The following is a 72,089-nucleotide window of genomic DNA, read 5'->3' on the forward strand; positions in this document are numbered from 1 at the left end:
GTGACCCAGACTTCAGACTTCAAGCACCTCTGCTGGCTGACGGACACCCTGAGACCCGACCCCATATCCAACACCTGATGGGCTGCGATATCAGACGCCCACATTTTTCCTGGGACTGATCAGTGAAGTCCAGCTACATCTACCAGAACTGTGAAGGCAGGATCGGGTCCGGCTCAAACCGTTGGTTCTCTTTTACCCGCTCTTCTCTCCATCAGTCATTAAACATTCAGGTGGACTCGTCCGATGAGCATCAATGAATTCAGATAAAGACAAAAACACATGAGGATTTTTTCAAATGTTGTTATTTTTTCTAAAGCAAGGCTTTAAAATGTGCATAAAAACATGTGGATGGAAACAGAGCGAGAGCCGTGTGATGAAGAACCAGCTGTTTCCTGAGAGATCTGGACCAGAGCTCATCATTCCTCTCAGGTGCAACAAGAACGAGAAGACGAGAAGGCAGACAGAGAAGAAGAGTGAGGAAGAACACACCGACCAGCACTTATCAAACATCTCCTTCATTGTTTTAATAGTTGACATTGTGCCACAAAAATGTCGCGTCCGCAGCCACAAATCACGTGCCGAGGTTTCTAATCATTCGCTTCTCCTGCTTCTACACACTCTGCAGATCACTTCTTACATTTATGTATAAATATATACAGTTTATAGATTCTGAGTCGGGGTGGTGCGTTCACTGTCGTCGTGGGCGCGCCCACGCCTCCCGAACGCAGCGCGCCCGGGTCGCCCGGTGAACACCAGCAGCGCGCGGACAGGAATGTTAGCGAGCGGACTGCCGGGGCGCGAACGTGCTGGAGATCTGCGGCCGCGAAGGCACAAGGGGGCGGAGCACTGAGGGAGCAGGTGCCGGGTGGTGCGGCGCACGCTGCGGGTGCGAGCGGCGGGAGGCGCGGCCGGGCGAGTCGTGCTGCTCCGCGCGGCTCGGAGGCGGCGGTGGAGCGCAGCACGGGGACAGGTGGATTTTCGTTGGTTAGCTTCGCTGTTAAAAATCGTCGACATGGTTTTCCAGTACGAGTGTGGATGAAAGAGGCCCGCCGTGTTCTGGGGGACGGTGGGGGGGCGGGGGGGGGGGGGCTTACCGTCCTATTGCTGACTGATAAAGGGTCGGGCTCTGGTTCTGGTGTGTGTGGGAGCGGGCCGCTCAGAGCCTCCCTCTTCTTTCCTGTGGAGCGTCATGGGAACGTTGGGACTGGTCGTGGGCTCGGGGGGAGGAGATGGGTGGGTGGGGGCGGGGCGATCAGGTGGTGGCTCTTCTGGGCTCTCAGCAGCAGCCTCCGGAGGAAGTGTTAACCGGCTTGCTCTGGATCTTGACGTTGGACTTCTCGGCGGCGCCGGCCGTGGCCCCGGGGCCCATCCGCTTCTTGATCTCGGCCGCCATGGTCATGAAGGCCTGCTCCACGTTGGTGGCGCTCTTAGCGCTGGTCTCCAGGAACGGGATGCCCAGGTTGTCAGCAAACTCCTGCAGGAGGAGGAGGACGCCACGGTTACAGTCAACAGACTAAAGGACGGTCGCACTTTTCATTCACGAAGGCAAATCAAAGGGTTTTCACAAAGACACAGAGATCAACTCAATAACAACGTAGTATAAAATACCAGAGAAGAAGAAGCCCACTAACACACTCCAGTCCAGAACGCAAACCCCTCCCGTGGGGCCGTGGCCTGCACTCACCTTAGCCGTAGTGTAGTCCACCACCTTCTTCGTTGTGAGGTCACACTTGTTGCCTACGAGCAGCTTGTTGACGTTCTCGCTGGCGTAGCGGTCGATCTCCTGCAGCCACTGTTTCACGTTGTTGAAGGACTCCTGAGGAGGCAGAGCGACAAACGGGAGGTGATGTGATGATGGAAGAAAGATCTCAGTCTGGATGGATCTAGAATCGTTATTAAGTTGACGGTCCACAGTCATGCAACGACGTCCCAGCAGCCTCTGAGCGACGAGGGTTGGGTTTGCCGTAACCTCATGAAGGTTCAGGTTCTGCTGGGTTTCTAAACCCGTCTGTTCTTGAAGAACTGGGATTAGATTATTTAACCTGGACTGAGCTTTGGCCACTACATGATCTGATAGCTGGGATTACAGAAGCAAAGAGAATTATGTGATTTATAATAAATCTATTTGTAAATAAATAAATATGGGTCTATGAGGTGGACAGAAGATAGAAGGACTTACATCTTGTACCCAGGGCTTAAAGTAATAAAAAATCCTGAGCCTTTTTCCGGGAGCGGGGGCACATGCGCTGGCAATTTGGCAAGCAACAAAAACAACATCATTTGAATATTATTTTCCTTCTCACTATGGATGCTTTTGATATCAAGTTTCGCTAGTTGTCATAGTGTTTGACGGGGTATAAGACGACGTACAAATAAAATATAAAAAAGAAAAAAAGAAAAGAAAATAAATAAAAAATTAATATTTTAAATTAAAAGGTCATAATGTTATAAGGGCAGGTGAAACTCAGGCAATCTAATTAATTGGTGGAATTATTGATTAGCAACCATTTAATTCAGTAAAGGAGATATATATATATGTATATATATATATATATATATATATATATATATATATATATATATATATATATCATTTCCACTATTTATTTTTTTTTAAATTTGCAAATCACTAGCAGCTCTATGAGCGGCATCTCCTTCGTGGCGAGGTAAGACTTTTTTCCCGCTACTGGCGTACAGTAGTTTTTAGAGCAGAGCTGCAAAAGCACCTGGCTCTCTTCTGGCACCAGCTACCGAAACACCTGCCGTCTCCGCCCACTTCTTCCATCCATGCCCAGCGCCAGTTAATGTTCAGTCCTTTATTGGCCAAATCTTCCTCTCCAGACTTGATGAATTTTTTCTCCACCTTGAAGTCGGTGATATACAAGTGTTCGAGTTCCTGTGTGGTTTTTTTTTTTTTTTTTTTTTTTTTTTTTTTTTTTTAAAAGCAGTCAAACTGCACGCAGAGAAAAAAAAAAAACTCCATATGCCGGAGATCCGGCACGGTGCCAGAATACTTTAAGCCCTGTGTACCTTGTTGAGGTTTTACAATATTTTCAAATGAGAATGAATAACTTCCTCCGTAAGAAGACGTCTGCGTCTGGACTCACCTGGTCCGTGACATCATAAACCACGATGATGCCGTGTGCTCCTCTGTAGTAGCTGGACGTGATGGTCCGGAACCTCTCCTGCCCGGCTGTGTCCCACTGAGGAGGCAAAGCAGAGCCGGTCAGCCCCGACAGCCCCCCCACTCCCACACCCTCTTTTCAGCCCCCGCTCCTTACAATCTGCAGTTTTATGGTCTTTCCGTCCAGCTCGATGGTCCTGATCTTGAAGTCCACGCCGATGGTGCTGATGTAGCTCTCTGTGTACGTGTCATCCTGAGGTGAAACACACAAACAGCTGGGTGTGGCGCCTGCAGGATATCAGCCGCGGTGACAGGTGAGACGTTACGCAACAAAGACTTACTGCGAACCGGAGGAGGAGACAGGACTTTCCGACTCCAGAGTCACCGATCAGGAGCAGTTTGAATAAGTAGTCACTGCACAGACACCAAACACAAGGTTGTAAACTGTCTTTAAATGAACCTTTGTCTAGATTTGTCTTTTATGATGATAAAAAGAAGAAACTGCTCTGATGTCTGTGTTCAGTTCCCTCAGACTCAGATTTCTACTAGTCCTGGTTCCAGTTCTACTAGTCCTGGTTCCAGATAATTCAGTTGTGACACTTGAATTGAGGATGATTGAACAGAATTAATGTAAAGTAACATTACTTACTATTGTAGATTAACACAAACCAAGTCAGCTAACTAAAACCCCTGATTGGCAGAAGGTGGGTGTGTCCAAGCTGGCCATAAAGAAAAAGAGCCTTCAAATAAACTCCTTTGTCGCTACATAAATCCTGTTATTCAGCCTGGATCTTCCTCCCGCATCATCTAGCACTGCGACCAGACAGACAGCGGGCCGTCATGTTACATAGTACCACTAGCTAACGCCTCCTGAGTCGTGTTCCCTCCCCTCAACCAGCGAGACAATAACATGGCTCACGTTTACACTAAGGAGATCTTCATCCAGGGAAGCTAGTGGGGGCTGATCTAGAAACACCCCATGGCCAACATGCATGACACTGAACAGGTAACTCGTATGGGGGTTTAAAACAAAGAAGGCTTCCTCTCCAGAGATGAATACTTGATACAAAAGTTTATACATCCCCTGCTGGTCCTTACTGACTTTAAAGTCCATCACAGCAGTTGTTGGCTGTTCAAGAAAGTAACCCAAAGAAAGAACAAATACACAGATCCGGGTACCCAAACTGCCTCCAGATGTCCATGTAATGAACAGATAACCAGGGGTTTGGGTCCAGGTCTCATGTGCTCCCAAATCCAACTTGGATTGACCTCTCAGGGCCACACATAAATAAATATACACATAATTTTGGTCCAGTAACAATGCACGTGTTGGGAATTGGACACAACTAAACCAATGAGGGAAAGAAGGAACAGAACGAGACCTGAGGTCTACTATTAGAGGGCAACGCGTGTAAACAACTGCTAGAGACCAAAACAGAACAAAGAACAGGATGACAGCGAGAACAGAATCTGTGTAATAATCATTTATTCTAACCCAGTTCTGTCGTCTCTGTGTCAACAGTAACGGTAATTTTTCACATATCCTGTTCTGAATCAAAACTCCTGCAGCTCACATGGTGTGGGCGGTGCCTGGGACCTGGGACAGTCCAGAATGTTCCATTAAAGCTAGAAATACACTTATTAATTCCAATACTGAAACTCTAGTTTATATGATAATGCTTCATAATTTCTAGTTCATATAAAAACACACAAATGAAACTGTATTTTTCGGCCACACGTCCAGTCCTCAACAGTCCCTCGGGGTCAGACTCAGAATCAAGGATTGTTCTGCTTTTTCCTGCAGGTTCCTCTTTAAAACCATCGTTCATGCAGAGGAACGTTCCTCTGGTCCCTCTTTGCTGCTTTCATTTGCTGTTTGTGCACGAGCCGACTTTCCTGGACCATCTTCTTTACGCCTGAGAAGCACATGAACGACTTCTTTGTTTTTCTTCATTTTCATTGATTCTGAAGCGTTGAGGCCTAACCCTAAGAGAACATAGCCTGGTCTGTCTGATCACACACCAAATTGTTGTTAAGAGTGACTGAGACTCTCCACTTTTAATAATATTTTTCTTTTGTCTCCGTCTGCAAACATCTTTCTCCTCCAGCTAGTAATTGCACATTATTTTTAATAAAGAGACAGAAAATGAAGAATCTTAACAGTGTTTTCTTTACGTTTATTACCCATTAGAAGTGGTGTGTTACTATGTTTCCCTAGTAACCCATTGCCTCTCATGTAAAATGTCTGGGTCAAACTAACAGACTTGATGGAATTTAAAGTGTTGAATGTCAGAAGTTACTCAGTGTTTTCTTAATCTTATACCAGCGTGACGAGCCACAACCAGTCACTTCATGACAGTTCTCTCTCTCACGAAACAGTGGTTCTCCCTCCATTCATGCAGTTCCCACTGGTACAGAACATACCGAACCAATCGCAACAGGGCCGGGAAGGGTTTTATGTGATGACTCACACAGCAGAGTCACTATTCAAAGCAGCCGGGATGCTGCAGAATCACTAATAACACCTTGGATCAACAGGTTTATACTGTAAAACCAACAACAGTCATTCACCAGACTGGTTGTAGCTCCGCCTATGTCATGTTTCCTTTCTCTGACTGGCTGGATGTCTGTCCGGTAACATCTAGAGGACCGCCTCCTGGAAACCAAAGCTGTATCCAGAGAAACCAGACTGGTTTTTGCTGTTTAAGACTTGAAGGATGGCTTACCAGACCACCATGAACTCAACTGATGGTTCAGTAAAAGTACCTCCATCTACAAAATAAAACTAACTCATGTCATGGCCGCTATATTCCAACCCTGATATACATGTATCAGAGTTTTTTTTTCTTCTTTATGTGTTATTGCATTAAAACAGTTTACAAAACCAGATGATACTAAAACACACCAGCTGCAGGACCAAAATCCTTTTTTACCTGCCTCTTACAAATCTAACATTTGCTTCAACAAAGACACCCAAGATACTACGAATCAATTCTCAATTCCAAGTAATGTTTTGGACGTGAGATTGTTGTCACTCCCACTAAAACTCTACAAGTGCAACACAACGTTGTATTTTATTAAAAAGAAAGATTGTTTTAAAAAGGCCCGTCTCCCTTCCTTTGGTTTATTTACAAACCATCTTTAATAAACAGAAGTCTGCTTTTAAAAGTTGTCTATTAGCTGATAAAAGAATCAACCACTATTACTCGTCAGTTGTGTGAATACCGCGCAAAGTTATGGATAAGCCCTGAATACAGGCATTGTGACGTAGAATTGTCAAATTGGTTTGATTCACCGCACGAATCGGCACAGATTACTGTCTAATACTGTATTTGACCCAGTCTTTGTGCGTTTTGACCGTATAGAAATGTAATTCTTGCCATTTTAAGAATGTGATGTGTACCTGCGGTACTCTACTGCCATTACTTTTTAACAACTATTTTTAACAACAATTATTTTACCTCTTTTCTTATCATTTTATTTGTTATTTATGTTTTAATTGTGTCTTGCCGCTTTTAATGTTGATGTAAAGCACTTTGAATTACCTTGTGTTGAATTGTGCTATATAAATAAACTTGTCTTGCCTTACTAAAACAACCCATTTCCATAAACTTTCACACAGACATGGAAACGTATAGGACTGACCGACTTATGGAAATGACCATATTTCACACAATACTTGCTCTGAGCAGCAAGAAGTCTGCGTGACATCATTGTACTCATTTTCCCATTTCTTGGGGGTGGGAGTGATAATGCTGACCAGCAGCAGGGAGCGGATCCCGACTGCGTGACTGAGGGACTTCAGTCCCAGTCACGGCTGTTACCAAACAACTTCCTGTTTGTGAAGATCCTCACGGCTCGGCCCGGTTCGTGTAACCAGATAGAGCTGCAGTCTGTCCGCAGAACCGAGTCCGTGGGACAGGACTCCGAGGAACGGAACCGTCAGAGTAACTACTAGGGTTGCCACCTTTCAGAAATAGAAATAAGGGACGCCCCCGATTTCAGCAGCGCAGACGCCAAATAAAGAGACATCCCCAAAACTTCTAAACTGCATAGAAATGTTTTTATTTTATATGAAAAAACAAAATGCTTTGATTTAAAGTTTAAAGTGCCTTAATAGCATTGAACTTGCACGACTGTACAGACAGCCAACCATACTAGGAACTGAAATGCCATGTATGTCTACATCAGCCCAGATGTTCTGTATGCAAGTAAATATAAATATAACTACAGGTGAAGGTCGGAAAATTTGAATATGGTTTAAAAGTACATTTATTTCAATAATTCAACTTAAAAGGTGAAACTAATATATTACCTAGTCTCATTACATGCAAAGCAAGATATATATTAAGCCTTTATTTGTTATCATTTTGATGATTGAATTTATTGATTTCATCAAATATTTTTAATTTCTTTGAGATTTTTTTATTTGGGGTTTTCATAAACTGTGAGCCATAATCACCAAAATTATAACAAATAAAGGCTTGAAATATCTCACTTTGCATGTAGTGGGAAATAATATATTTGTTTCACCTTTAGTTGAATTTACTGAAACGAATGAAGTTTTGCAATATATTCTAATTTTCCGACCTTCACCTGTATATTATGACATCAATAAATAACAGAGCGAACCAACACATATTGCTGTCTTTAATATATCCTGCCCTTTATTTAGTTCATTATTGTTAGTTCGTTGTTCATGTGTGTGACGGACGTGTATGGGACAATTGTGAAATACAGAATAAACTGCGGAACGCAACTTTTAATTCCCAATTACGTAACAATTCCGTATTTCAAGGGACGGGTGGCAAACCCTGCGTCAGAGTAACGACGCCGTCAGAGTAACGACCATCCGTCAGAGTAACGACGCCGTCAGTAACGGAGATAGTAAAGGCTTCATAATAGCCCCACCGTCATATTTCCTAAATAAACCTGTAACTAACAGCGTCTGCGAGCCGCGGATGTAACGCCGCAGAGAGAGTAACGCCAGCTGCAGAGTAACGCAGCTCCTCCCGGCTAGCCTGCTGCTGCTAGAGGCTGATTTATGGTTCCGCGTTAAATCGACGCAGAACCTACGGCGTAGGGTACGCGGAACGGTGCGCGTCGCCGCGTACCCTACGCCGTAGGTTACGCCGTATGGCTCTGCGTCGATTTAACGCGGAACCATAATTCAGGCTTTACACTTGGTGACAGGAGGCGCATCGTCCTCACACGTCTCTGTAACTACGGACCAGAGGTGGCTGGAGGCCCGGGGGAGGACCAGGAGGCCCGGGGGGACCGGCTGAGGCGGGTGTCGGTGCCCCGGTCCGCCGCTAGCCCCTAGCTAGCCCCGCTAGCTCCAGCTGGAGTGACAGCTCACCCGGACCCCAAACCCCGCACTTACTATTCAGGATTCATCGTTGACCACCGTATGTAACCTGTCGGCGCTGGGAGTGCGGCTGGAGTTCGGGGGAGATGGGTCTTCGGCTGGCCTCGTAGTCACGAAAACACGGTTTTTTCTCTCGTCAACAACTGGCTAAACTGTCGCAGCTACGCTGTAATCGAATCAAATATGGCTGTCTGACGACGACCTACCCGGAAATGCCAGGCCGCGAGAATCATGGGTAATGTAGTTTTACAGCGATGGGCGTTTACCCAGGACCAGATCACGTCTGAGCCTGAGCACACAGGCTTTGTTTGACGACGTTGATAGCGGTGTGTAGAGGTAGAGCAGGTCTTACGACTAAAAGAATACAATATTTTCTCAAGATAATTCTGCCATTATTCTTAAGGCAAGGCAAGTTTATTTATATAGCACAATTCAACACAAGGTCATTCAAAGTGCTTTACATCAACATTAAAAGCGGCAAGACACACTTAAAACATAAATAACAAATAAAATGAAATAAAATGATAAGAAAAGAGGTAAAATAATAGAAAGCATAAGTTGTTAAAAAGTAAGGGCAGTAGAGTACAGCAGGTACACATTTAATTCTTAAAATGGCAAGAATTACATTTCTATACGGTCAAATCGTACAAAGACCGGGTCAAATACAGTATTACAAAAGTAATCTGTAAAAAATTCAAACGATGAATTTAAAATTTAAAATTTAGTTTACCTTTATTGTCCAACATGTAAAAATATGTATTCATTCTAAACTATGGTGTAAAGGCGTGTCATTGTTCCAATGCCAAGAGGGAAATACATCAATTGTATAAATTTTGCTGATGAAATCAAGTATCTGATCTGGAACTCCAGAGTTTCTTTTATTTAAATCACATTACAACATACATTTTAAAACAGCAGAAACTAAGTCAAAATATTTCCCATTTAAAACCATCCATCCATCCATCCATCCATCCATCCATCCATCCATCCATCCATCCACTAACTTTCATTTATCTAAGGTTGGGTCGGGGTGCAGCAATCTGAACAAAGAGGCCCATACCTCCCTCTCCCCACCCACATTTTGAGGTTTAAGTGTTCAAACTTGGGACATTCAAAAATCCCCTGGAATAGATCATAAGTCTGATATCACATTAAGGATTCATTTGAAACACTGTAGATGGTTAACTTAAAAACATTATTCAATTCATGTCAGGATTTCAGTTTCTGCAAAGAGTAATTGAAGAGGTTGATGGGTGTAAGTAGGAAGGATCTCCTGTAGAAGTCTGAAGGACCTCTAGTGATACAGGCGTCTCCAACCCTGGTCCTGGAGAGAACTATCCAGCATGTTTTAGGTGTCTCCCTGCATGAACACACCTGATTCCAATCAATGGTCGTTATTAACTTGTCATCAAGGTCTGGACAGTTCTGTTGCTGACACAGCTCCTTGTATCGTGCTGAAGCAGGGAGAGATCTAAAACATGCTGGATAGGTGCTCTCCAGGACCAGGGTTGGAGACCCTTGGATTAGAAGAACCTCCTGTAGTGGTTTGAAGGATCTCCTGTAGCAGCACCACCACAACCACCACCCGGTACCTGGAAAAAGACTAGTTCAGAAGCAAATAAAAAGCAGATAGAAACAGCTAAAACCAGAGTAAATATCAGCAGTGCTGTCCCCTGTTGGAGACAGCTCCTGGACAGCAAAAACATGATGTTGGATGTGAAACCTGTAGCATTTCTTCTGCATTGGTAAGTAAACCGCCGCTGATTTTGCCAAAGAAGTGATGGCAAGAAAAGAGAAGTGTAACTGAGAAAAATAATTGTTCTCAGAGTTGACATTTCTTGGTTAGGCTAGGTTAGGGCTAGGATTCAGTGTCTTGATTCTCTTTTGGGTTTTGATTTTGATCCATTTGGTGATGAGGAGGAGGAGGAGGGGGAGGAGGAGGAGGAGGAGGAGGGGGAGGAGCAGATGTGCATTTTCTAGTTTGTCATGTGAGGCTAGACCAGCTCACTTTGCCACAATTGGATTAGAGTGTGAAGGATGAATTTAATTTCTGGCTTCAGATTACACACTGCTCTTTAACAGACTTGACAAACTGATGACGACAATCCATTAATTTAAATCAGGAGTGCATTATATATTAAAATGTATATATATACTTTAGGTTTTTACCAAACTTGGTATTAATCAAACTTGGTACCATTAATGCAATTTGCCTACCTCATAAACATCCTACCTGCTTTTTTTGCATTCTTTTTCTTTCTTTCCTGTACTGCACTACTTTCTATTTTTCATTCCAATGTATTGTTTATGAAGGAGACCTCTCTGTCTTTGCTATCTGCCTTGAGGAAGGCCTACATGGCAGAAACATGTTGGCATTTTAACTTTTTCTAGGCATTTTAACTTTTTCTAAGCCATGATTTAATAAAGGCCTTTTAATTTTTCTAACTTCTTGAGTGCCTCGGTTTTTCCAAATTGTTTTTGAATCTTTTGGATCCCCATGCCGAAGAGCACCTGAAGTATACTTTTCTTACACCCAGCAGCACTCCATGCGTTTGTAGTTGCCTTAATGTATTGTTTATATTTTGTAATTATACATTTTTTACTTTTTTTACCCTTTCCCTGCATGTGTGAGTTGAGTGTACTGCTGCTGCACAAAGTGAATTTCCCCATTAAAGGAGAAATAAAGGACAATCTTATCTTATTAATTAACCATTAATATATATGCAGACAAAAAAAAAATCAGGAGTGTTGAGGCAAGGAAACATCTAAACATGCAGGACAGCGGCCCTCCAAGACTGGAGGGCAGCACTTGCGATACAGAGGCCGTCCTCTAGTTAGTCCTGGTTAACAACCGTCAACCACGGCACGACAGCTGCTTTTCTAAGCTTCTCCTCCAAACCCTTTCAGATCATCCCAAAACCCTCCAGACCAACCCAAAATTCAGTAAACTAACCCAGAATCCTTCCAGACCAGCTCAGAATAACCCAGAACTGGTCTCAGTGGTCTCTTACAGTTCACAGCACAAGAGGACATATTATCTCTAAATATCTCTTTGATAAGCGTCAGCTTCTCCCGTACCCTTTTCGTCATGTGCTGAGTATACAATGTATAATGTTCTGGAGATGAAATGTGTCTATATAAACATGCCGAAATAAACGAAAAATAAATAAATAAAAATGACAATGATCTGTTAAGTCTTTATTCACAGCTCAGGAGACAAGATGGTGCTAACCAGCTAAAGTCCTGACAGCTAACCAGGAACTACATCCAGCTGTCAGTCAAGAGACCCCTCCCATGATTATGTATCACCTTGGTTTTATATCTTTTTACCTGAGGTGATACTTGCAGTCCAGTTTTACAGCAGTTTATTTGGAGCAGGACAAAAAGAAAATAAAGAACATCTGGAAAATCTGCAGCTTTGTTCATGAAGGACATTTTTATCACTGACCAGTTTTTCTGCAAGGTCCGTGTAAAAGTTCCAGGTTTTGCACGCTGCACCACTAGGGTCCGGCCCTGCAGATCCTCTACTGGTCTGGACCCAGACCTGCAGTTCCTCCTCTGACCACTAGGGTCTGGATCCAGACCTGCAGTTCCTCCTCTGACCACTAGGGTCTGGATCCAGACCTGCAGTTCCTCCTCTGACCACTAGGGTCTGGATCCAGCGTGCAGTTACTTTAGCACAGTTTTTAAGGTTTTCATGCTGACAGGTTTCACCTGCTGTGCTCAAGTTGTGTGGACGTAGCAGCGCCGTGCTGGTAGAGACTTTTCCTCCCACAGACTCTGTTTTGCTTTTAGGCGTGTGACTTTGTTCACAGCCACTTCCACATTACCAGCAGGGTTTGGAATGCGTCCTTGATAAGTTTTACTTTTGTTTCCTTTAGCTGCTTCTTTAAACCTTCCTACAGTTGGTGGGGACTGCAGAGACTCGGCCCATCCACAAAAGCAGTGCCAGTGGTGGTGGGTTGGACTGGTCCTGTGTTTGTGGACTGGTCCCTGGACTGGTTTCTCCCTCAGGGTTTGCAGAGGCTGGCTGGGAGAGGCCAGTTCTGGAGTTTTGCAGATCCTCTACTGACCACTAGGGTCCGGACCTGCAGATCCTCTACTGACCACTAGGGTCCGGACCTGCAGATCCTCTACTGACCACTAGGATCCAGACCTGCAGGTCCTCCTCGGACCACTGGGGTCTGAATCCACTAACCTCCAGGTTAGAATGTCCAACTTTACAGCAGAAATAAACATCTTTGGCTGTGAATAAAGATCTAACCGATCACTTGCAACTAGGGGTGTAACGATACACTAATCTCACGATACGGTACGATACACGATACTGAGGTCACGATAACGATACGATATTATAGCAGTATTTTTTTTAACAACCATGAATGAAGAACATATGACTGGAAAAAATTGTCTTTTATTTGAAAGACACAAAATACAAAACAATTCTGTACGTTTGCCCTATTGTTACAGTTTGTAATGCTTTATAACTGTTTAAGTTTTAAAGAGAAAGCCAGGCCAACCATTTTCCACAAACTGAACTAAAAGTAAATGTCAGGTTTGCATTATGCATCTTCAGTTTCATACAATAAAAATATTTTGCCACAAACTGAATAGTTTCTCTCATGTATGACTTGACTTTTTTCTTTTCCAGAAATTTAACAACTAAAATTAAATAAATAAATAAAAGTAAATAAATACATACAATTTTACATTATAAAAAAGATTGATTCATGCTCACCTTATAAGTGTGAGAGGAGATTTATTTTTGTTAAGAAGGTTATTTTGGTAATTCAGGGTTCATTATTTTATAAATATATTCTTTATATTCTGATGTAAATCAGGGACTATAATTACACTAGTCAGTTTATCTGTAGTGATTAGTCTGTTTTAGATTGGGCGGAGTGATACAGCACTAGTGTTGATGTTCTAAAATCCTACACTGTTGAGGGACATTAAAGTACTCTCGATCTCAGCAGAAGTTGTCCCCGTGTTTATCCTACTCACGACCCCAAAAAAGGTTTCATTTAATAAGGTAAGGCTTAACTCTACACCAGACTTACATAAGTAAAAGTTCAGAGCTCAAAACGGGACCACAAAACGGGACTTGTTTCTTCTGAGCGGAGTAAGATTTTGGTCCGCGCGGTCGCGGTCGGATGCGCGTTACTATCAACACAATAGATTAATATTAATAACCCAATATCGCGATACACTTTGTCACCTCCACGACACTTATTGTGACGTTTTTGTATCGCGAAATTTCATGGCACGATATATTGTTACACCCATACTTGCAACAGATGTCCTGATGCAAACTGTTGTTTGATAGAAAAACAACAATGAATATTGAACCAACCCAGAGCCAGTCATGGCGGTCTGCTAGTACCGGTGCTGGACTGGGGTAGATGGGTCAAAGGTAAGTACTGAGCTCATCCAGCACCAGCCACTACGGGGAGCATCTTTGTTTGAAGCTGTTTTTAAACATCAGCTGGGACATGGTCAAGGACAGACGCTACGGCGTTAGCAAGGTCCTTTAGAGTGACCAAAAACTCCACGTAGAGAAAAGAGAACGTGCCTTTCTTCATATAAAGCTTGAGTATGGTTTTTCTGGTTGACCCGTAGATGATAATGTTTGATGGTTTTCTTTCCAGAGATCGAGTGTTTCTCGCTGACTTGATGTTCTCAAACTTCACTGACACACTTCCGTCACTTCCTGGGAGGAAGACTCACTTCCTCCTAAAGTGGAAGACCCTGATTCATGTTTGTTTGTGTTTGTTTAACCCCCCCCCCCCACACACATTACATATCTTCTATCCACTTTTACACCGATCATTTTATAAACAATAAAAAAATAGAGCCGAACACGTACATCCTGCACTGGGTACATATACATATTTATTTATTCTGTTTTTACATCAGTAAAAATATGACTCATGTATAAAAAAGACAAACTAATGCATTACACATTTGCTTTTTTGTCACAGTTATTATTCTGTGAGCTAAACAACAGATCACGATGAGAGGAGGCTTCAGGCACTTTCCTTTAACGGCTGAAGACAATCAGCACTGAATGAAGACACTGGGACAGACGGATGGACAGCTTTCAGATCACCTCCTTCATACAGACACATTTCACGTGGGATCCTTTGTCGCTTACAGTGGGACAGACAGAGAGCGTGGCTTGTCTTCTGCTGTCTCTTACTTCTGCTGCGTGTTGGTCTGCATGTTGTGGTTCTCACATTGACGGATTGTTTCACATCACTAACGTCTGGCAGTTTACAATATGAGCCTTAAGTTTCTATAACAAAGAAACACGTGTGGACCCTGCAGCAGCATGGACTGAACATGAAAATAAAATACTGGCTGTAGTTCTGAGAAGAAGCACTTTTGAATGAATCAATCAAGATGATCGTCTTAGGGTGGTGTCTGCAGTTGGTCGAGCATCGCTTCAAGAGAAGGTCTGTGTACAGAATCACCTCCTGCTGAGCTCCTATGCGTTACTGCCTAGTCATGACAAACCTGAACAGTGCTGCTCACAAAGAACCTGCAGTTCCTCCTCTGACCACTAGGGTCCGGATCCAGACCTGCAGTTCCTCTTCTGACCACTAGGGTCCGGATCCAGACCTGCAGTTCCTCTACAGACCACTAGGGTCCAGATCCAGACCTGCAGTTCCTCTACTGACCACTAGGGTCCAGATCCAGACCTGCAGTTCCTCTACAGACCACTAGGGTCCAGATCCAAACCTGCAGTTCCTCTACTGACCACTAGGGTCCAGATCCAGACCTGCAGTTCCTCTACTGACCACTAGGGTCCAGATCCAGACCTGCAGTTCCTCTACTGACCACTAGGGTCTGGATCCAGACCTGCAGTTCCTCTACTGACCACTAGGGTCCAGATCCAGACCTGCAGTTCCTCTACTGACCACTAGGGTCTGGATCCAGACCTGCAGTTCCTCTACTGACCACTAGGGTCCAGATCCAGACCTGCAGTTCCTCTACTGACCACTAGGGTCCAGATCCAGACCTGCAGTTCCTCTACTGACCACTAGGGTCCAGATCCAGACCTGCAGTTCCTCTACTGACCACTAGGGTCTGGATCCGGACCTCACTAAAGGCTAATGCCTGCTCGCCGTTTGAACCAGAAACAGAGATGTACATTTGTCCTGGATTGATTTAATTGGTTTTGCTCGTTGTTTCGGTATTCAATGATACAGATGAAACGCAGTAACACCACCGGGACTCATGAGGGCAGTATTGAGTCAACAGTTGAACTAAAAAAGAGGAAAACGAAGAACATCCCCAATGTGTTGCGCATGAGGTAAAGTAAAGTCAAGTCTGTTTTTACATCAGGTTTTGTTCAGTGGTCTGTTTTCGTTTACTCGGAATGAACATAAATAATCTCCTCTGCAGTCAACATTTATGTTGATATAAGTATCCTGGAGGATGTGTTGCTTAGCAACCATACAAACACAAATGATCCACAGGTAAGTGGAGTAGTGAGGGAAACTTTAGCCCCTTTTCCATCCCATCCAGGGTTCAAGTACCTTGGGGTCTATTTAACGAGTGAGGGAAGAATGGAGCAGGAGATTGACAGGCAGATCGGTGCGGTGTCTGCAGTGATGTGGACTCTGCATCGGTCTGCCGGGGTGAAGAAGGAGCTGAGCTGAAAGGTGAGGCTCTTGGTTTACCAGTCAGTCCACGTTCCCACCCTCACCTACGGTCACGAGCTGTGGGTAGTGACCGACAGAATGAGATCACGAATACAAGCGGTGGAAACTAACACAAGTGGATGGGTTTCATCTGAGACAGGAGGAGGAGTTCAGTCATCCGGGAGGCGCTCAGAGTAGAGCAGCTGCCCCTCTTCGTCGAGAGGAGCAGAGGAGGTGCCCCAGGCATCAAGTGAGGATGCACTTGGATGCCTCCCTGGTGAGGTTTTCCGGGTACGTCTCACAGGGAGGAGACCCTGTGGAAGACCCGGGACACGCTGGAGGGACTATGTCTCTTAGATCAGGGGTTCCCAACCTTTTTTGTGCCGAGGACCAGCAGAAGTATAAACAAAAAGCTCAGGGACCGGTTGACAATTTATGTCAATTTTAATAAACATTTTAGAAAAAAACTATGCATTTTAAAATGCAGGCTATCATTGTTTTACTAACTTTACAATGGTTTCAGGTGCATATATTTATCCACCAACAGGTGGCGACTCATTTTACGAAAATAACAGCCTATTTCAATTGCCAGACCGCTGTGACACTTTGCCAGCTGCTTTTTCCCCCAAAAGTTCGAGGCAGATGTCTTTTGCAGCGGGCAGTATTAGCTCCTCTCCAATTGTAAAGGGCTTTTTAGCTTTTGCAATCCGGTGAGCAACGAGATATGAAGCCCTCGTTGCAGCGACGTTAGCTGATGTTGTGGCCTTTAAAACTTGCTTCTGCAAATCTAACTCACGTTTTTTCCTTTCGAAAAAATCCACTGGTTTGTCTTTGAGAGAAGGATGTTTTGTATTTAAGTGTCTTTGAAGCTTGGATGGGTTCATTGCTTCGTTGCCGAGCGTTTCTCCACATAAAATACATAGTGGGTTTGGCGCCTCCAAATCGCCAATTGCAACAAATCCATATTTTATATACATAATGTCGTACTTGCGATTAAAGCTTTTGCTTTTCTTTTTGGTAGGATTTTCCACTTGTTCATCACCATTTCTTTTACTCGAACAACCAGTAAAGAAACGGCTCATGGAGGTTTGCTGAGGTCCGCTCATCTCTGCAGCTGACTGTACCTAACCTGCATACAGCACCTGTGCATGGCGCTGTTCAGTCCAGTCGGGTACCAGAACTTATTGTCCGCCAAGCCATGACAGGGCTGCCATTCAAAGAAACACATTTAGATTTAAACAAGTTTTGGCTGAAATTATATGACAAAAAAATGCTTCAGGTGAAGAATATGGTGTAAAAGTTAACTTATTTCAATAATTCAACTAGAATATGGTGTAAAAGTTAACTTATTTCAATAATTCAACTAGAATATGGTGTAAAAGTTAACTTATTTCAATAATTCAACTAGAATATGGTGTAAAAGTTAACTTATTTCAATAATTCAACTAGAATATGGTGTAAAAGTTAATCTATTTCAATAATTCAACTAGAATTTGGTGTAAAAGTTAATTTATATCAATAATTCAACTTAAAAGGTGAAACTAATATATTACCTAGTCTTATTACATGCAAAGCATGATATTTTGAACCTATGTTATAATTTTGATGATGGAATTGTTTATTGATTTCATAAAATATTCTCTAATTATTTTTTTATTTGGGGCTTTCATAAACTGTGAGCCATAATCAGATAGCAGCGTCTTGCTGCTGCAGGTAACTGCTGCACGGAGATGAGTGACGGACACTGGCTGATTTATGGTTCCGCGTTGCACCGACGCAGAGTAGGGTGCGCGTCGCACGCGTACCCATCGCCGTAGCCATGCCGTCGATTTAACGCGGAACCATAAATCAGGCTTAACTATTTTTTTCTTTTCGTCTTTTCAACTGAGCACGCAAACACAAACTGAGGGTGCAATGCTTGCTTATGCACCCTCGTAGAACCGGGCCTGGCATAATATATGTCCGTATTGGTTCAATACGGAACTTTTAATTCCAATTCCCAACCCCTACCTGGAAGTGAAGCCCGATTCCTCCCCGCAGCGCTGTCTGGCACATATAGAAAGATCTGGGCACAGACGCAGCAGGTCCGCCACAAAGATTTTGCTGGCCTTAATGTTTCCTGTGTTTTATTTGTGTTATTATTGATCAATTTAGTGTTGATGTGTGTGTGTGACAGACGTGTGTATGGGGCGTTAATGAAAATACGGGACAAATCGCAACATTTTCTTCTCAAATAAAGGACAATTCCGTATTTTACGGTACGGGTGGCAACCCTACTTGCAAGTGTTCTTTTATTCGCCGTATCCAGGCTAAAATGCTCCCGAACATTTGAAGTTTTGTTACCCGCAGCTGCGCTGGGAGGGCGCAAAAAAAAAAAAAAAAAAAAGGCTCCGCTGAGACGTCCTGCAGCGCGGCTCTGGGCAGAGATTGTATGAGGTGAAGTGAAAATTACGTGCGGCGTGCACAGGAACTGTCATCGAGAAGAGGCAATAAGAGAGATATTCTGCTTTTCCTGCCTTTCAAAGCTTCAAAACTGTCTTAAGGTATCATATATCCAGTTTTCAGGTCATTTTCCTCAAAAAGTCTTTCTGCTCCCACAAGCATTAACTCCATGCACTGATTGGTCGTCTAAACTTCAAACACAGACCAGCCCTGCACATGCCCGGTAGGCCGGTAGAGCCAGACCTAAAGGCTGGCCAGCTAGACGTTGTCCTCCGGTTAGCCTAGGTTAGTATTTCGGGGGGGGGGGGTATACAAAGAGAAACAATCTGCAAGAAGTCGCAAAAACATGAAAAGTGTTGTTGGTGCAGCCGGATCAGGATCAGTGCTCCATTCCCTGAATGTCCTAAGACAACATACAATAGTGACCGTGAATGATTAAAAAAGAACCAAGATCAACCAATCCAAGAGCAAAGCTGAACTACAGTAAAGTTACAAGGAGTTAAAATAATCAAAAACCAGCGTTCATCTCCAACAATAACCAAGGAAACTTCTAAAATGTCAAGATTTTCAGGAAGTCTGAAGCCCTGCTGAGAGCTGAGAATCATGATCCAAATCAGGGACTGTCCAGCAGAGCTCTGGTTGAAGAAGGCCAAGTCAAGAAGAAACGGTAGGTTCAGACAAAGAACAAGGAAAGAAGCAGGTAAGAGACTTTAACCCGGGTTATTTAGGCAGAACCGCAGGATAAACTGGAGAGACACTGACTTGTTAAACCCTCCTTCCACCTCGGCTCCGCCTCCAACCCATTCAGCCCTGCTTTGGCCGCTCAGGAAACTGAGGCAAGACATGGACCGGTTCTGTCAAGATCTAGAAGTGATGATGGGAGCACAACCAGCCCAGCTGGGCCTCACCAGGCTCTGGCTCCGCGGTGGAGAAGTGGTTATCGTGGGTAACGAGCAGAGACACAAACCAGGTCAGCCTGAAGCGCTGAGCGCTCTCTGGAACCAGGAACAGTTTGTTGTTTACTGAACAGAACAGGTGGTCGTGGTCACGGTTGTGGTCACGGCCATTTTCACGGTCACGGTCGTGGTCACGGTTTTGGTCACGGTCGTGGTTTTGGTCACGGCCGTGGTCATGGTCGTGGTCATGGTCGTGGTCACGGTTTTGGTCACGGTCACGGTCGTGGTTTTGGTCACGGTCGTGGTCATGGTCATGGTCGTGGTCATGGTTGTGGTCACGGTTTTGGTCACGGTCATGGTCATGGTCATGGTTGTGGTCGTGGTCGTGGTTTTGGTCACGGTCGTGGTTTTGGTCATGGTCATGGTTGTGGTCACGGTTTTGGTCACGGTCGTGGTCATGGTCGTGGTCATGGTTGTGATCACGGTTTTGGTCACGGTCGTGGTTTTGGTCGTGGTTGGGGTCACGGTTATCCTCGTGGTCACGGTCGTGGTCACGGTCGTGGTCGTGGTCGCCCCAGATACAAAGGACTGAGCCAGTAATGGCCCACACCTTTTCTCTCTATGTGGTCGTGGATGACAGCGTTGAGTTTTGCCTTCTAAACTCGGCCATATATCTATCAGACACGGTCCAAATCTTTGAGTCTTTGAGTCATGACTGAAGGTTAGAAGGTCAGGCGTCAGTACAGAACCGTTAACAATTGTGATGCACAATAATGACGTGTTTGTCTGTTCACATCAGGTTTTGTGCAGATTTGCAAATAAAATTTGAGTAAAAAGATCAAATACGTCTTACATCCCATTTTGAGGAGAATGTGGTGAGTTAGTTGGTTCAGGAGCTGACGCTCAACCCGTCAAAGCTGTGAGGAGTTCCTGCGACAAAGCTTGAAGAAGCCGAGTCATTTCAGATCTGGGGTAGCAGCTGGACAGACGTTTCAGGTAAAATCATGTATTTTCTTTACGATTTACAAGTCCTGAACGGAGGTTTGTTTCATTCATGTCATTGGACCAGACGATGTTCTCGGTTGGACTGGTCAGATGTTCCTGTTGGGACGTAAACCTCTGGGAAATTCACCGCATTAAAACATAAATACCTCACTATCACCCGGTCACAGTATGCTGTCGAAGTCCTACACGGAGTTGATATTGGTCAGGAAAAAATAATTAACATGCAAATGAATCGTTTAATTAAAAGATATGCTTTGGAGTTCAAAGAGGTTAATCCTGACAACAGCTGCTGTAACCCACATCCAAGCTTGTCGAAACTGGACCTCATATGAGCCATGTGACTCATGTCACGACCCAAATCAGAGCCAGCTCGTGACCTCAAGGCCACTTCCTGTGACCTCACACTACCGGGGTCACACTACAGTGGTGAGACTGGACCACAAGAGCACTGAGCTGTTACCGCTTCACGTATACAAGCTAATTAACCCCAGCCGCCAGGTTCTGTGATACAGAACTGCTCACGGGAGCGGTCCAGGAGGAGTCCGGGTCGGTTCAGCTTCTATGTGACATCACAGGTGGGAGGCCTGACCAACCATGCTGTGGGCGAGCGCCACCGTCTGAAGGAACACAGTGTGGATCAAGAACCTAATCCTAATTTTTTGCATTTTTTTAACCGATCCGGGCTGTGTGTTAACGTGTTAGCGTTGCGCTGGTGCAGACCTTCACTCATCCAGGTCACGATGGTCCTCAAAGGCTCGAATCAACGCGACAGCACTTCCTTTCAGCGGTTTTTGACGACGTTCTGGCTTCTGTCCAGAAGAGTTCCTCAGTTCAGTTTGAACATCAGTTGTTCTGGATGGACGTCGAGGCGTCTTGTAGAACCGACAACAGGAAGTCCTGTTGCTTTGATTCCAGTCTTTGAGTGTCACCTGAAAATATACATATTTACACATGATGTGATGTTTTATGTTGGAAACAGTTTTCTTGGCGAGGCCTTTTGGTCCTCAGCGATTGGGCAAAGAAAACACTTATTTTTTTTCTTTTTTGCCACTTCCTTCTGGAAAATGAGACAAACAACCACGACGACAACAACAACCACAACAACAACGACAGAAATCACTGCGGCCTTTACTTCTCCGGCTCCACCGTCCAGTCTCTGTGGGGTGGGCGGGGCCCGCGACCCCCTCAGCCCACGGCTTTGTGCTTCCCGCCGCAGCAGTGGCAGGCCACGCCGCAGCGGTGGCACGCCCTCAGGGGGGCGTAGCAGCACATGCAGGGCGCCAGCAGTGACAGACCCACCAGCACCGTCCAGCGCAGGCAGAAGCGCTCGTCGCTGGTGTCGCAGGAGCACGGGTCCGAGTAGTCGCCCTCCGGGTCCGACATGCAGTGGTACAGCAGGCTGTCGGCGCACCATATGAAGCTGACACGCCGGATGCAGGTCTGAATGGGGTCGGGGGCCTCCTGGCAGCGGCCCCGCCCGTTGTCCTCGCGGTGGAACATGTCCTGGCAGTAAACGCAGCGGAGATGATCCTTGTTCTCCGACTGCTGCTTACCTTTGGGCTGAAGGGCTCGCGGCTGCAGCGTCACCATGGGCCTGTGGCCGCCGCCCACATCCAGGCAGCCGGGTTTACCGTGGCAGGCTCGCCGCAGGTCGCAGCTCAGCGGATACGGGTAGGAGTAGTTGTGTTTGGGATGCTCACGTTTGGTGAACTGCACGCACACTTCTGGGTTGTGGGGCTGGGGGAGTTTGTCCCGCGTGGGGTTGGCGTGCCGGTAGTCCTCGTAGCCGGTGAGCCAGGTTCGGTGGTGGGAGTTGGCGCGTCCAGAGTCCTCCTCCTCCACCGGGAAGCTTACGTGACGGGAAAATATGTGCACTGCCTGCAGAGACATGCAGGACGGCGTTAGTTTCAGAGGATGAAAACGCCATTGCGACATCTGTTTGTTTCTAATCATTTCAAAGAACTCATCAGTTGTAGCTGAGGCATCAGCGGTAAGCGCACACAAATCTGTACATCTGTACATGAACCTAAGAGGAGGCGTTGAGGAAGACAAGAGGACCACCAGCAGGAAACAGGACAACAGTGAAGCCAGACCATGGACGTCATGCAGCAGCTCACCACCTACATCCCCTCCCTGCCTGACCCTCTCTTTGCCTGCTTTGAGGTAACTGATACAACCCCCTGAGCTCACTCTGAGCACAGAGGACATCAGCAGGTACTCCAAGGTGTTAACCCCAGGGAAGCTGCCGACGGCATCCCGGGGAGGAAACTCAGCGACTGTGCCGATCAGCTGGCAGAGCGATTCATGAAAATGTTCAACCTGTCATCGTCCCCATTTGCTTTAAATCTGCCATCATCGTTCCCGTCCCCAAGAACCTCTAGCAGCAGCTTCAATGTCTTCAGACCTGTAGATCTCACCATCGAGAGGCTGGTTCTGGTGCACAACAAGGCTGCCTACAGGGTGGCCCAAGGTTGTTCAGAGGACAACACAGCCCGCACCCAGGCCCACATGCTGGACCTGGGTGGGAACCAGCACACATACAGGTGGTTAATGGACTTTCTAACCAAGCGGTCACAGGTCAGGCTGGAGCCCCACCATTGTTCCTCCCTGACACTAGGGATGGGCGGTATGGACTAAAAAATGTATCACGATCATTTCGGGCATTTATCCCGATAACGATAAAAATGACGATAAAAAAATACCAATTCAACTCCACCTTTTTAACTATAAATCTATCTCGCTCTCAGATCCACCATGTTTGTTACACAAAAACATCATCAATTTATTCTTTCTTTCTTTCTTTCTTTCTTTCTTTCTTTCTTTCTTTCTTTCTTTCTTTCTTTCTTTCTTTCTTTCTTTCTTTCTTTCTTTCTTTCTTTCTTTCTTTCTTTCTTTCTTTCTTTCTTTCTTTCTTTCTTTCTTTCTTTCTTTCTTGCTCATCTCTTTCTTTCTTGCTCATTTCTTTCTTTCTTGCTCATTTCTTTCTTTCTTTCTCTTTCTTTCTGGCTCATTTCTTTCTTTCTTTCTGGCTCATTTTTTTCTTTCTTTCTGGCTCATTTTTTTCTTTCTTTTTTTCTTTCTTTCTTTCTTTCTTTCTTTCTTTCTTTCTTTCTTTCTTTCTTTCTGGCTCATTTATATTTCTTTCTTTCTTTTTTTCTTTCTTTCTTTCTTTCTATTTATTTATTTCTTTTTTTCTTTTTTTCTGGCTCATGTCTGTCTTTCTTTCTTTCTTTCTTTCTTTCTTTCTGGCTCATTTCTTCCTTCCTTCCGTCGTCAACGGGAATTTATCGTTTTTACCTCGAGATGACAAATTCTTACCGTGGACAATTTTTTTGACAGTTTATCGTGAACGGTAAAATATCGCCCATCCCTACCTGACACTCAATCTCTTGGGCTCCGCAGGGTTGTGACCTGAGTTATCTTTGTCCTCATCCCACAAGACTGTACACCAGCACGCACACATCACTGAGTTCATGGACGTTACCACTGAGCTGAGACTGATGAAGAACCGGTACCAGTCATAAAGCCTCTAGACCGACTCCACAGATAACCGTTCCCTTTCCCTGAATTTCTAGAACAAAGGATGTGGTTTTATGGTTCTGATAGTTTCCTGTTTTATTTTGAAGCCTGTGTCTTTGGCGTTTCAGTTCTGGTTTGATCTTCCTGTTTCCCATCTGCCCTGATCGTCTGCACCTGTGTCTCGTTAACCCCTCTGTGTACTGTATATCTGGTCTTGTCTTTCCCTTGCTCCCTGCTGTTTCCTCCCTCCGTGTTTTTACTTTCAGGTTTTATCCTGCTCAGCAGTGCTTTTGTTTGTTTAAAGGAGCTTAAAGCAGGATTGAGGCAGGATTTATGAAAAAAATTCGTGTACGTTTTAAGTTTTCTAGTAATAATGTCAGATGAAGTGTTCCAAATCAAAAAGAATGATCCCTCTAGTGTATCTCTCCGTTGCCTTGAACAGGCTGTGTGCTGCAAAATGTGCTGCAATTCGGTCCCGAATTTCCCGCGCTGGGCTGCGGATGTGACGTCACATGACGCTGCATGTGCGCTCTCCCCGTTCTCCCGTACCGGCTTCACTGTTGGCTGCAGTACCCCCAACGGCCGTTGTGGCGAAGGGTGGCGCTAGAGAGTCTCATTTCTTAAAAGGAGCCTCATGCTCCTTTAACATAATAAATCACAATTTTTTGAAACTCCTGCCTCCTGGTCTCTTGCATCTGGGTCCTACTCCAATCTCATTCCTAACAGAACGGACCAGCCATCATGGACCCAGCAGGAGAGACTTTCGATTTGTACAAGTTCTTCTACCCTGACAGAGTGGAGTTCTTTCACCAGATGGTGAAGAGGACAGGGACCTGTTGGCAGGAGCAGGAATCCCCCTTCTGGGGAACACGCCTGGCTCGAGGTGGGCACAGGTGTTTTCAGCCTGTCCCTGTTCCAGTGGTGGTCCCGGACGCACCCGAAGCCGCCCCCCCCGGACTCTGTCTGCCCAGTCCCGAGAGTGTCCCTCTGTCCCATCTGCTCGGCCCTGAGGACGGCCCCCCAAACTGTCTCGCCGGTCTACCCAGCCTAGTGCCCAGACTTTGTTTTGGCCCACATTCCTAACATGTGGTTGTGTGTTTCAGGAAACAGAAGGAGGATGCTGCTCCCTTATTCATTGAAGGACAAATTGTGGAGACATGTCCGTCTCAGAACTGCCACGATTATTGTTTTGACAGAGATCGGTGACGGGACAATGTCTGGCTGGACGGATGTTATTTTAGTGAAAATGAATGCACTGGTTCAGGTCCACCCTCATTTGCATCCAAGTTGGATTGAAAGATTTCTTTGCATCATTATTTGTACCGTTGCTTTGACTGTAATCTGGACAGCAGGATTTGTTACTCCAAAACGGGTTTCCAGAGGCCAAGTCTTCCAGTGCCACAGTCCTGCAAATGAGCGGGTTATTTATGGACTTCTCTCATTATAGCGCAGGGAAACATCCGAGACAAATGTCTCAAACCTGATGCTTCAAGGGCATCACAGATACTGCATGCTGTTTTCAAACTACCAGAGATGTACGTTGCAGGGGTTGGAAGAGCGTCTTCTGTAGACCAAGTGAAGAAGGTCCTGTGGGATCAAGCACATCCATCCAGGTGAGGACCGTCTCCCTCGTTCACATCTCCAGCCTCCTTCCTTGATGCCGTTGGCTCACCTCTTTAACCATTAATGGCTCATCCTGACAATGTCTGGGATCACCAGCTTGTTCCTTCCTTTCCTCGTTGCTCTTGACCAGTTTTTTTGGGGCCCACCAGGTCACCTGGTGCTGTAGATGACTGGCAGCCTTCTCTGCTCAGACTGGTACCATGGCTGGCTGCCCCGCTAACATGATTGAGTGCCTCAGCTGGAACCCCAGCCTCATATTTCCCCGTTTACAGCTCTGTTAAGCTTGATCTTCCCAAACAGACCCTTGACTCCCTCATTGAAATGCCACAAATTATTTGTAAAAGATTCTCAGTGGAAGTGCCTGAGTAGACTCACTGGATCCAGGAAGTAGCGATCCGATGGACGGTTCTGTTCGTGGTGCAGGATGCAGTGGTGGCGTCGTTGCTCACAGAAGTGGGCCGGAGCAAGCGTGTGCGTCACCGGTTCTCTCCTCTGAGACGAGTTGGATGAGCTGTCGGTGGCGGTCTGCAGGACAGAGAGAAGACATGAGCAGGAGGAATTCTGTGTCATGATATCTACAATTGCTGACTCATTTCCACATGTTTTTACTCATCAGTATCTCATGTAAATTCTTCAAGCTTGAGTTCAACAGGAAGTGGGGGTTGTGTAGAAGCTTTGCTTTGCCCTCAAGTCTCAGTGGGAGCACTTCCCAGCACTGTCTTCTCAGCTGGATTCGTAAGATTACGAGTTTACCTGAAGGAGAATGCTCGGGTAGTCTGCACCTTGGAAGGTGAAGATCTCACCATGTCTCTAGAATTATACATGCTTACCAGCCACCACATCTCCTCGTACGTGAGTCATCTCCTCCGAACTGATAACCTACAGCCTCCACAGGTTAACGTCCACATGCGAGTCAAAGCTGCCGGTGGTGTTTTATTTTGAAAATTCACAGGATTCCCCGTTCAAGTAAGTTGGAATTTTTTCAACGTTTTCAGTGACTACTAGGTGTTTTTCTGTCTTTAATGCAACAGTATCGACAGATTATGTAAACCTCCCCGGTTTATGAAACAGGTTTTCATGTCTTTAAGACAAACGTCTCACCGTGAAGACGTCGTCGTCCCCGAGCTCTGCTTCATTCTGCAGCGTGGATGAGGACGTGGTGGACCCTGCAGGTCAGAGAGAAGATATGTCAAGATGACCCGGTTACTCTGGATAACATCTAAGTGGTTATTCAATAATCAAAGCTGGCATATGTGCAGATCATCAAATACAGTCAACAAGTAATCAAAGAGAAACCTCCAATTAGCAGTTACATGTCTGGTTCTTCTACTACTTCACAAAAGAAGGTCCAGTGACAGCGGCCCATTTCTCGAGGGCTAGATTGTTTAAGAACGTGACTTAGGATGCTTTCACACCTGTGGCCCGTTTGTTTTGTTCCGATTTAGGGGCTAAATCGATACAGTTGTTTCGTTTCTCGTTTGTGGGGTTTGTGTTCACAAGGCAAGCGTCTGTAGCGGTTCAAAGCTGTTAACAAATGCCATGCTGAACCAGCTATTCTCTCATTGGTCAGAGATAAATGCGGGAGGGGTTTCCTCTTCCGCACCCTGGGAAAAACAACAAGCCCCTTTCACAGAGAGGGCGCAAAGCGCAGACCGCCGCCGCCGGCGATCACATTCATGTATGTGCTACCGCGGTGCAAGAGCGGAGCGCTCTGCGGGCGAGAAGGCGCCCGCCGCAGGGTTTGCGCAGCGCAAACCCTGCGCTGAATTGAAAATTTTTTAATTTCACCGTGCCACGCTGGGACGACATCTCGGCACGTCCAATAGGAGAGAAGGTGGTGGATGCTGTGCCGACTCTTCTCCCTCCGTCGCGGTAGCACATACACAATGAATGGAGTTGTGTCAGTTGCTGTGTCGATTATGTTCTCACTCCAAATAAAAAAACGCACCGCTCCAGGTCTCGAATGGAATCGGGCCGAGACCACCTCTCCTAGGTGATCTCGGCTCGCTTGTTTTGTGCCGCATCCGAGCGCAATTGCTGTGTTCATATATACCAAATGAATCGATCTTTAGGGGGAAACGCTCCCTGTTCCGGAACAACTGCTCCAAACAGGTGTGAAAGCACCCTAAGTAATAATAGGAACAATGTTGAAACTGTGAACTTCAATGAATCTCTTAATGTCCTCATTTCATCTGACAGCTTCTTCTAATGCTTCTACGCTGATGATACCCAACTGTTCCCATCATTCCCACCTGAGGACCCACCCAGTCTCAGCTTCTACCTCATCTGTCTCTCAGAGATATCCACATGGAGGAAGGACCGCTACCATCAATAAACATCCCTAATATTGATCTATTGATCATAACTGCTAATCACACAAACAGCTCTTGCTTTAGACCAGCACCATCTACTATCTCGACTACTGCAATGCTCTTCTACTAGGTCTCCCAGCATGCACTTCTTCCATAAACTAGTAAGGTGGCGTGACCTCTTCCATGTCAGTGACCTCCACTGGTCTAATCAATCAATCAAACTATTTGTATTGCGGCTTTTATATAACTTGTGCAACATAAAGTGCTTTACATCACTAAAACTGAACAGCAAACAATTAAAAAAAACAAAACAACTATCTCTCCCAGCTTCAACCACTACAACAGATTATCATGATTGCTCACATAAAAACAACACACATACCAGTAATATCAATAATATTATTATAACACCAATAACATTAATACTAAAGCAGCAATGACGAAACACTAGCTTTAATCTTTTGAGAAAAAAGCTAAAGAAAAAAAACTAATACAAAAAAAAACCTGAGTGAAAAAATAAGTATAGCAGGAACATATAAATGAATGAATAAATTCATTTAAAATAAATTACTAAAAGCAGAAAATGTGGGCAGAGTTAAAACTATATACATGTTTAAATAAATAAATCAAATCACAATAAAACGCTAGGGATGTTCAGGTACCGTTTGTGAGGAACATTCAGGTACAGAGTGTAGGAACGTTCGGGTACAGTGTGTAGGAAAGTTCAGGAACAGTGTGTAGGAACAGAGATGGTCTACAGTGGAGGTTCCAGTGCCAGTATGACAAACTCTGGTATGTTACAGAAATTAATCTATTACTTAGCAATAACTGAATCTTTAGCGTAATTTAGTGTCAACACTCTGAGTGCAGCTTCTTACTGAACCTGTGACCTGCCGCTTCCTGTTCGCACCTTCTGTCAGGTCCTCCAGTGCTTTCCTCACCCCGCGGTCGAATGCTCGAGCATCGGTCGGGCTCTGGAAAGTCAGACCACACTTTTTGTTGTCCACCCTCCAGTGGTGGAATGTGGGCGTGGCCTTCGTGTAGACCAGGTCCTTCTTCAAGATGCACTCCAGAATCACCTGATAAAAGGAAACCAAATATAGAAGAACAGCTTCAGCCGTTGTCCGCCACTGCAGACGACTGCTGTTGTGGAGGAGAAGGCATAGTTTGGTCAGGATGAATTCAGAATAATTACTACATGAAGAGTAAATAATCATTATGTTTTCATGACGTGAAGGAGATTGAAGAGGCCATTTCAAATGGGCCAGTATGCTGGAGCCAAAAACTTCATCAGAAAAACTAGTTATTCCCTCTGTGATGTCACCCTTCAGTTTTTTGAGGACCAGCTGTGAAGCCGGTTTTTCATGACTCTGAATGACATCCATACAGACAGGTGGAAGCAAGCAGTGGGATGATCAGAGGGGGGGACTGCAGGTCAGCATGCAGCTCCTGAAGCTCTGGCCTGCAAACATGCACAAAACAGAAAAAGAGGGGGCAGACTAGCACAACAAACTACAAGAACGATGGACAACAATGATGGTTATGAGATACTTCTTATTAATAAATTAAAATGGAAGAGAAGAAGAGAAGAGAAGGAGGGGTGATGTGCGACAGTTTACAGGCGACATGGAGTTTAACACCGTAGGTGAGGACGAGATCGAGGGCATGATTAAAACAGTGCGTTGGTTTGTTTACTTTTTGTGAGATGCCCATTGATTATAGAAGAGAATTAAAAGCTAATTTAAGATTATGGCTTTCAACATCCATATGAATGTTAAAGTCACCCACTATGATGACTTTATCTGTACTGATCAATAAACCAGATAGGAAATCTGAAAATTCAGACAGAAACTCTAGAGCAGCACCAGCATGGGGCCAGTACACTACCACTAACAAAACTGGCTTCTCTGATTTCCAGCTCGGGAGTTTCAGACTAAGCATGAGGCTTTTGAATGTATTATAATCGCATTTAGGTTTAGATTTTGTTTGAAGACTGGAGTTATACATTTCTGCAACTCCTCTGCCTCGGCCCGTGCTTCGAGGAATATGATGATTAAAGTAGCCGGGCGGAGTCGATTCATTCAAACTAACTTCCTCCTGTAGCCATGTTTCTGTTAAACAGGAAATATCACTCCTGGTCTCTGTAATTAGATCATTTACTAATAGAGGAACTCAACAATCGTATATTTAGTAGTCCGCATCTAATGTTTCAGTCTCTAATTGTTACTAAATGCGCATTTGTTTTAATTTCTGCAAGGTTATTTGGATTAATGCCTGTATCACACCACACCTGGTAAACTTTTGGAGGGCGGGGAACTGCAACCAATTCTATTTTGCTAGGCACCTTGTTAGAATCCCCACTTACATAATGCATTCCTACAGTTTTATTGGTAGGCGTTGGTCCTCGAGAAGCAGCAGAGAAGCGTGTAAGACTGCAGTTCTGCATCCTGGCCTGGACCCTGGATTGTCAGGAGGAGTGTCTACTAATATTGGCCAGATTTCTGGAAATAAGAGCTGCATCATCCCGGGTGGGATGAATGCTGTCCCTTCTAATCAGATTGGGCTTTCAACAAACGGTCTTTCAATTGTCAATAAAGGCCAGCCTATTAGTCCAGCTTTCAGCTCTATTAGTCCTGGTTTCAGCTGTACTAGTCCACAGATGTTTCAATGGTGACACCACTGCGACAGAAACAGTGTGGGCATGTTCCAGCATCTCTAAAACATGATGTCATGCACTACCATGAAAAAAATGTTTCAAAATCATCTTCAGAACCCTTGTTGGTGACATCAGATGAGGTTGGACCACTTCTTCTTCTACAGCCTCTACACAGAGAAGTTTGTGAAGGTTGTCTTCACTCACCTGCCGGTCCTTCAGACGTTCTCCGTGGATGATGAAGGTGCTGCGTCCCAGCAGCTCTTTCGGCAGCATCCTGCACACGCCTACTCTGCTCAGACAACCGTCCTGCGCCAACCAGCCGCCGCTCGACTCGTCTCTGGTCATCACCACCGCTTTAACGCGCACAATGTAGCTGTCACTGCAGAAGAGAGAAGCGCAATCACAGATGAGATTATGGTCTTGATATATGTGCACTGGACTCAGGGAGGAGGTCGGGGTGGCGAGAAGACGTTCATAGTCGGGACCTTTACACAACGGAGCAGAATCGATCCAGATCTAGAGTATAGTCCAGACGGCATCTGGGGTTCAAACAAAACCTCTGGACACATCAGTGCTACACAATACTTGTTAAGATTATCAGAAATACTCACTGATACTGCTGAAAAAGAAGGCATAAGCGACCTAAGCGGCTGCTTAGGCCCCGTGACCACTAGGGGGCCCCCAAGAGTTAAAAAAATAAAATAAAAAATAAAAGAATTTTTTTTACGTGTGAGTGATGATTCATACATTATCAAAGGTATGTTATTGTACAAAAACACAATAATTAATATGATTACATAAACAATATTATGTTAACAGACTAGAGTAGACTACTGGTGGCATATTGACTACTGCCTCTCCAGAGCTCCTGGTAATGTGTTCATTCAACCGTGTATTGCGCACGGCACTTCGCATCTGAGGAGTGGGTTGATGGCCCACAATGTCGCAAAAACAGACTTTATTTGTTTATTCTATTTAATTATGTCTGTTTTTGTAATTTTGAATTTATTCTTATATGGAGAACATATTGATGAGGTACTGTTTATCTAAGTTGAGTGATTTTAATTAGAGTTCTAGTTTTTGTAGTACTTTGTTGTTGCACTTAATTGTTGTTGTTCCACTTCAAATTGCTGTTGCAGTTTATTTAAAATCAAAAATAACGTAGATAACGTGTTTACAGTAAATGGTTTATAAATGATCTATTTGATTATTTTGTTTCTTTTAGTAGGCCTACACTGTAGATGACACTGAATTTGCTACCATTTCATATTAAAAACCGTAGATTGGTAAAAACATGCCAGGCTGACAATAGGATGATGGAAACAACACTGCTGCAACTGTGCAGCTCTTTGACCTTTTATATGTTGCTTCTCTGTGTGGCCAGTAGGGGCAGTTGCTGACTTTGCAAAATATGAATTGAAAGATTTTTCTGCAAATGTGTTAATCTGTTGTAGCTTCCATGGTCTTAATCCCTGTGGATTACAATCTAACTACAACAAAAAGTTCTTACATCTAGTTTTACAAGTGTATTTGTATACAGGGAAGAACATGAAATAAGTTTATAGTGGGTGTGTGAAGGATCAATAATCAGTATTATTGGCAGTAATAGAGGGCCCCAAAATCACATTTTGCTTAGGGCCCCATGAAGGCTTGGGCTGGCCCTGAACAGAAGTATCAGCGAGTTTTTACTTCTGTGTACACTCTGATAACAAGTAGTGTTGTTTCATTAGTTGGACTGTTACCGCCTTCTGGAATCACATGAACTTTGTATAATTGTATAAAACTACAACAAATTAAATTAAACTGGAAGACAACTGAATGAAGTGGGTTGTTTTTGATAGCACTGCGCTGAAACTGCACATGAATAGGTTCTAAACCAGCTCTATACGAGAACTGAACTGAACTGAAGTCTCAAAATTCTCAAAGAAGTTCTCAAACACGCAGCAGGTTACAGCGGAGGGTGAAGCGGCAGGGATGAGAACCAGCACCTCCACACCTGAGACCATGCTTCTCAATCAGAAAAGGATGGGTTCTTCTCTCCAGGTCAGGAGAGAGGTTCTGCAGTTTCAGCATCTGAGGGTCTTGTTCATGAGTGAGAGAAGAATGCAGCAGGATATCTACAGGTGGATCTGCGTCTGTCGTGGCGAACAGAGAGGTGAGACGCTGTTCACCGGTGGAGCTACGTTCCTCCCCTCACCTATGGAACTGTGGGTAGTGACTGGAAGAACAAGATGGAGGATACAAGCAGCTGAGATGAGGTTCCTCTGCAGGGTTCTTGGTAGGGTTGCCAACTTTCAGAAATAGAAATAAGGGACGCCCTGATTTCAGCAGCGCAGGAGCCAAAAGAAAAAAGCCCCCAAACTTCTAAACTGAATAAAAATGTGTTTATTTTTATATAAAATTTGTATATAAAAAAACAAAATGCTTTGATTTAAAGTTTAAAGTGCTTTAATAGCATTGAACTTGCATGACTGTACAGACAGCCAACCATACTAGCAACTGAAATATCCTCCTATGCTACTGTATGTCCACATCAGCCCAAATGTATAATATAGCTACAGGTGAAGAATATGGTGTAAAAGTTAACTTATTTCAATAATTCAACTAGACTATGGTGTAAAAGTTAATTTATTTCAATAATTCAACTAGACTATGGTGTAAAAGTTAATTTATTTCAATAATTCAACTAGAATATGGTGTAAAGGTTAATTTATTTCAATAATTAGTTTAGTATTAGTATTAGTATTAGTATTAGTTCAATACGGGACGCAACATTTTTTTCTCAAATAAAGGACAATTCCGTATTTTACGGGACGGGTGGCAACCCTAGTTCTTGGACTCATCCAGGAGAGACTCGGAGTGGTCACTGACTGGTCCTCCACATCCAGAGAAGCTCCTCCCTGGTAACATGACTGGGACCCTGGTCATGTGACTGGGACCCTGGTCATGTGACTGTGACTGTGAAGGAGCACCTGTGCACTCCAGATGCACAGCTGCTGTCTGCTGAGAGTTCACCTGTGTTACCTGCTGCCTATGACGTCATCACTACAGTTGTTGCCAGGCAACAGACACTCCTGATGATCACCAGAGTTCACAACAGCCATATTTGACTTCCTCATATTTTCACAAGCTTTTGGTAATTACACTGCAACAATGTTATTGCTCCTTTTTCATAAACTACTAGTTATTTCTATTCCATCATTTTAAATTATTTTACGTGACAACGGTGTTGAAACAGTTTTAAAGTATCAAGTCTCCAAAGAATCTGAAACCATCTACAAGTTCAGCATGAAAACATCCTTCTGTGGATCTTTATCCCACTGATCTACCATGTGCATGATAATCATTCAGACACTTTTAATCACACAAACCATCAAACATGAAGGGGGGGGGGGGGGGGGGGGGGTTGCAGGTGACTGTAAATAGTGGTCACGTGGCCCTGAGGTGTGAGGACAGCTGTCAGAACCAGAACCAGAACCTTCTGCACTCCTGCAGCAGAACCACCAGCTGATGGTGATATGATGACTCACAGCAGCCTCAGAGGTGTCAACTCAACCCTGGTCACGTGGTCCCGCAGACACCCCCATCCTCACAGACCCTCACCTAACCACGTGATCACAGCACACACCTGAGCAGCAGCGCGCACACGCGCGTCCCCGCCACAGCCTCGGCATGATGGGGGTGTTATTGTGGAGCGGGAGGGGGGGGGTACTCACTCGTCTGGGTGCGTGTCCTCGCTCATTGTTTCCTGTTCCAGCTCCGGTAGTGTCGAGCTCCCGCCGCCGCAGCGCGCTGCGGCTCCTGCATGGCTCCTCTGCCCGCAGCGGCAGGCGCGGCAGACGCGGCAGGCGCGGCAGCGGCAGACGCGGCAGCGGCAGGCGCGGCAGACGCGGCAGACGCGGCAGCAGCTCCCTCCCACGCACTGCGCGTCCTGATCTGTGTTCTTGCAACCTCAGATGTGTCCTGTTATCCCTCCAGCACCTATCAGTCATCAGCCCGTGGAGCGCATCCTGTCCGTTCCGCCGGGCCGGTCTGGATGGCGGTGACCGGCTGGTGTCGGTGAGGAGGATGCTGGACGAGCCCCATCTCTGCCTCACTCCATGTTGGTCGCTCAGAGGGGGTGGGGGGAGGGGTGACGTCACACCCGACACACCGCTGAGTCACGTGTCGTAATAATAATAATAAGAATAAAAATAATGATAAGAATAAAAACAATGACAGCAACAGTAAATGACTGTGTTATGTGACATAATGTTAACTTAGTTTGAAACTCTTGAGGTTCACATGATTTAATGAAAATAAATAGAGATAGGGGACAAAACAGGTACATAGCTAATAAAGTTCATAAATCCACACCAATAATCGTAGATTTAGGGATTATTCTGATGCTTCGAGAATTAAGAAGGTTTTTCTGTCAGATCCAGGCTGCACCTCCGAGTTCAACCCTGGAAGCGTTCCCTAACTGAACCAGTGAACCCCATTCACTGATATACATATGAACTTGGCTGTACAGGAATGGGTTCAGTGGTCCTGCTTTCAATTGTACTAGTCCTGGATTCAGTTCTACTAGACCTGGTTTCAGCTCCACTAGTCCTGGTTTCAGTTGTACTAGTCCATGTTTTAGGTTGAATAACCCTGGTACCATCTTTACTAACCCATGTTTCAGTTCTGCTAGTCCTGGTTTCAGCTCTATTAGCCCTGAATCCAGCTCTACTAGTGCTGGTTCCAGTTTTACTAGTCTTGGTTTCAGCTCCACTAGTCCTGGTTATAAATGTACTAGTCCTGGGGTCATTTCTGGTAGTCCCGATTTCAGCCCTATTAACCCTGAATCCAAATCTACTAGTGCTGGTTCTAGCTCTGCTAGTCCTGGTTTCAGCTTTACTAGTTATGGTGTCAGTTCTGTTAGTTCTGGTTTTGGTTGTAATTAGGGCCCGAGCACTTACAGTGCGAAGGCCCTATTGTATCTGTAGAAATTCTTTCTTTCTTTATTCTTTTTTTTCCTTCTGACGAAAGGAGGGCCTTTTTGCGCCCCTAAACGTGCCCCAAAAGTCACCAAATTTTACACGCAAGCCAGGACTGGCGAAAAATTTGATATTTAATGGTGTGCATTAGGGCTGTTCGATTAATCGATTTTAAATCGTAATCGCGATTATGTAATTAGAACGATGTTAAAATGTGAAAATCGTAAAATCGATTTTTCAAAAAATTATTATTATTTTTTTTTTTTTTTTTAAACCTTGTCTGCACACATATTAATGATTGATACCATATTAATGATTGATGGAAATATCTCTCAATACCTGCGACAAGTGCCCCATCGGAGAGGCTCTTTAGTGTAGGAGGGGGCGTTGTAACATGCCACCGGGCATCCCTCAAGCCAGATGCGGTAGACCGGCTCGTGTTCCTTGCAAAAAACTTGCAAATGTGAATAGCAAATGTAATGACTGACATTACACACCACTACCTCCTTCATGGGTTGCATTATTATTTAGCATGCAAAGACCCAGTTTAGTTTAATTAGAAAATGTCTTGTTTTATTTAATTGGAAATATAACTTACTGTATGTTTGCAAGTGCTGATTTGCTGATTTTTTTTTTCAGAGATAAAACTTTATATTTTATTATATTTTTTAAAACTTTTTTTCAACTTATTTTACAGAGTTTTGCACTTTATTCATTCATTTTTGGTTTAATAAGAGCAAAGTTTGCACTTAAAGCCCAATGGGGCAAATGTTCAATAAAAAAACAGCATATTTGAAATCATTTCTTTGCCTTTTGTCAATTCACAAAATAATCGTAATCGTAATCGAAAATCGGATTTTGAGAGAAAAAAATCGAGATTTTATTTTTGGGCAAAATCGAACAGCCCTAGTGTGCATTAATGGGCGTGGCAAAATGGCTCAACAGCGCCCCCTAGAAAACTTTGTGACTCAAGCCCCACAATACGGTTTGACGTACATGCAAGCAAGACATTTCTGGACATCCAGTCCTTGATGTCCCTAAGACATGCCTGAAGTTTAACTAACGGTTCTGTTTCATCCGGCTTCATAGACAAATACAGCTGCGTATCATCAGCATAGCAATGAAAGTGTATGCCGTGATTCTGGATTATACTTCCCAATGGCTGCATGTATAAACTGAACAAGATTGGCCCTAGCACTGAACCCTGCGGAACACCATAACAGACCCTTGACTGTTCTGAAGAAACCTCATGTACATGAACAAACTGGAACCTGTCAGATAGATATGATTTAAACCAACGTAGAGCTGTCCCTTTAATCCCAACAACATGCTCTAACCTGTGCAGTAAAATGCCACGATCTACAGTGTCAAAAGCAGCACTGAGGTCCAGTAGAACCAGTATGGACACTAATCCCTTATCTGAGGCCATAAGGAGGTCATTCGTGACTCGAACCAGTGCTGTCTCTGTGCTATGATGCATTCTGAACCCTGACTGAAAGACTTCAAACAGATCATTTCTATACAAATAGTCACATAACTGGCTTGAAACTGCCTTTTCCAGAATTTTAGATACAAATGGAAGGTTGGAAATTGGCCTATAATTAGCTAAGGTGTCTGGGTCAAGAGAAGGTTTTTTAAGTAAAGGTTTAATTACTGCCACTTTGAAAACCTGTGGTACATATCCTAAGCTTAGGGATAGGTTGATTTGGTCCAGTATTGTCGCACCAATAAGAGAAAAAACATTTTTGAATAGTCGAGTCGGGATGGGGTCTAACATACATGTGATAGACTTAGCTCTATTAACGAGTGAAGTCAGCTCAGGGAGGTCTATAGGATCAAAACACTCTAGAGTCAAGTCAGAGCCTAGGGAAGTCGCTAAAGCTGAAGAAACGCCCACAACCGGCTGGTTGATTTTTTCTCTAATTCTTGTGATTTTACTGTTAAAGAAGCTCATAAAGTCTTCACTACTGAGAGCTGCAGGAATGCACTCAACAGAGTTGTGACTCTTTGTCAGCCTGGCTACAGTGCTGAACAGAAAACGTGGGTTACTTTTGTTATCCTCGATCAACGTTGAATAATAAGCTGTTCTGGCTTTGCGAATGGCTTTTTTATATACTATTAGAATATCTTTCCATTCACGATAGGAGTCTACAGACTTACAAGAGTGCCACTTCCTTTCCATTTTACGCACGTTTTGTTTCAACATGCGAATATCTGAATTATACCAGGGAGTTAAGCTCCTGTCCTCTGGCTAGAAACGCTCCTTTTCAAAGGAGCAACTTCATCTAAAGCTGAGTCCAACAGATCAGCAGTGTTTCTAACAAGAAAATCAACATCAACATCAGAGGTAGAACCCAGGTCATTGGCCTCTATTGCTTCAGTAGAGGCTTCACTATTTTCCACTGTCGCAAGATGAGCAATGGTCTCCTTAGATTTAGCAATAGCTTCATCAGACAAACATCTGCTAAAATAATACCTACTGCCCTGCACTTCAACATCGACAACATTAAATTCAAACATTATTAAATAATGGTCGGATAAAAGGGAGTTTACAGGTGACACCAACAGATCATCAGTTTCAACACCGTAGGTGAGAACGAGATCGAGAGTATGATCAAAACAATGCGTCGGCCCGTCCACTTTTTGTGAGATACCCATTGATTCTAGAAGAGAATTGAAAGCTAATTTAAGATTATCGCTTTCAACATTCATATGAATATTAAAATCACCCACTATGATGAATTTATCTGTACTGATCAATAATCCAGAAAAGAAATCTGAAAATTCAGACAAAAACTCTAGATAAGCGCCAGCAGGGGGCCGATACACTACCACTAACACAACTGGCTTCTCTGATTTCCAGCTCGGAAATTTCAGACTAAGCGTGAGGCTTTCAAATGTATTATAATTTGACTTAGGTTCAATTTTTGTTTGGAGACTGGAGTTATAAATTGCTGCCACTCCTCCGCCTCGGCCCGTATTTCCAGGAATGTGATGATTAAAATAGCCGGGCGGAGTCGATTCATTCAAACTAACATACTCTTCCTCCTGTAACCATGTTTTTGTTAAGCAGAAAACATCACTCCTACTCTCTGTAATTATATAATTTACTAACAGAGACTTGGAGCTTAACGATCGTATATTTAGTAGTCCGCATCTAATTTTTCGGTCTCTTATTGGTACCAAATGTGCATTGGTTTTAATTTTTACAAGATTATTTTGGTTAACGCCTCTATAACGCCGCACCTGGTGAACTTTTGGAGGGCGGGGAACTGCAACCACTTCTATTTTGCTAGGCACCTGGTTAGAGTTACCAATTACATCATGTAATCCTATAGTTTTAGAGTCGCCAATTACATAATGCAATCCTACAGTTTTGTTGGCAGGCGTTGGTCCTCGAGAAGCAGCAGAGAAGTGTGTTAAACTACAGCTCTGCATCCTGGCCTGGACCCTGCGATGTCAGGGAGAGGGTCTAATAAAACAGGCCAAATTACTAGAGACAAGAGCAGCACCAACCCGGGTGGGATGAATTCTAATCAGACCGGGCTTTCCCCAGAACGTTTCCCAATTGTCAATAAAGGCCACGTCGTTTTCTGAACACCACCGATACAACCAGCGACGGAGCAAGAGCATGCGACTAAACATGTCATCGCTGGTCAGATTCGGGAGGGGACCAGAGAAACCTACGGAGTCCGACATACTTTTGGCGTAGTTACACACCGAGACAATATTCATTTTAGTTACTTCCGACTGGCGAAGACGGGAGTCATTAGCTCCGACATGGATGATAACTTTACCATATTTACGATTACCCTTTGCCAGTAGCTTCAAATTTGCTTCTATGTCGCCCGCTCTGGACCCCGGGATACACCTAACTATGGTCGCTGGAGTCGGCTTCACATGCCTGACTATGGAGTCGCCAATCACCAGTGTCGGTTTCTCAACGGGTGTGTCGCTGAGTGGGGAAAATTGGTTAGACACATGAAGCGGGTGGTGGTGTTCCGTGAGCCCTTTAGGACTACGCTTCCTCCAAACCGTCACCAACCGGCCCTGACTGGCCGGCTGCTCGGGAGCTGCAGGGGAGCGGCTACCCTCAGCTGCTACAGGCCGGTCTGCCGCTAGCTTAGCCTGGTTAGCTGAGGAGGCTATCGGACTATGGTCAAATTGGCAGAACCGGACCTCTAACTGACTGAGCCTCGACTCCAGCCCTGCAAATAAACTACATTTTAAGCACTTACCGTCTTCACTAAAGGAGGCAGAGGAATGGTTAAACATTTCACACACACTGATCAGCAAAGAGGTGAAACGGTGGAAGACGGAGAGGCCATGCTAAGATGCTAACAGAGGCTAACGGACAGAAAATGTATCGGTGATTGGTGACAGTGAAAGTTACGGAAGAGAAATGAGCGAGTGTTGAAATAAAGACAGTAATGTACCAGATATAGTGCTACTTTACCAGAAAACAATCTAAGTTTTAGACAAAAAAAAAAAAAAAAAAAAAGTCGGGAGAGATCTGAGCCTGCACCCCGTGCAGCAGCAACAGACCGCACAATACGGTTTGACGTACATGCACGAAAATCGCTACACACCTGTTCATGTCGCAACTTAAAGAAAAGTCTCTTGGCGCCATTTCCGAAACCGAACAGGAAGTCGGCCATTTTGAACATTTTGAATTAATCGCGTAATTTTGGCGCAATTTATGCCATTCCTTCGACAGTTAATACAGCCCGAACCGTAACGTGCACCCAGGTGTGTTATACATAAAAAATGTGCGTCTCTATCCTGCGACGATGCGCATTACTTTTCTCAGTCAAAAGCGTTACCGTGGCGACGCTAGACGCCAAAAAGCGCGCCCCCTCTTCATCTGATTGGTCCATATTTGATAGTTCCCCAAAAGTCACCAAATTTTGCACGCAAGCCAGGCCTGGCGAAAAATTTGATATTTCAAGGTTTGCATTAATGGGCGTGGCCTAACGGCTCAACAGCACCCCCTAGAATACTTTTCTCTGCCATAACTTTTGAATGGTTTGACATAAAGACTCGTGGGTGGTGTCATCGGACTCGGTATTGAGTACTTGACCTTCATTGCCCTGAATTAGCCCCGCCCCTTCTTCTGATTGGTCAATATTTGATAGTTCCTATTTTCTGGTATAACTTTTGAATGGTTTGACATAGAAAGTCGTGGGTGGTGTCATTTCTGATATGCTTATGGGGGACGGTGGCCATGAGTGCGAGGGCCCGTTCATCGCTGCTTGCAGCTTTAATTGTCCTTGTTTCTGCTCCATTAGACTGGGTTTCAACTCTACTACTTCTGGTACCAGATCTAATAGTTCTGGTTCCAGTTCTGCCACTCCTGGTTTCAGTTCTACTACTCTTGGTTCCAGTTATAGTTGTACCAATGTTCCATGAGTTTGGTCCCAGGCAGTGACCAGCTCATTCATCTGTGGGTAAACTTCAGGAGAGGGATGTTCACATGGAGGAGGAGGTGAGGGGAGAGAGGGGTGGTGACGTTCCACCTTTAGGAGTATTCAGGTGGGGCCACAGGTCTGAATACCCTCAGACGTGGAGGTCTCAGTGGGCGGAACCTCCCAGTGTCTGCTGGACTAGTGGTAGAGGTCTGCTGAGAAACACCTCAGAGTCCAAGGGGCTCTTCAACTATTTACTTTAAAAAAAATGCCCAATAGAACATATTCCTGTTTCTATATAGAAGGAATCATTCATCCACAAAACAGAAGAAAGATGAATATGAAGTATCGGCAGCAAAACAAAGAATAACCAGGTAATTAAAGCAACACCCAGCAAGGAGAGCTTGTCAGAGATCATACACTATGTCAGGTTTGCAGTCCACACTTGACTGGTACCACGAAATGTCACCATGACAACCACAGACCGGCTTCACCAGCGCAGTGTAAACGGTCTGAACTCTCAACGTTGAAGAAAAGCAACACTAAAAGGCAGACAAGTTATAAGGGTTAACCCTAACCCAGTGCTACATTGTAAACTGATGTGAGTTAGTAGAGTTTTCAGGAGGATGAAGACCGAAACTACGGATAAAATCAGGTAAAACAGGCATCATGAAAGTCATGTGACAGTAATCAGGTGGAAAGAGCAGAACTGGAAATACAGGAAAACTTCAACCTCATATGGTTGAGTGAATCAGAAGGTTTGTCAGAGCGACAGAGGAGCTGCAGCAGAGACTAAACCTGTCTGATTCTGGGTTTCTGAGTAAATTCAGACTTCAAAGTTTGTTCTCAACAACACAGCAGAGTCTGGAGACACTGGTGAGTACAGAAGAAAACATTTACTGTGTTTCTGTCAGCGGGACGACAAAACTTACACTCAGTTTACTAAATATTATTCTGGAAAACTCAAACTGACTCTGGTCAAATAACAGGAACGTTTAGAGGAAAATGATTCACATGAAATAGTTCATTATTCTGGAGTCGTGACATTAATAATCTAAACTTGTGTTGATGAAACGTTCCTCCTTTTACTGTCAGACGGGTGTTGTCTCTGAAGATTCATGACATTCTTTGTACCATCTCCTTCCTTCTCTTGTTGTTTTTCTGTTCTTCATTTCATTATTGCAGCTTTGATGTTTCACACTTTCACTTTTGTTTCCAGCGAACCAACATGTCTGCTGGCAGCAACCTGAGATCTGCAGATCAGTTCCTGTGCTCCATCTGTCTGGATGTGTTCAATGATCCAGTCACCACACCATGTGGACACAACTTCTGTAAAACCTGCATCACTCATTACTGGGATGATAATGTTCTCTACAAGTGTCCCATTTGTCAGGAGACCTTCTACACCAGACCTAAGCTGAAAGTCAACACCTTCATCAGAGAGATGGTTTCTGAGTTCAGACGTGAAGCTCAACAGAAATCCAGCAGCAGCAGCTCAGAGCAACAAGCTGCAGAACCAGGAGAAGTTCCCTGTGACGTCTGCACTGGAACCAGACTGAAGGCCCTGAAGTCCTGCTTGGTGTGTCTGGCCTCCTACTGTGAGACTCACCTGGAGCCTCATCTGACAATGTCAGGTCTGAAAAGACATCAGCTGGTGGAGCCTGTGGAGAACCTGGAGGACAGGATTTGTACGAAGCACGATAAACCTCTGGAGCTGTTCTGTAAGACCGACCAGACATGTGTCTGCACGCTCTGCTCTGTTTTAGACCACAAGTTTCATAAGTTTGTTCCTCTGAGAGAAGAATATGAAGGAAAGAAGGCAGATCTGGAGAAGACAGAGGCTGAGATTCAGCAGATGATCCAGAAGAGACGACTGAAGATTCAGGAGATCAAAGAGTCTCTGAAGATCAGTAACGATGCTGCAGACAGAGAGAAAGCAGAAGGTGTTCAGGTCTTCACTGATCTGAAGGAGTCTGTTGAGAGACGACTGAAGGAGTTCATGAAGGAGATGGAAGACAAACAGAAAACTGCAGAGAAACAGGCTGAAGACTTCATCAAAGATCTGGAACAGGAAATCTGTGAGCTGAAGAAGAGGAGCTCTGAGGTGGAGCAGCTCTCACGCTCTGAAGATCCCCTCCACCTCCTCCAAAGATTCTCATCCCTGAAAGATGCTCCACCCACCAAGAACTGGACAGAGGTCAGAGTCCATCCACCTTCATATGAGGGGACTGTGGTGAGAGCTGTGGACCAGCTGGAGAAGAACCTCAGAGAAAAGATGAAGAAGCTGTTTGAAGCTGAGCTGAGGAGGATCCAGCAGTTTGAAGCTGATGTGACTCTTGATCCTGATACAGCACATCCTAGACTCATCCTGTCTGATGATGGAAAAGAAGCCTATCATGGTAATGTGAAGAAGAATCGTCCAGAATATCCAGAGAGATTCTCTCACTGTGTTTGTGTTTTAGGAGAACAGAGTTTCTCTTCGGGCAGATTTTACTTTGAGGTTCAGGTGAAAGGAAAGACTGAATGGACTTTAGGAGTGGCCAGAGAGTCGGTCGACAGGAAACAACTAACGGCACTGACACCTGAGAATGGTTACTGGACTGTTCGTCTGAGAAATGGAAACATGTACACAGCTCTTTATTATTTTACAGTTCAACTCCATCTCAGTTCTCCTCCCAAGAAGGTGGGGGTGTTTGTGGATTATGAGGAGGGTCTGGTCTCCTTTCATGATGTAGATACTGCAGCACATATCTACTCCTTTACTGGCTGCTCCTTCAAAGATAAACTCCACCCGTTCTTCAGTCCTAATAACAAAGGAATATACTATGCTCCTCTGATCATCTGTCCTGTCAATCAAACTGTCTGACGTTTGATACAATGAATCTTCATCAAAACTGAATGTTCATGTGAAATGATTAAAGATTCACTCTGATTGATGGAAATGAATGTTCAAGTTCCCTATTAACTTGTTTGATTGATGTGATCATTTTTGTCTGATTTTTGGCATTGTTATATTCTACATGTTGAAATGTTAACTTTTATTTACTCATTTTATTCATCATCTTTGAGGTGGAAATACTACTTTTAGCCTGGTACAGCTGGTGCAGACTCATATTTGGTCTCTGAGACGTTTCTGCTCTGCTGTCACACACAGCTGCAGTAACCTGTTATGAGATGATTTGGTGTTTAGTTTCATCATTGTTTTGGTGTTCAAAGTACTTTGCATCCTGGAACTCCATCACTTCTGCATCGAGGCTCCTGATGTATGTTTTGACCCTTTTTGGATGCAAATGATGTATTAAATCTACTGAACTTGGACCATCTGTCACGTCTTTATTCTTCTTAACTTAATGCACTGAACTCAGCTAAGATACTCACCCAGATGGTTAACACATATTACACAGAGGTGGGGATAGTTTTTCACAGACACATTTATTTTCATTCATTCAATTGATCATTTCAATTCAATTTTATTTATATAGCATCTATTACAACACAAGTTGTCTCTAGGTGCTTTCCAGAGACCAGAACATGACCCCCGAGCAATTATTACATAAACATAACATAAACAATGGCAGGTAAAAACTCCCCTTTAGGGGGGAAGAAACCTGGATCAGGACCTGGATCATAAGGGGGGGGGGAAATGAGAAATGTTCCAGGCCCTGAGTAGGCGGGAAGCCGGACGGTATCCAAACCCTTGTCAGCTGAAGAACTCACCTGATGCCTACCTCACCAGCCGCGGGCCTGAAGATGACTAGCCAAACTGACTTGCTACAACAACCTGGAGAGGAGTCCGAGAGATGGAAGAAACCTTTTCACTACTGAGTCATGCTGACATAATGACTGAAATTATGAATCCGTTCATCACTGTCTTTGTACTGTTCTGTGTTTTCACTACCTGTATCATTCTGTGTCTAAGTACAAAGGTCCATTGCAGATTTCCTTAGTCCAGTATTCTGAGGTCTATTTACCGACAACTCCAACGAACTCTAATTGATGAGAAGGAATTTTTATGATGACACTGGAGTGTTTTATTTTGTTTGCTGTGAAGTTTCAAAATGACAAACAGGAGGGAAATGTGAGATTAATAATTAATTTGTCTTTATGAAACTATCAGAATTAGGCTTATTAAGGTCAGTTTAGAAAGCTGACTGCTGGTTGTCACATGCTTATCACATGTTAACAGATGAGGGCAGCCCTTCCTGTGTTCCGTCAGGGGTTTGGACTGTCCTGGGACAACTGTCCCATTGTATTTTTAAGGTTAGCCTGCACGCATCTGTTCAAGACCTCACAGAGTTCTCGTTTGTCCAGAAGGGGCCCCATTTGACCCCTTTGACCTTTTGTGTTTTTTAAAGACTTTAAGCTAAAGATGTCTGTTGCTCAGCATACCACAGATTAGTTGCTCTTTAACTGAAAAGTCAAGGGTGTGACCTTTTTAACCATCCTCTGATACCATGTCTGTTTCTCCATCTGTTTCCTGTTTTCGTCCATTGTCCATTCACTGTTCCTTATATGGTTGTTCCTGTCACAGTGTCTCAATAAAAAGCGTCTTGCAGAAGCAGCATTTTGGGGAGAGCTCAGCAGTTCTCAAATGAGGGCCATGTTGCTCTGCAGCTCCTCTGCTCTCCCCCACTTCTGCAGAAGCGCACTTAAAGATCATTTCTGACAGTCTCTTGTGTTTTCCTCATTATGAATTTATTATGTTGATTAGGGACCAAACAGTAGAGCAGGAAAAGAGAGAACAGACAGAGAGAAAGAAGAACAGAGAAAGGAGAGACACAGACACAATGGTTAGTTGGTGCACTACAGGGATGACTATAAAAGCAGATGTAGACAGACACTGAGGTGTTCGGGGGGGGGGGCGGCATTTACCAGACCCTACACAGACAGGTGGAAGCAGCAGTGGGATGATCAGAGGGGGGGACTGCAGGGCAGCATGCATGTCATGAAATACTTGAAATAAATAAATGAGAAAGGAAAAAGAAGGAGGGATGATGGGCACCGCTCAGTGGATCATGTTGGTGTCCCCCTGCAGCGTAGCTCTATAGCAGCATATCTACAACGAAGCTATGTATGAGATGAGCTGCTCTAGTCTAGACTACTGGCCCTAACAAACTAGAGTTTACAGTAACTATAGGCTTTACTAAACAGAAATGTTTTAAGTTTGGTTTAAAGGTGGAGGTGGTGTCAGCCTCCTTAACCCAAATATCAAACATCATGTAATCTAATCAGTGTAACATCTCTCTGCAAGTATCAATTAGCGTCTACAAAACATCCTGCAAAACATGATCATCTCTGACTCTACTAGATCTGATTCCTGTAAACAAACCAGACCTCAGAATAAAAGTATTCATCTGGCCTGTCTGATCACAACTGTATTAGTACTTTAGTCGTATACATGTGTCCTATTAAAATCACTATATAAAAAGCTTATTGAGAGGGGAAAAATACCTCATTCATACCAAGGAAAACACTGATACCCACTGAACAGACATGTGATAATTTAACATCAACAGTTAAATAGATTGTTTCCAAATATACAATAAGTTTGCTCCACAACAAGCATCAAGTAAAACAGATCCTAGTCTGGTTGGTACCCTGTGGGACCTCACGAAGCTTCAGCTCTGAACCATCGCTGAAATCTTCTCGAATTATAAATCGGTGGATATTTAAGGCCTCAGAAATAAACTCACCCGGCAGCTTCTGTTGTTGTAAACTCGCCTGTCATAGTACTTTAAACTTTACAAACATGATCAAGTTTGTAGATGTATGTTTGGTTTTTCACCACTTCACCACTTCCACCTCACTTCTTTAGATCCCTCAACCTCTGAATGAGGACCGCCTCTAGGTGGCAGTGTAGTACTCCACTACATTAGTACTACCTCAGTGTAGTATTCCATTACATTAGTACTACCTTAGTGTAGTTCTCCACTACATTAGTACTACATTAAAGCAGTACTCCAGTATATTAGTACTACATTAGTGTAGTATTGCACTGTTGTACAAACATGTACTTTTCTACTCTTTAACAAACGTTTGCTTCTTTTCATCTGAATCCGTAACAGAATGGAACCAACTCCTCTCCCTGGATTTGAAGAACTCAGAACGTCGGCATGGACTCCACTTTTACGTCGGCTGTAAATGAGTTCCCACATGGTCTCTGATGTGTTCTGACTCTCTTCTTACACGAGGTCAGAATGTTGGACATTTGACTGTTTTCCACAGTTCGATCTTTTTGACTTTCCTAATCTGGTCTGCCTCAGAAACCTGGAGATGGACTTTAGCTAGAACGCTTCCATGTATCGCAGAGCATCTTTACTGGGACAGATTTCCTCATACGGTTACTGACAAACAAAAGAAGTAAAAACATGACACGTTTGATGGATCGTATGATATCTGAAGATTGTCGGAGTAAAACCTGCTGGATTGTTGAGGTTTGTCCTGAACAAAGCAGAACTCTGATCTGTGATTGTCTCTGAAGCTTCTAACATGTGGAATTCTGCAGGTTTGAATCCTTCGTCTTCACAAGTTGGCAGGAATAAATTAAGAATCCTGAGCACAAACGTCTTTAAAGCATCATTCAGTCAGTCGTGACATCTGCAGCACAGATCACATTTGTGAGTTTACTCATGCTGTTACTTCAAACAGTAAGCTATTAAATTGTAAATATTCCATCAACATTTTTCATTATTGTTATTATTTGTATTATTATTGTTATTATTATTGTTGTTTTTAATGTAATCAGTCAAATGAAGACTTGCTGCTGTGTCTCATAGACCTGAAAAGGACTTTAGTCCTGACCTTGATCCTGACTTTTTTTTCTAACAATGGTCCTGACTTTGGTCCTGCAGTGACGGGACTGACCGTGGTCCTGACCATCCTGGATGGATGGATGGATGTCTTGTCCTTCCCGTTGTTGTGCGATTACTTCTAGTAGTACAACAGAGATCCCCTGTAGATAATACATATATTCTTCATCTCCTCTTCATCTTCTCATCTGTATCTTGTGTCAAACAGCTAAATGTGACGGATATAAGGAGGTTGTCCTCCAGCTGGTTTCCAGACCTGTTTGAGCTGCCCATTTTCAACACCAGAGTACTTCAGAATCGTGTTGGTGACATGACAGAGGGTTCATTCAGTTCTTCCTCAACAGTCTTTGGTTATGGTTCGAATGTAGATTTTTATGAACCACATTGACGCTCTAAAACCGGGTGACGGTTCTCCCGATGTTGCTGCTATCACAATCAAAGCAAAATGTCCTGGTTTCAGCTCCACTAGTCCTGGTTCTAAATTTACTAGTCCTGGAGTCAGATCTGATAGTCCTGGTTTCAGCCCTATTAACCCTGAATCTGGCTCTAATAGTGTTGGTTCCAGCTCTGCTAGTCCTGGTTCCAGTTGTACTAGACCTGGTTTCAATTTCACTAGCCTGGTTTAAATTCTACTTGTCCTGGTTTCAGTTGTACTAATCCTGGTTTGAGCTCCATTTTTCAGAGATAACAGATAGATGACGCACCAAGAAACAGATTAGATATGAAGAGTCTTCATCCTGATTTATGGAGGTGAATTTCATCGGCCATAAAAAAAGTGTCTGGTCCCAGAAAAAGTTCCATTTGTCTCTGACGTGTCCTCCAGGTGATGGACTGGCAGTCCAAGGGGCTTTTCAGCTATTTACTTTTAGAAAATGCCCAAAAGAACATATATCTGTTTCTTTCAAAACTCCAAAACAGAGGAAAGATAAATATGAAGTATTGGCAGCAACACCAAAGAGTAACCGGGTGAAGAGAGCAACATCCAGCGAGGAGAGCTTGTGTGGATTTTCAAGTCAGAGATCATAGACTATGTCAAGTTTCCAGTCCACACTTTCCGAGATTGTTACCACGAAATGTCACCATGACAACCACAGACCGGCTTCACCAGCACAGTGTAAGCGGGTCTGAACTCTGAACGTTGAAGAAAAGCAACACTAGACTAATTTCTGATTTTATCTGGGCGGGTAAACATGCACGCATACATAAAGAGTTCCTTGAGAGACCTAATTTTCAGCTGTACTACTGGGCGTCAAACTTAACCAACATGTCCTTCTGGCTTTTATCTTCTGACAGTGCAAACAGTCCAGCATGGGTTAATATTGAGGCTTTCCTTTGTCATCCGGACTCCCTCTCTGCTTTCTTAGGGGCATCACTTCCTCTTCCAGTTTCAATCCCCAAACATAATGTGGTTGTTGGCTCTCTTTGACAATTCTGAAACAATTTAAACTCTCCTTTGGCCTAAAAATCATCTCTCTTTTCGTCGCTCTCATGCAACCCCTTATTCCCCCCTTGCCTCTCCTTTGCTTTTAAAATCTGGCATGACAAGGGCATCCAAAAACTGGAGCAACTGTACATAGATGGTGTGTTTGCTAGTTTTACACAACTTGAGGGTGAGGGACTTTGGAAGAAGATCCCAGATTTTCCCCTCGCTGCCGTCTAAAACTCTTATGGACCATATTATTAACATGCCAAACTGTCAAAGGGGGAGGCTGGCCAAAGTTTATGAATACATAATTTCAATTAACATGCCCTCTAGTATAAAACAGCGCTGGGAGGAGGAGCTTGGTTTTGACATCACGGATGACATTTGGGATGCAGCCTTAGATGGTGTACATTCCTCATCCCTATGTGCACGCAACAGTCTCATCCAGTTCAAAGCGTTGCACTGCGTACATTATTGTAAAACTGCCCTATCAAAAATTTACCCAGACATCGACCCCCTGTGTGACAGATGCAAAATCCTTCCTGCTACTTTATACCACATGGGGTTGCCCTGAACTAAATCGGTTCTGGTCCTCCTTTTTAATTTATTTTCTAAAGTATTTAACAAAACTGTTACTTCCTGTCCCATTCTGGTCTTTTTTGGGTTACTTCAGGAAACATATCTTTGACATCTTGTCAGCGCAAGGCTTTGGCATTTTCCTCCCCACTGGTCCGGCGGTTGATTTCGTTAAATTGGAAAAATTCTGCCCCACCCACCCACACGCACCTCATCAGGAGTATCATGTCTAATAGTCCGGTAGTCAAAGGCTGATTTTTGGCTGAACCCGGTTTCGTCGGTAAAAGTTTTTTTCTCAACTGATTCTTGTAGCTTGGGGTCATCTATTTAGAATTCCAGAGGGTGCCCAGTGATATCCCTTGAGCATTTTTTGTTATTAACCCCTTAATGACCGAAACACTAAAAATCCACCCAAAATAGACTTTTATGGCATTTCATGCAAAAATCTTGATCTAAATTAATCAATTTTGATTAATCTTGATCTAAATTAATCAATATCCACTTTTTCAATCAAAAGTGGATATGTACAGTGTTATGCATGTTTAAATATTAACCACTTCATGCACCAAACACCAACATCCTGGTGAGATATTGGGACATTATGAAAATGTATGTACAGAAATCAAATCAAATGCATAAGATATGCTTTCTACAAAGTGGATTGGGGGAACTGGCCTTCAGGCCTTCCATCTTGAGCAACTTGTACACAAAAAAATCCACAGAACATTCCCCCAAAAATATGGTTTAAGAGATTTCATGCAAAAAATATTCAAATCAAAACCATAAAATGTACTTATTCAAACATGCGTGATTGCCTACAGTGTGTGGGGGTGTCTAGGGTGTCTAGCCCCCCCCCCCCCAAAAAAAAAAAAAAAAACTCAGGTGGTCACTGCAGGCAGGGTACTGCAGGTATTTTCCGTCCATTCTGTCATCAGCATACAACTAGTATTTGCCAAACAGGACTCCACATCCTATTCACATGGTAACTGGAGCTGTCAACAGATTTAGCAGCAAGCTAACAACAAGAGTGATTGTGGATGCAAGAGTGTTCTAGAATGGCAAACATTTGGTAAGTATTCCCTCTTTCTGACCTCACACATTTTGTAACCATTACATTTAATGTAAATTGCCTTCAGCCTTACAACTATGTTAAAACAATAAACTCCACAAAAATAGACGCCCATGAGTACTAGTATATTATGATGGGAGTCTATTTTTCAGGATAATGTAGCTAGCAGGTGTATGATAGCTACACACCTGCTTAGCAAGGTATGCTAGCTAAGTTAGATATCTGCTCTGGTATCACAATGGTAAACTAAAAATTTGTAGACCAACTATACAGTAGCTGTGTTATGAAGACAAATACTCTTCTGATTCCAATATAGACTGCTGCAACACCATCAAGCTAAATTCTCAACCAACTCAGTGGCAGCTCAAGAAGGTATGTGCCAGACAGCTACATTACACCCGTACCAACTTCTATGTTCACCGAGATTGGAATGCGGATTTGTAAAGCCAAGTCGACACTGAAGAAGTCACTCCAAGTGGAAATCTCCAGGAGGAATGCTGGTGATGCAAATGTTACTGTCATTGATGGATTAGCCCTTCTGTGGACCATCCACTGGCCAGCTAATGGCACCATAGCTGATTTCATCAGAAATGTCAAAACACGTTTGACTTCATATCTGGCATACAGTGATGTCTACCTCATCTTTGACAGGTACTATGATTTCAGTACAAAGTCAGTCACCAGAGATGTCAGGGAGACAGGGGTCAGCAAGAAGCACCATCTTCTCCTGTCAACAAAGCTCCCAGTCCGGAAGGTTGTGTTATCCTCTTGTGAAAACAAAAAACAACTCAATCGACTGATTTGTGAGGACCTAGTCCATGACAGACTCTTCCACTTACAGAGCACAAGCTTACACAAGTTGGTGGTGACAGGGGAGGACCCATGCCCCATTGAGATCACAATGGAAGAGAGAAGGGTCCGACATGATCTAGAGAACCATCAGGAAGAAGCTGACACAATCATTGTTCATCAAGTCCTGCTGTGTGCTGGAGAAGCTCGTCAAATATCAGTGGTTTCAGATGACACAGATGTATTTGTGCTACTCCTCCACCATTATCAGCAGGCAGGACTAGATGTATCCATCACAATGGAATCCCTGAGTCAGGAAAGGGCAATAGTGGATCAAATCAACACTGGCCAAGCATCCACAAGTTGTCAAACACATCTTACCAGCCCATGCCTTATCAGGTTGTGACACAGTAGCATGTTACTATGGGCTGGGAAAAGGCACTGTGGTCAAAGTCCTGAAAGCTGGGTACAAATTATCGGCTATCGGAAACATGGATGCACCATTCCAAAAAGTCATCAACCAAGCCACTGCCTTCATATCAGCCTGTTATGGCATACAGAAAAGCAGTGACATGTCACACACTCGGCTGCTGGCTTGGGGAAAAAAGAATGGGAAAGGACATACATCTGCTCCAAACTTAGCTGCACTACCACCAACTAAGGAAGCATTCTTAGAGAATGTCAAGAGGGCCCACCTTCAAGCAGCTTTGTGGCGAAATGTTGTTGGGCGGACTCCACCGCCATGGGACCCAGAGAACTTTGGTTGGGATAAAGACATCCCTAACAGGTCACTGAACCCAACCACTCTGCCTGCGCATTCCAAACCTGCCCCAGACTACATTCTGGACATGATTAAGTGTGGCAGCAAGAGTGACCGTCCATGCAACTCCAAGAAGTGCAGCTGTAGGGCACATGGTTTGCCCTGCATGATGGCATGTCATTGCTTTAGTGTAGGATGCTCTAGATAGGCATACATGTATTCACACTTGCCAAGCATAGATGGGATTTAAACAGGGTTTATTTTGAAAATAAATTCCTTTAAACTTGTTTATTGTCTTTGATTCTTATTCTGAGGTCACAGGCAAATTTGTACAGTTGATTTAGGACAATCACAGAGCATATACTGTACATGACTTCCACATTAACATAAACATTAAAACATAAATATATATAGAAAGCTAATTTGAAGCGTTTGAATTGATTATTGTGCACAAAATGTCATAACTCACATTTTATGGGATTTTGGTGTTTCAGGTGTGAAGGGGTTAAAATCTAAAATGGTCTAATGTGAAATCACATATACTGTACATATCCACCATCATGGATAAACACTGTAAAATCAAATTTAATGAATTTAGATCAAGCTTTTTACATGAAATGCCATAAAAGTCTATTTTGGGTGGATTTTTAGTGTTTCAGTCATTAAGGGGTTAATAACAAAAAATGCTCAAGGGATATCACTGGGCACCCTCTGGAATTCTTAATAGATGACCCCAAGCTACAAGAATCAGTTGAGAAAAAAACTTTTACCGACGAAACCGGGTTCACCCCCTCGGCTCCCGGACTATAATCTCAAATAAGAAAAAATCCCCTATACTGTGTGGCAGGGTGGAGGAGCCACTCAGGGGATTGGACACAGGTGTGTCCAATCAACCTCTCCACCCTGCCTGCCTTCTTAAGGAGCAGCTGCACTTCAGAGAGGGCCTCTGCTGGGAGAAGGTGCTGCTGCTGGAGAAGGTTCTGCTGCGCACGTGTGTCTTGGGTGAAAAAGGGTGAAAATAAAAGAGATTCTGCACTGAAACCCCGTGTCCTCTCTGTCCTTTCGGTCGGGCCCTGTAGCACTCGCCCTGCTACATACTGTTAATAGCACTGTTCAGATCTTACATGGGACGTGGGATGGCTTTGTTGCCTTTTTAATTTAATTTAATTTTGTTATTGTTGTTTGTTTTAATTTTATTTAGTCTTTCATATATTTCTTTTACATGGTTATTGTATTTAGCCTACATTGTTCTGCATTGTATGATTTGATTCTGTATGATCTTGGCATTGTTTTAACATTGATATTTATGTATTTAATTATTTTATTTAGTTACTTTTTAAGTGTTGAAGTGAATCTCCTGTGCCCTGACATCCACTGTTGTAATGCATCCAAGGAAAATTCAATGAAAAGAATTGAAAAGAAAAGAGAAGCAACACTAAAAGGCAGCCAAGTTATAAGGGTTAACCCTAACCCGGTGCTAGTGAACTGATGTGAGTTAGTAAAGAGTTTTCAGGTGATTGAAGATGGCAATGACAGATAAAATCAGGTAAAAGAGGCATCATGAAAGTCATGTGACAGTAATCAGGTGGAAAGATCAGAATTGCAGGAGGAGCAGCAGAACTGGAAATACAGGAAAACTTCCACGTCAGATGGTTGAGTGAATCAGAAGGTTTGTCAGAGCGACAGAAGAGCTGCAGCAGAGACTAAACCTGTCTGATTCTGGGTTTCTGAGTAAATTCAGAATTCAGAGTTTGTTCTCAACAACTCAGCAGAGTCTGGAGACACTGGTGAGTACAGAAGAAAACATTTACTGTGTTTCTGTCAGCGGGACGACAAAACTTCAACTCTGTTTACTAAATGTTATTCTGGAAAACTCAATCTGACTCTGGTAAAAGAACAGGAAAGTTTAGAGGAAAATGATTCACATGAAATAGTTCATTATTCTGGAGTCGCAACATTAATAATCTAATAATCTAAATTTGTGTTGATGAAACGTTCCTCCTTGTCGTGTCCAGAATCTATTGCAGGTAAGCTCACACTGAAAGAAGGAGAAAATCTGGGAAAAGTCAGCATAAAATCAAAAAAAAAAGCAAATCAAGCAGAGAGCAAGCAGAGGAAGTGTCTGCACTGTAAACCAGCAGGAATGAGGACGAATATAGTTTTATTGTCCGTATCGCCCAGTTCTGATCTGAACTTTGAACAAGTTCCTGTTAATTTTTGATAAACAACATTGTAAAGGTGAATGTTTTTTTTTGTTTTTTTTTATCAGTCTTTTCATTAAAGGTTTTGCATATCACACAAAAAAAGACAAAACAAGTAGAACACGAAACCCACTACCCACCCCAGCCCACCAGACCTAAACCTCTCAAGAGTAGGTGTTTCTTGAGGAGAAACAATTAGACAGTGCAAAAGTATACAGATACATGCAAAATGAGATAAATAATGCTATTATATAATGATAATGATATAATGATAAATAATGATATTATGAGGTTAAATTCTTCGATTCCATATTGTTAACAAATGTCATGAAAGGCTGCAAAATTGCGTCGAACTTCGAGAGAGATCCTTGAAGAGAATATCTTATCTTCGCTAACTTGAGATGTTGCATTACCTCCTTGATCCACTGGGAATGTGTAGGGGGGAGAGGATCTATCCACTTGAAGAGTACAAGTCGCCTGGCCAACAAAGTGCAAAAAGCCAGCATGTTGCACCCATAACTGTCCAGGTGCACATTATCTGGTGTAACACCAAAAATGGCAATGAAAGGCTTAGAAAAGGTATCAAAAATAGACTTCCAGAATGTATATAAACTTGGACATGTCCAGAACATGTGAAACAGGCTAGCGGGGGCTTGCTTACCGTATTTTCACGACCATTCGGCGCACTGTGTGAAAAGGCGCACCCTCAGTTTTGTGTGTCATTTTTGGATTTTAAACACACATACGGCGCACCGACCCAAAAGGCGCTGTCTACACAGACGGAGCTGCACACATGCGCGCCGCAAAACACACACGCGCTGCAGAACACACACACACAAGTGTGCTTATTTAAAAATAGAGCCGGAGCAAAACTTAGTTTGATATTTTATTTCACTTTTCACATCAATCAAACCGTTCAAAGTCTTCATCTTCTGTTTCCGCATTAAAGAATTAAAAAAAAAACACAGGGTCGCCGCACATAAACCTGTCTCAGCCACTCGATCATCTCTTCATCCATCCAGCCCTTTTCATTTGCCTTTATAATGACTCCGGCTGGAAAAGTCTCTTTAGGCAAAGATTTACCGGGATGTGGAACGTGAGCGGCACCTCGTCCATGTCGGTGAAGTGTCGGCTGCAGAATGAGCGGAAGCTCTCCATCTTTTCCATATAATCCGCCGGGCGCTGCTGCTGCGCTGGCACCGTTTCATGAAGCGAAAGCACCAAGACGGACCTCCATGAAAATGTTCAATTTTCATTTCTTCCGCCAGCGCTACTGCTTTCAGTCGGACTCAGCCGCAACTCACGGGTGCTTCACACGCCCCCTTCTCCCTTTACCGTTCTCATGGCGGCTCCGCCTCACATTACCGTAAAGGTAATAGATACGGCGCACCGTTTCATTGGGCACGCGGCACATTTTAGAAAAAAAAAAAAAATTTATGTGCGCCTTATGGTCGCGAAAATACGGTACATCTATCACATGTAGGGTCCAGCTCTGGTATAATTTTGGACAGCCTAACCTTTGACCAATGGAGTCGGTGTATTATCTTAAATTGTACGACAGTATGCCGTTGACAAATGGATGATGAATAGATCCTTCTAATAATCTTCTGCCAAACTGCACCTGGAATTTCTTCACTTAGATCCTCTTCCCATTTACTCTTAAGGTTATCCAAAGCTGTCATGTTATGGTTTTTTATTTTTTATTTCACCTTTATTTATCCAGATAAAAAATACCTCTTTTCCAAGGGTGACCTGGCCAAGGAAGGCAGCAGCACACGTCCACACACAAATAACAGCAATAACATAATAAACATTAAAATGAGAGTGCAACCTGAGTGCAAACAGCGAATAAAGTGCAATAGTGGTGACTTCAATAATATGTAAAAACAACTTCAGAAATAATTTTAAAATTTAAGAACACGGGCACATGTAGTTTAAAAACACAGGCACTGCTGAAAGGATTCCCGTTGTCGTTTTTTCAGAAGTGAGTGAAAGGCTTCAAAAGAAACAAGTTCAGGCATTTTCAGTTCATTTTGTAAGGTATTCCACGCAGACGGTGCAGAGAAACTACAAGCTTTTTTTCCCGAGTTAGTCCGAACACGAGGAACAGCCAGGTGCAAAGTGTCATTCGACCTTAAAGCCTAACTGCTTTTAGTTCTCTGAAGAAATTAACATAAATAAACAGGAACCAAGCCAAGAAGAGCCTTATAAGTCAGAGTCATCCAGTGTGTAAAACGTCTAACATTCAGAGAAGACAAGCCAGCTTTAGAATACAGTTCACAGTGGTGAGTGAGATGCTACAACCAGTTATGAATCGAAGAGCACAGTGGTAGACAGGAGTCAAGGACTGTAGACAGCTGGCTGACGCACACATATACACAACATCGCCGTAATCCAGAACAGGCAGAAAAGTAGCCAAAATCAGAAACTTTCATGCTTTGAGGGAAAAACATGCCTTGTTTCTGTAATAAAAACCGAGTTTCACCCTTAGTTTAGAGACCAAATTTTTTATGTGTGCTTTAAATGTAAGCTCCCCATCAATAGTTAATCCCAGGTATTTGTAGCTAGAGACCAGCTCAAGAGCTTTACCATGGACAGTTTTAATTGATGGGGTATTCTCCGGGAGAACTGATGAATTTGAAAAAAACATGACTTTGGATTTTTCATCATTTAAAACCAGTTTCAGTTTCTCCCAACGAGACTGCACTTCATCAAAGGCAGACTGTAAAAATTCAAAAGCTTGTGCAATTAAGGGTGAGCAGCAGTATATTACACAATCATCTGCATAAAAGTGATATGAGGCATTTGACAAGTTTCCACACAGCTCATTTATGTAAATTGTGAACAGAATGGGCCCTAACACTGAGCCTTGAGGAACACCTTTTTTGACCTTGAGAAAGTTAGAGCTAGCCCCACCCAGCTGAACACATTGCATTCTACATGCCAAGTAATCTGCAAACCAAGTGGTGGCTTGTTTGGAGATTCCAATCTTAAGGAGAATTTTTAACAAGAGGCTGTGGTCCAGTGTCAAAAACCTTGGACAGGTCAATGAACAGGGCAGCACAACACTTTTTGGTATCCAATGCCTCAAACACATCATTAAGAACTTTTAGGGCAGCAGTAACAGTACTGTGCTGCTTCCTAAAACCTGACTGATAAGGGTTTAAAATGTTGTTTGAGTCTAAAAATTCCTTAAGTTGCTCACAGTTTTTCAAATATTTTTGCCAAAATGCATAATTTTGAAATTGGCCTGTAGTTATTCACAACAGTGGGTTCGCCTCCTTTTAGCAATGGGAGGATGAATACAGATTTCCACAGCTAAGGGAGTTTGTTTGTGCTGAGGCTTAAATTAAAAATACTGCTTAGAGGCTCAGCAATTAAGTCAGCAGCCAGTTTTAAGAAAAATGGGTCCAAATCATCGGGACCGGCTGATTTTTTGGAGTCCAACTTCTTTAACGCACTACAAACTTCAGAAGTAGACACAGGTACAAAATGAAAAGAAGAATCAACCAAGGGACTGCTTTCAACTACTGGTTCGTCTTGTGTGGGTGACTTTTTGGAAACATGATTTAATGATTCGAACAAGTGCCCTGCTGTGATAAAATGTTCATTAAAATAGTTTAGTATGGCGCCTTTGTCGGTCAGATTTGAAGGATGTTTGACCAAAAAATTTGGCAGTTCACTAGAGGACGTAGTACCAGAAACAGATCTCACAACATTCCAGAACTTCTTGGGATCATTTAGATTTTTGGTGGTTTCACTTATGAAATTATTAATTAGGGAGGTACATTTATTGCGGAGCTCTCGAAAAGTAATCCTATCAGCCTCTTTTTTTGTTTTTCGTGCTTTGGCCCAGGCATGATCTCTCTCTTTTAGGAGGTTTCCAATTTCAGTGGAAAACCAGGGATTATTTCGGCCCTTTATCCTAAACTTACGTAAGCAAGCATGTTTATTGATTATTTTCAAGAATTCAGTGTGAAAGAAATTCCAGGCCAACTCAACATCATCAAAAAGGGAAACTCGATTCCACTCAAAATTGGCCAAATCATGCAGAAAGGCCTGCTCGTGGAAGTGTTTAAAATATCTTTTGAGTAAAATTCGTGGTTTAGTTTTTTGAGTTTGGCATTTTTGACCACTGCAATAGCACAGTGGTCACTCAGATCATTCCCGAAGACACCTACATCAGTATACTTGTGAGGGGTGTTTGTGATTATAAGATCGAGAAGTCTTGATCTTAAAGGAAATTTAATATTGGGCCGAGTTGGGCTGTCAATTAATTGACTTAGATTTAGTGAGTCCCGGATGGATTTTAGGCCGTCAGAGGCTGATGATAACCAATCCAGGTTTAGATCCCCCACTAAGACAAACTCATTTGAGTTTAACCCTGTGACATGGTGGTTCAGAGAGGTTAGGGCCTCTGTGCAAGCTGAGGGGGGCCTATAACAGCCCATAACTGTGAGGGACTGTCCCTGATGAAATTCCAGTTTCGATGCCAGAAATTCAAACTGTTTGCTAATAGATACTGTAGAAAGGAGAGTTGCATGAAACTTGTTTTTTACATATATGGCTACGCCTCCACCTTTCCGGGGACGATCGCAGCGGAAAACATTGTAACCATGGATAGAGATATCATGATCTGATACTGATTTACTCAGCCAAGTTTCAGACAACACCAGGATATCGGTTTCTGTTTTCTGCACCCAGATTTTAACTAAGTCAATTTTTGGAAGCAGGCTCCTGACATTTAGATGCAAAATACCAAGACCTGATCTCACTCTAAAATCCTTAGGAGTACTAATATCCCTCATAGGAGGGCCTGGGTTAGGCTGAACATTGCCTGATAATAAAAGAAGAAGAAGGATAAAACATTTTCGTTTCACATTAGAAACTGACTTCTTGTCGTCAAGATTTGGATTTACCAGGTAGATGAGTGACTTTTCTGAGTATACAAAACTGCTCTGCAGTACATATACACACAGCAAGCGAAGGTTTACAATGTTCACTCTTGATGGGCAGCAAGACAATAGTGGATGTAGGACCAATTCGTCAACAACCAACGGCCAGGTGCAGGTCCCTGACCTGGAAGGACCCCGAGATAGACAGGGGGCGTGGTCATGCACCCCACCACCACAGTCCGACACCACGGTTTCCCGGGGAACAAACAAGAATACAAGGAACAGTGTAAGAAGAAGAAACTTCATAGTTGCTGTCTCTGGAAACCTCGGCAGAGAAGAACCGACAGTCTTGGGACTTTTAGAATGGAGATAACTGTTTTGTTCCGGTCAGCGGCCCTGACAGCGCTTCAACACCTCGCGGGTACCTACTAATTTGGGCTCCGGTGGCTATCTGCTAACCACTCATGCAGCTCGCAGGTAGGACCACCAGCGGCCCGCAGGACCCGACAGTTCAGCAGGGCTCGGCCCGAAGAGGAGGATGTAGCTGCAAGCGGGTGTCATACACCGGCCGTCAGGCTCCTCAATTGCTGACGGGCTGGTTTTTAAATGATTACCTGTCTGTCGGTAAACAACAGCTTACGATCTCAGGAAGATCCGGTCCAGCATCCAGCGCCGACAGGGACCAAGAACCGGGACCCAGCAGACGAGACGCCGGAGGCGTCAAGGGTCAGCAGCAGCAGCTCCAGCAATCCACAGCCCGCAGCCCGCAGTGGTGACCTCCCGAAGAATGAGGAGGCAGAAGCCCCTGGGGTTGGGGGTCAGGGGCAGCGCAGATCAATGGTGATTGGGAAGATGATAGATCTTACCTATAGCCTGTTTTAAATTTGTCCTAAATTTGAAAATAGTATCTATCAAGGAATCGGGAGGATATAGAAGACACAGTCAGAGTGTGAAGTTATAAAATTGCGTAGTTGGAAATATCTAAAGGAGTGGGACCAGGGGATACCAAAACGGTTTACCAACTGAACAAAAGATGAAAAATTGTTGTCTATATATAGGTCTCGCAGTGATTTAATTCCCTTCTTACGCCATATACCAAAGGCCCCATCTAACATTGAGGGAATAAACATGTGGTTTTTGACTATCGGGGCAGAGAAGGAGAGATTATGGAGAGCAAATGATCTCCTGAACTGGTTCCAAATTCTTATTGACTGTGCAAACAATGAGGTTAGCGGTAAAGTGGAAAATGGGCTTTTCTAGTGGGAGTTCGTAGCACAGTAGGGCTGATAAGGAGGCATGACTACAGGACATGTTTTCCAGAACGAGCCATTTAGGGGCGTCAGAATCTCCTGTGCCGCTCATCCAATACATCAGGGCCCTAATGTTGGCTGCCCAGTAGTAATATAGAAGGTTCGGGAGTGCCATACCACCTTGGAGACGGGGCCTCTGCAATATGGATTTTCTAATACGTTGGGGGGTTTTTTGTTCCAGATGAACGATGATATGAGGTTATCTACGGAACTAAAGAAGAATTTGGTCAGGAAAACAGGAAGACATTGAAATAAATAAAGGAACCTAGGTAATACATTCATTTTAATAGTATTAATCCTCCCGCTCAAGGAGAGGGACAGCAAATCCCAGCGCTTAATATCTATCAGGGGCAGAAAGTTGGCTTTGTAGAGGTCTTTGTGGTTACATGTAGCCCAGATACCCAGATATTTGAATTTATTCATGTTAACTTTAAAGGGGTTGAATTAAAGGACATGTTCTTGGCAGCTGCGTTAATTGGTATCAGCTCGCTTTTTTGAAGATTTGTTTTATAGCCAGATATTTTGCCAAACCTCTTCAGTGTGTCTAATAATCCAGGAAGGCTTGACAAGGGATCCGACATGTACTATAATAAGTCATCAGCATAAAGCGACACTTTACATTCCTGACCTCCTCGACTGATTCCCTTAATATTAACATTTTGCCGTAAAGCCAGTGCTAGCGGTTCGATAGCAACCGCAAACAGGAGCGGAGACAACGGGCACCCTTGTCTCGTGCCCCTTTGCAAAAGGTGAATGAACAACGAGCTGAAGCCGAAGCTTCACTCCGTCTTATTCATCACATCAACTCTGCTGTTTGACACGTAAATCAGAGGAAGGAACCAGATCAGAGGGAGGAAGGAGGAAAGTTCAAGTGTGACGGAGCAGAAATCCAGTCCAGAAGATTCCTGTTCGTCTCTGAAAGAAGATCCAAGCGAGTCCATCGGGTTTTCCTCCAGAACACAGCAGAGTCTCTGAAACACTGGTGAGTACAGAATGAATGAATAAGCTTTATTGTCGCTGGGCTGGCATCCCAGCACAGAGAAATTGCAACCAGTACAACCTATGAAGACAACAAACAAAACAAATAACAACAAGAGACATGAGTCAACTGGTGAGATCAGGGGTCCGTTTCACAAAGGAGGTTTAGTGAAAACTCTGAGTCTGTTAACCCTGAAATGAGGGAAACTCTGAGTTTTCCGTTTCACAAAGGGAGGTAACTCAAACCAGAGAGAGAGGGGTAACTCTAGCCTGTTTCACAAAGAGAGGTAACTTAAGCTCTCGGTCAGTTACCGTAGTAACAGACGCTCTGAACCTAACCTGGTCGCTAGCAGGTTTTCTTCAATAAACCCTGAGTTTCTCTCTGTCTCCTCCCTCAGTGGCGTCAATTCAGCCAATGGGCCTTTACGCAATATGCATCCGTTTTCTGCACCACGGACAGCAAGCGGCAGAGTTAGAGAGCAGAAAAAGCGTATCTGACAAACACAATTTAACCCATTGGGTTCACTTTATTCACTATGTCAGTGCAACAATATCACAGGGACAAGTAAAATATTTCCCTTAAACAGATTTATAAGAGGGTAGGGTGATTTGATATCTTACCTTAAGATGAACTTGCATAATTAATCCATCAGTGGCTAACAGCCTCGTTAATATCTTCTGCTGCTGGGGCAACATTGGACCCATCACTTGCCTTCTTTCTTTTTTTTTTAAATTGCGTGGTTGTCTGCTTCCTTTTAATTTTTGTAAGTTAGTAACACTGCAGAGTGCGCTAAAAACGAGATTGATAGCGACGACTGTCGTCAGGGACGCTGGGATATCACATTTCGAGATATGAGGGGGGTACAAGTGTTGGGAAAGATAATACCTAGTGAAATCGATCATGTTGTTCTGATATGCATTTGTAGTTATTTTATATGTATTAAGTAATAGAATAAATCAATACAAATAGACAGAGTAATTCCATAAATTTATTTATTTTTTTTTATTTAATTTTCCCCTGAAGCCGAGGTGTGGCGGCTGCTCCTGATCTAAATGACAATAAGATTTCATTCAATACCATTCCACCACTGTTTTCATCTGTAATATTATAAGACAGTTTGCTTAAATGTTAAATGCATTCAAACTTACACATTGACTCGGGCAGCAACTTTCGCCAATTGTCTTTCCTTTGCTGCTGCAGCTGTGTTTTTTTTTTTCCCGAAATATGCCCTCATACTCGCCATACGCACATATTAACACTTCTAACTCCAGTGGCGTGAAGTATCAAATCAAATCAAACTTTATTTATAGAGCACTTTTCCTACAAATAATGCAATACAAAGTGCTTAACATAAAACAAATAAACATAAAACGTATTAATGCCCCCCTCCCCGCACACACACAGACAGACACAAGCACACCACAATTCACCCAAGTTACACACACAGACACACGGTGCAGACATGGCTGAGCACAGAGGATCCAGGTGAGGAAACGGTAACAGGGAGCCGTCCACACCAGGAGCTCTCATAGCCCGCAGCTACAAGGGGACCCACAGAGACCATCCCGGCCCGGACGGATAGAGGAGTCACCACCACAGCGGTGAAGCCGTGGTGCAGAGCTCCACAACCATCCAGGCCAGAACCACCCCCAGGACGACCCCCCTGCAGGCCAGAGTCACTCCCAGCATGGAAGCTCCCCATGAGGAAACACTGGAGATAAAAGCTACAAGAAAGCAGGATAAGATACAGTAAAAGAGTTTAAAAAAGTATAACATAACATAAAATCCTAAAAGTATGTCTAGAAAGCAAGACATTAAAAACTAAAACTAGGGGGGCACGGTGGCGCAGCTGGTAGTGCAGCGGTCTCACAGCAAGAAGGTCCTGGGTTCGATTCCCGCCGGGGGACGCTGTGGGTGCTGAAGTGCGTGTTAGTTCCCCCATGACTTCAGTGCCCACACCATGGGTGGGGTTGGCGAAAGGATCTTTCTGTGTGGAGTTTGTATGTTCTCCCCGTGTTCCCCTGGGTAGCTAATGGGAGCTACCCTCACAAAAACATGCACACAGTCCTGGGCTATACATGCCCCCTCTGGCCAACCGGGGCGCCAGATGGGGTGGGGAGGATCCGGCCGGAATAACGTGATCCTTCCACGCGCTACGTTCGGCCGGAGAAGCCCCACCCTGTCTGGTGAAAAGATGCGGCCTGCTCACTCCTCAGGTTAAGGAGGAGACCTGAGCTCAGTGCAGGGCCCTCCCGGGGTTGGTAGAGGGTGGCAATGCCCAGGACTGTCAGTAGGTAGGAGCACGGGGTGGTGAAAAAAAAAACGGGATAAAAAAAAAAAAAAAAAAGGATAAACTAAATATAAAACAGAGTAGTAAGATCCAATAAAAATAAGGGTGAGCATAGGAAATTTAAAAGAGTTAAATGAGTCAGTTAAAAGCCTGATTAAAGAGATGGGTCTTGAGCCTCTTTTTAAAAACATCAACAGTCTCTGCGGCCCTGAGGTTCTCCGGGAGGCTGTTCCACAATCGGGGACCATAAAAACTGAATGCCGCCTCCCCGTGTGTCCTGGTTCTAACTTTTGGTATGGTTAAAAGGCCAGCACCGGAGGACCTCAGGGTCCGTGAGGGTCGATAGGGTAAAAGTAGTGCAGACAAATAAGAAGGCCCAAGACCATTAAGACACTTAAAAACTAGTAAAAGAACCTTAAAATCGATCCTGAAGTGCACGGGGAGCCAATGCAGCAATTTTAAAACAGGTGTAATGTGCTCCCGCCCTCTGGTCCTCATCAGCACGGGTGCAGCTGAATTCTGTAATAATTGTAGGTTGTACATGTTCTTTTTGGGAAGACCATAACACAATAATCTAAACGACATGAGATAAAAGCATGCATCAGCACCTCCATACTAGCCTGAGAGAGAAACGGGCGGACTCTGGCTATGTTCTTATGTGGATGTATGTGGATCTTCAGATGCAAACTAATGTTTCCTCAAAGGAATTTTGTAAATTGAAAGGTTAAATAAAGTTAAAAAAAAAAACAGAAAAAGTATGTGGATCTTTTGTTGTCGCCGGTTGCCATGGTGAATCATTGTATCAGGGTTCCATTGATGATGGCTTTTTATAGTTGTGGTGCACGCGCTTAAAGGTATAGTCTTTGATTTTAGAGAGCTAGCAAGATTTGACAGTGGCACGTCCTCTAAGCACCACCCCCTCCTCCCCCTCCCGGCAGTGCTCCGTCCAAAGCCACGCCCCCACAAACTTTGGGGAACGCACGTTTGGAGTCGAGTTTTCCAGGACATTTTGGACAGCACATTTTCAACAAAACTACCCCATGTCTCATTCACCTGTAAGCGAGGCCGATTTTAGGGGGGGACACGGGTGGGCTGTGCCACCCAAACGTGCGTCCTGCCCACCCAATCAAAGTTATGGGGATCCTATTTTTTTATAATTTTATTTTTTTATAAATATAAAAAAATATCACAGAACATCTGTACCGTTTCTGATTGGGTGGGCACTGCATCATTTTTAGACACAACAATGAACGCATACCGCAAAAGTTGTGTCTCCGCGGAGGGACCCGGCGTCCCAGCAAAATGAGCACAGCAGAGAAGTGTTCAGAACAGCACACACTTAAAATGAAGGCATCTGATTGGTTCTTTCCCCCCTGCCAATCCTCTGGTGCTCTGGCCAATCCGTGCCATTCGGTGCGCAAAAAACAGATTGGTCAGAGTTTTTACAGGGTTAAAGCTGTCAGAGTGGTCAGACTTTTTTCTTTCCTTTTTCTGAACACTTATTTACTGGCTACTCTCAGGATGGAAGGACCATTTCACCCAGTATAACAATAAATGTTTTTGAATATGATCACATACTATACCTTTAACTCCAGGTGAAACTACTTAGAGTTGAGTAAATTAACTCTAAACCGCTGTTCTGGAACCGAAAACTCCGAGTTTCCGATCTCAGAGTAGATTAACTAAGAGTTCAGGATTAGACTCAAAGTTTGTTGAACCTGCTATGTGAAACGGATCCCAGATCAGTTGAGAAAGGATGACACTGGGATGGGGGAGGGAAAAAAAGGCATATTCACACTCTGTATAAATACACAGTGTGAAAGTGCAAAAAAACACCTCAGCACAGAAAGCAACATAACAAATTTAACATCATTGTTGTGGCACACGGTGCGGGCTGTTCAGTTATCAGGAGGTTATTAATAATTTTCTTCAACAATTATTAATAATGAATAAAGTAGAATATCAAATTGAATTAAAGCTGCAAGCAGCGATGAACGGGCCCTCGCACTCACGGCCACCGCCCCCCATAAGCATATCAGAAATGACACCACCCAAGACTTCCTGTGTCAAACCATTCAAAAGTTATAGCAGAAAAAAGGGACAACCAATCAGAAGAATGGGCGGGGCTAGTTCAGGCCAATGAAGGTCAAGGACTCCATACAGAATCTGATGACACCACCCAAGACTTCCTGTGTCAAACCATTCCAAAGTTATAGCAGAAAATCGGGACAACCAATCAGAAGAAGGGGCGGGGCTAATTAAGGCCAACGAAGCTTAAGGACTCATTACAGAGTCCCATGACACCACCCACGACTTCCTATGTCAAACCATTAAAAAGTTATAGCAGAAAAAAGGGACAACCAATCAGAAGAAGGGGCGGGGCTAATTAAGGCGAACGAAGCTCAAGGACTCCATAACGAATCTGATGACACCATCCACGACTCTCTATGTCAAACCATTCAAAAGTTATGGCAGATAAAAGTATTCTACGGGGCGCTGTTGAGCCGTTAGGCCACTCCCATTAATGCAAACCATGAAATATCAAATTTATCGCCAAGTCTGGCTTCCTAGCAAAATTTGGTGACTTTTGGAGAACTATCAAATATGGACCAATCACATGAAGGGGGGGCGTGCCTTTTGGCGTCTAGCGTCGCCACGGTAACACTTTTGAAAGAGAAAAGTAATGCGTGTAGTTGCAGGATGGAGACGCACATTTTGATGTATAACACACCTGGGTGCACGTTACGGTTCGGGCTGAATTAACTGCCGAAGGAATGGCATAAATTTCGCCAAAATGACACAATTTATTCAAAATGGCCGACATCCTGTTCGGTTTCGGCCATGGCTCCAAGAGACTTTTCTTTAAGTTGCGCCATGATACAGGTGTGTAGCGATTTTCGTGCATGTACGTCAAACCGTATTGTGGGGCTTGAGGCACAAAGTTTTCCGGGGGGCGCTGTTGAGCCATTTTGCCACGCCCATTAATGCAAACCATGAAATATCAAATTTATCGCCAGGCCTGGCTTGCATGCCAAATTTGGTGCCTTTTGGGGAACTATCAAATATGGACCAATCAGATGAACGGGGGGTGCGCTTGTTGGCGTCTAGCGTCGTCACGGTAACACTTTTGAAAGAGAAAAGTAATGCGTGTAGTCGCAGGATGGAGACGCATATTTTGATGTATAACACATCTGGGTTCACGATACGGTTCGGGCTGAATTAACTCTCGAAGGAATGGCATATATTGCTCCAAGATTACGCGATTAATTCAGAATGTTCAAAATGGCCGACTTCCTGTTCGGTTTCGGCCATGGCGCCAAGAGACTTTTCTTTTAGTTGCGACATGATACAGGTGTGTACCGATTTTCGTTCATGTACATCAAACCGTATTATGGGGCTTGAGGCGCAAAGTTTTTTCGGTCTGAACCAATCAGATGAAGGGTGGGCGCGCTTTTTGGCGTCTAGCGTCGCCACGGTAATGCTTTTGAAAGAGAAAAGTAATGCGTGGTGTCGCAGGATGGAGACGCACATTTTTATGTATAACACACCTGGGTGCACGTTACGGTTCGGGCTGAATTAACTGCCGAAGGAATGGCATAAATTTCGCCAAAATGACACGATTAATTCAAAATGGCCGACATCCTGTTCGGTTTCGGGCATGACCCCAAGAGACTTTTGTTTAAGTTGCCCCATGATACAGGTGTGTACCGATTTTCGTGCATGTACGTCTAATCGTATCGTGGGGCTTGAGGCACAAAGTTTTCAAGGGGGCGCTGTTGAGCCATTTTGCTACGCCCATTAATGCAAACCATTAAATATCACATTTTTTGCCAGGCCTGGCTTGGGTGCAAAATTTGGTGACTTTTTGGGCATGTTTAGGGGGGCAAAAAGGCCTTCCTTTTGTCAGGAAAATAATAATAATAATTAAAGCTGCAAGCAGCGATGAACGGGCCCTCGCACTCACAGCCACCGCCCCCCATAAGCATATCAGAAAAGACACCACCCACGACTTCCTATGTCAAACCATTCAAAAGTTATAGCAGAAAAAAGGGACAACCAATCAGAAGAAGGGGCGGGGCTAATTCAGGCCAATGAAGGTCAAGGACTCCATACAGAATCTGATGACACCACCCACGACTCTCTATGTCAAACCATTCAAAAGTTATAGCAGATAATCGGGACAACCAATCAGAAGAAGGGGCGCAGCTAATTAAGGCCAACGAAGCTTAAGAACTCAGTACAGAGTCCCATGACACCACCCACGACTTCCTATGTCAAACCATTAAAAAGTTATAGCAGAAAAAAGGGACAACCAATCAGAAGAAGAGGCGGGGCTAATTCTGGCCAATGAAGGTCAAGTACTCCATAAAGAATCTGATGACACCACCCAGGACTCTCTATGTCAAACAATTCCAATGTTATAGCAGAAAATCAGGACAACCAATCAGAAGAAGGGGCGGGGCTAATTAAGGCCAACGAAGCTTAAGGACTCATTACAGAGTCCCATGACACCACCCACAACTTCCTATGTCAAACCATTCAAAAGTTATGGCAGATAAAAGTATTCTAGGGGGCGCTGTTGAGCCGTTAGTCAACGCCCATTAATGCAAACCATGAAATATCAAATTTATCGCCAAGTCTGGCTTGCATGCAAAATTTGGTGACTTTTGGAGAACTATCAAATATGGACCAATCAGATTTCAAAATGGCCGACTTCCTGTTCGGTTTCGGCCATGGCGCCAAGACACTTTTCTTTAAGTTGTGCCATGATACAGGTGTGTAGCGATTTTCGTGCATGTACGTGAAACCGTATTGTGGGGCTTGAGGCACAAAGTTTTCAGGGGGGCGCTGTTGAGCCATTTTGCCACGCCCATTAATACAAACCATGAAATATCAAATTTATCGCCAGGCCTGACTTGCATGCAAGATTTGGTGACTTTTGGGGAACTATCAAATATGGACCAATCAGATGAAGGGGGGCGCGCCTTATGGCGTCTAGCGTCGCCACGGTAACACTTTTGAAAGAGAAAAGTAATGCGTGTAGTCGCAGGATGGAGACGCACATTTTGATGTATAACACATCTGGGTACACGTTACGGTTCGGGCCGTATTAATTCTCGAAGGAATGGCATATATTGCTCCAAAATTATGTGATAAATTCAGAATGTTCAAAATGGCCGACTTCCTGTTCGGTTTCAGCCATGGCGCCAAGAGACTTTTCTTTAAGTAGCAACATGATACAGATGTGTACCGATTTTCGTTCATGTACGTCAAACCGTATTATGGGGCTTGAGGCGCAAAGTTTTTTCTGTCTGAACCAATCAGATGAAGGGTGGGCGCGCTTTTTGGCGTCTAGCGTCGCCAAGGTAACGCTTTTGAAAGAGAAAAGTAATGCGTGGTGTCGGAGGATGGAGACGCACATTTTGATGTATAACACACTTGGGTGCACGTTACGATTCGGGCCGTATTAACTGCCAAAGGAATGGCATGAATTTCGCCAAAATGACACGATTAATTCAAAATGGCCGACATCCTGTTCGGTTTCGGGCATGACTCCAAGAGACTTTTCTTTAAGTTGTGTACTGATACAGGTGTGTACCGATTTTCGTGCATGTACGTCTAACCGTATCGTGGGGCTTGAGGCACAAAGTTTTCAAGGGGGCGCTGTTGAGCCATTTTGCCGCGCCCATTAATGCAAACCATTAAATATAAAATTTTTCGCCAGGCCTGGCTTGCATGCAAAATTTGGTGACTTTTTGGGCACGTTTAGGGGGGCAAAAAGACCCTCCTTTCGTCAGAAAAATAATAATAATAATAACTAGAAAATTTCATGAAATTTTGATATGGGCATGCCCTACGGCCCATTCGACCCCTCTCGCTGCTTTGGTTTAGGGCTGTAGTGGTTGTGTTCGGGGTGGTTCTATGTCAGTTTGAGGTGTTTACGGTTGTATTGCATTCATTCCTGTGCTCCCAATAGTTATTAAAGGTGTGCGCTTTTTGGCGTCTAGCGCCCCCCACGGTGACACTTTTGACTGAAAAAAGTAATGCCCATCGAGGCAACATGGAGACGCATCTAACGATGTATGCCGTGCATGGGTGCACGTTGCGGTTCAGGCTACATTAATGGATAGGTTTTTGTTTCACCGTGGTTAAAAAAAACCCATCCGAATGAATGGGGCCATTTGGCATGGATTTTGACATAAAATTTCCTTAAATCCCAGCTTCATGAGATTTGAGTATGTTGAAGTCCACAGCGTGCCGAGTCAGGGGACATTTGTACGATGTCTCTACGATAATCTGTTGCCTAGCAACAAGCGTCCAAAGTCAAATGGAAATAAAAAAGAAAAATGAAAGGTCAATATCGCAAAAATTTTAATAATTGGCATAATGAGCTTGTAGGGTCCGTTAGTGCCAATCGGGCCGAGTGTTTGAAAGTTTGAACGATGTCTCTACGATAAAGTTCGACCGAGCAATAAGCGTCTGAATTTTCGCCTTTTTTTTTGCTTTTTGGCGTCTAGCGTTGCCACGGTAACACTTTTGACTGAGAAAAGTAATGCTCATCGAGGCACGATGGAGACGCATCCAACGATGTATGCCATGCATGGGTGCACGTTCCGGTTCGGGCAGCATTAACAGATTGTTTATTCACATGGTCCCCCATACAAATGCATTGGTTTTTGTTGCCATGGTAACAAGCCCCATAGGATAGAATGGGACAATTTGGCTTCAATATCTCAAAAGCTGTAAACGACAGCGTAATGAGACCTCAGTATGTTGTAGTCCACATCAAGCTGAGTATTTTAACGTTGAATCAAAGTCTCTACGATATCGCGTTGCCGCGCAACAAGCGTCCGAAATTCCGTTAGCGTCAAAATGAGCAACGTGGAATATCTCAAAAACCGTAATAGCTAGCTTGACGAGACTAAAATATGTTGCAGTACAAAGCGTCCCGGGTTTGTCAATGTTGTAATGATGTCTGTACGATAAACCGTTGCCTAGCAACAAACGTCCAAAATAAAAGAGATTTTTTTTTTAAATTGAAAGTTAAATATCGCAAAAACCGTAATAACTAGAATGATGTAGTTGTATGGTCCTTTAAAGACTATCGGGCCGAGTGTTTCAAAGTTTGAACGATGTCTCTACGATAAAGTTCGGCCGAGCAATAAGCGCGGGAATTTTCGCCTTTTTTTTTGCTTTTTGGCAACTAGCGTTGCCACGGTAACCCCTATTACTGAGAAAAGTAATACCCATCGAATCACGATGGAGACGCATCCAACGATGTATGCCTTGCATGGGTGCACGTTGCGGTTCAGGCCGTATTAACGGACGAAAAAAAGTGCGGAATAATAAGAATAATAACTAGAAAATTTCTGGAAATTTTGATATGGGCATGCCCTACCGCCCATTCGACCCCTCTTGCTGCTTTGGTTTCGGGCTGTAGTGGTTGTGTTTAGGGTGGTTCTATGTCAGTTTGAGGTGTTTACGGTTGTATTGCATTCATTCCTGTGCTCCCAATAGTTAAAAATGGGGCGCGCTTTTTGGCGTCTAGCGCCCCCCACGGTGACACTTTTGACTGAAAAAAGTAATGCCCATCGAGGCAACATGGAGACGCATCTAACGATGTATGCCATGCATGGGTGCACGTTGCGGTTCAGGCTACATGATAGACAATAACAATGGATAGGTTTTTTTTTCACCGTGGTAAAAAATCCCATCCGAATGAATGGGGCCATTTGGCATGGATTTTGACATAAAATTTCCTTAAATCCCAGCTTCATGAAATTTGAATATGTTGAAGTCCACAGCGTGCCGAGTCGGGGAACATTTGTACGATGTCTCTAGGATAATCTGTCGCCTAGCAACAAGCGTCCAAAGTCAAATGGAAAAAAAAAAAAAAAAATGAAAGGTCAATATCGCAAAATTTTAATAATTGGCATAATGAGCTTGTACGGCCCGTTAGTGCCAATCGGCCCGAGTGTTTGAAAGTTTGAACGATGTCTCTACGATAAAGTTCGACCGAGCAATAAGCGT

The 72,089-nt window shown here is 43.8% G+C and overlaps 3 protein-coding genes across 3 annotated transcripts; 1 reads left to right on the plus strand and 2 right to left on the minus strand.

Annotated features, from left to right (window-relative positions):
• Positions 1–499: 499 nt before the first annotated feature.
• LOC133446003 (ras-related protein Rab-1A) lies at positions 500–8,688 on the minus strand. Its single transcript, XM_061723664.1, has 6 exons — positions 8,508–8,688; positions 3,466–3,538; positions 3,282–3,377; positions 3,108–3,203; positions 1,685–1,816; positions 500–1,474 (listed from the first exon to the last, which is right to left on the minus strand). The coding sequence occupies exons 1-6, from the start codon at positions 8,519–8,521 to the stop codon at positions 1,277–1,279; spliced, it is 609 nt and encodes a 202-aa protein (XP_061579648.1). The 5' UTR covers positions 8,522–8,688; the 3' UTR covers positions 500–1,276.
• Positions 8,689–20,020: 11,332 nt separating this feature from the next.
• Positions 20,021–34,692, minus strand: spred2a (sprouty related EVH1 domain containing 2a). The gene is made up of 6 exons (XM_061732930.1): positions 34,308–34,692; positions 30,796–30,970; positions 28,846–29,014; positions 26,725–26,789; positions 25,999–26,148; positions 20,021–22,359 (listed from the first exon to the last, which is right to left on the minus strand). The coding sequence occupies exons 1-6, from the start codon at positions 34,331–34,333 to the stop codon at positions 21,667–21,669; spliced, it is 1,278 nt and encodes a 425-aa protein (XP_061588914.1). The 5' UTR covers positions 34,334–34,692; the 3' UTR covers positions 20,021–21,666.
• Positions 34,693–41,748: 7,056 nt separating this feature from the next.
• LOC133445980 (E3 ubiquitin-protein ligase TRIM39-like) lies at positions 41,749–43,893 on the plus strand. Its single transcript, XM_061723605.1, has 2 exons — positions 41,749–41,833; positions 42,177–43,893. Exon 2 carries the CDS (start codon positions 42,186–42,188, stop codon positions 43,821–43,823), a length of 1,638 nt encoding a protein of 545 aa, XP_061579589.1. The 5' UTR covers positions 41,749–41,833; positions 42,177–42,185; the 3' UTR covers positions 43,824–43,893.
• Positions 43,894–72,089: the final 28,196 nt, after the last annotated feature.

The sequence above is a fragment of the Cololabis saira genome, chromosome 1, assembly GCF_033807715.1.
Source record: "Cololabis saira isolate AMF1-May2022 chromosome 1, fColSai1.1, whole genome shotgun sequence".
NCBI classification, from domain to species: domain Eukaryota; kingdom Metazoa; phylum Chordata; class Actinopteri; order Beloniformes; family Belonidae; genus Cololabis; species Cololabis saira.

Bases quoted from the DNA above. Each gene is read 5' to 3' on its own strand.
- spred2a (XM_061732930.1), bottom strand. From the start codon at position 34,333: ATGAGCGAGGACACGCACCCAGACGA. The intron at 29,015-30,795 runs GTGAGTGAAGAC...TCCTTTTATCAG, and splicing joins AACGTCTGAAGGACCGGCAG to GTGATTCTGGAGTGCATCTT. The intron at 26,149-26,724 runs GTGAGACGTTTG...TCTGTCCTGCAG, and splicing joins GGGACGACGACGTCTTCACG to ACCGCCACCGACAGCTCATC.
- LOC133446003 (XM_061723664.1), bottom strand. The intron at 3,204-3,281 runs GTAAGGAGCGGG...TTGCCTCCTCAG, and splicing joins AGACCATAAAACTGCAGATT to TGGGACACAGCCGGGCAGGA. The intron at 1,817-3,107 runs GTGAGTCCAGAC...CTGCCTCCTCAG, and splicing joins TTTATGATGTCACGGACCAG to GAGTCCTTCAACAACGTGAA.
- LOC133445980 (XM_061723605.1), top strand. From the start codon at position 42,186: ATGTCTGCTGGCAGCAACCTGAGATCTGCAGATCAGTTCCTGTGCTCC.